The sequence below is a fragment of the Cibotium barometz genome, chromosome 25 (assembly GCF_041138505.1).
Source record: "Cibotium barometz isolate CiBa-2024 chromosome 25, ASM4113850v1, whole genome shotgun sequence".
In the NCBI taxonomy this organism is placed as follows: domain Eukaryota; kingdom Viridiplantae; phylum Streptophyta; class Polypodiopsida; order Cyatheales; family Cibotiaceae; genus Cibotium; species Cibotium barometz.
This window is the reverse complement of record NC_141070.1, coordinates 52656010-52728098: the sequence shown is the minus strand read 5'-3', so window position 1 is coordinate 52728098 and position 72089 is coordinate 52656010. Positions and strand designations below refer to the sequence as shown.

At 41.1% G+C, this 72089-nt stretch overlaps 1 protein-coding gene across 2 annotated transcripts; it reads right to left on the bottom strand.

Annotated features, from left to right (window-relative positions):
* Positions 1-26928: 26928 nt before the first annotated feature.
* Positions 26929-42071, bottom strand: LOC147624724 (uncharacterized). Of its 2 annotated transcripts, XM_086819757.1 has the most exons (4): positions 41440-42071; positions 41058-41356; positions 29012-29473; positions 26929-27623 (listed from the first exon to the last, which is right to left on the bottom strand). In XM_086819757.1, the coding sequence occupies exons 1-4, from the start codon at positions 41788-41790 to the stop codon at positions 27131-27133; spliced, it is 1605 nt and encodes a 534-aa protein (XP_086675883.1). In that variant the 5' UTR covers positions 41791-42071; the 3' UTR covers positions 26929-27130. The 2 variants fall into 2 exon arrangements, with proteins under 2 accessions (XP_086675883.1, XP_086675884.1); XM_086819758.1 differs by lacking the exon at positions 29012-29473 and having other exon boundaries at positions 41440-42066.
* Positions 42072-72089: the final 30018 nt, after the last annotated feature.

Sequence of the window (72089 nt, the reverse complement as noted above, 5' to 3'; positions counted from 1 at the left end):
AAAGCTTTTCTCTCTTCATTGCATATGTTTCTTGCATCATCATCTCTCTTAATCACTTTTCCATGATCGAACTATTGAGAATGCAAAATATATATTGATCTTCCAATGTAATGCTTCATTCTCAGGACTCCCTCCCTTTCTTGGGCCTCCCCTACCATCCATGTCACACCTACTCACATCCCTATTGTTGATACTACTATGCATGAAACTTTTCTTTGGCTCAAGGATTCCTCAAGATCTATGATCCTTGGTTGTTTGTGGGATTGATTCATCGCCATCCTTCCCTTGTTGTATATGAGAGACCATTCATTCATCTTCTTCATTTCTCCACAATCTTGTCACATAATAGTAGGATCTATTTGAGATAGATATTTAAAGATGTAGACATGGTAGGATCTCAGCATGGTGGGATCTATTTGAGATAGATATTTGAGGAGATAGTGTATGCAAGGGAGTTTTGTAATTTAACAACCAACCCTTTGCCATTCTTTCTTCTAGTCTTGCTCTTTATCTCACATAGTCCTTGAGGGTTTCATGAACCTTTCAAGGAAGAATATCCATGGTTATGAACACCACAAAAAGCCACCTCATCCCCAAGTGCACCACAACATGTAATTCACTAGTAAGTTTTGATCAAGGAAAATACTCCTCAATTATACACATTGTACTTATTGCATTTACATGAGCCGCCTCAATCAATAAATGACTTATCTCCTTATAAGATATACATGTACAATGGAATTATGCATCAGAGAAATGGGAAAAAATCCAATGACATTATTAAGCCAATTATAATAATGTCATGCAAAATAAATCTAGAGTAATGAAGATTCATACCTCATCACTCCTCCCATCCTATGATGGCCTCCAACACTTTCTCCTTTCCACATAACTGCTAATAGAAATTAGAAGAATAAACTATACATAGAGTAAATGCATAAGATCTCTTGTGAGTATGTAAACATTGGAGTAAAGATAAAGATATAATGAATAGAGGCATAAATACATGCAACATCTTATGCCAATTATGTATTTTGAGACCACACAATTGTGCCTCTCCTTTCTTCTTCTTTTTAGTAAAGTAGCACTTTAATAAATGCATCACTCCCATAGGTGTATGAAAAGATACAATTTGAGCCTTCACAATTTCTTGATCCTTCCTTGTTAATATCCATGGTGCCTTTAGTATGACTGTTGAAATATACAAGTGAATAGGGTGTGTGTGGGAACAAGTCCTTATTAGCAAGAGGCTGTAAAAGAGAATCTGTAAATGTGAGAGACCCTGTGAAAAGGTGAGAAGTATCTACTAGGAGAGAATAAAGGGTAGCATGAGGAGATTTAGGAGGTGTGGAGATATTCTGGGAGAGGTGGAGAGAATCAAGCAAAAGAGCTGGAGTGAATCAAGGAGAAATCAGTGGGATTGGATGCTTGGATGTAAACTCTATAAATTGAGGCATTGGCCTAATGAGAATTTGTTGGTTTTTGATTATCCATGCCTACATTAAGCTATCAGTTAATTGCTCACTAATCACATCTTAATTATCATCTAATCTCTTAGTTAATGATATTGATTCTAGCATTTGATCCACCATAGCTCATGACATTGCTGCAAATTTAACATGGTATCAGAGGCTAGCCTAGAATCCATCAAGTTTATGAGCCCATTATCTTGCTAATCAATAGATAATTAGATTTTTTAACCTCTTTTTCAACTAACCTCTGTACCCCCAGCTGGTGGAGGAGCTCATTCTCCCTCTAAGCTCAACATTAGCTCAAAAGATTTCAGCCATAGCTAGCCATACTCATTGGGCTCTAGCCCATTCAAGAATTTTGCCAAACCGCCTTCTACAACTGTCGATTTTTGCTAATTTACAGGTGCCATTTTTTTGAGGAGAATCTAAGATTTCTACTGCTCCAGTTGCAATGGGTCTAATTCCTCTTGGCCCTAGGGGTTTTCAAGGGTGCTTAGAACAAGCTGGTGTGAAGACAAATTTGGATTTGATCAAGTCTACAGTGAGATCCAAGCTCTTCATCAAATCTGCAGGTGACTTTGGTAAAACAGAGATTAAGCATTCAATGTTTGGTCAAATCTTGTGTTTCTTGGCTTAATCCTCTACTAGACTACTTGCTATTGATGGCCTTGAAAGGGTTTGAGCTCATTTGAACTCTAAGGCCTCAGATCTGGACTCTTTGCATACTCTATTTTTTGCACACAAAATAGAGGATTAATTTGCTAATCAGTGATTAATCAGTACTAATCACTATATTTTGGTACAATTGAGGGTTCAAATTAACCATCATTGGGTATCTGTACAGATCCCTATAACTTCATATTGCAATTCGGAGATGGTTTGATACTCCAACCATTCCATACAAATTTATAACCCTTGGTTTAATGTAATTTTTGGTGATTTTATACTGATAAATTTGTTGTAATAATCTCCTAAATACCAGATTGAGTTGTAAAAGGATAGACACTGCCCTTGAATCTTGAAATTGGATAAAGAGGTAAGACCCCCTTCACTGTCATCATGAGTACGACACAAGAGATAGCCAAATTTAATGGGGAGCAGTTTTACACATGGCAGACAAAAACCATGTATCTGCTCATGAGAAAAAATATGTGGGGGCTAGTTAAGGAAGAGATGAATGCCCAGAGGTGAGAGGGAAAAATACGTGGAAGATCAGGAATGAAAAAGCATTGGGACTTATCACACTCAGTTTAAATGATGAAATCATTCATCACATCACAGGGATACAATGGGCAAAAGATGCATGGGATGAACTCAATAAATTATTTGGCACACAAGCTAAAAATTAAAAGATAAATCTGTTAATGCAATTCTACAAATTGGATATGAAGGAAAGTGAACCTTTAATCACACACTTGAACAAATATAAAAGCATTAAGCAACAACTGGCAGCTATATTGGCAAAAAGGTAGAAGATGATGAGGCACTAGTAGTGCTTCTGAAGAGTGTGGACAAAGGTGAATATGAAAACATTGTAGCAACATTAAAGAATGTACGTGAATTGAAGCTACATGAGATAGAAGGAGCTCTACTAGAGCAAGAGACCAGAGGCAAAGAGAAGAACAGTTACATTGTTGTGTTACAAAATATTAGAGCCAAGCTCTTACAAAAAAAAAACATTTACAAAATATAATCGATCTAGTTGTTGTCATCATTCCCACCATCACGTCCTGCCAAACATGCATCATGTGTACAGATGGGTCATACTGGCAATACACGCTAAACACCCATTCTGTATCCTACACAACATTTACAGAATTTGTATTTGTAGAAGCATCTGCTATTGTGGCTGCATTTGACTCTTTCTTCTTTGCCTATTTAGCCTTTAGCTTAGGGCAATTCTTAATGACATGATCAGTTGCCTTACAATAGTTGCACCTGATTTTTTTCTTGCCTTTATCAAGAGCCTTCTCAGACCTATTGTTGCTACCTATGGAAGGAGAAGAAGTTGCATACCTACTAATAGGAGAAGAAACAGTGGAAGGGGCTGCCTTACCACTTCTTCTCTGTTGGGCAACAACAAATGCCTGCACGCTACCTAGCCCTATTTTGCCTGGACTACATTTCTTGCAAGAGCTTGTTGAGACTAAAGTATCATACTTGACAACATCAGGTCTATCCTCAGTAACAATTCTCCACGTGGAAGAAAAAGTCTGATATGACTCAGGTAAAGCATCAAGAACAGTCTGCATAAGAGGAATAATCTCACCTACAGAAATCAATTGTTCCTTGAGATCTTTAATCTCAGCAAGAAAAACATTCATGTCATCATCTTCCTACATAATCTTCGATTCTATCTCTTTACACGCAGGTAAGAGATTTTTGCCTTGTTATACGACCTGCATACAAACCAACTAGAATATCCCAAGCTTGTTTTATCTGAACGAATATGTGGAGTGATGTTACGTTTGACAGAAAGTGCAATCAAGGCATGAGCTTGTGCATCTTTACCATCCCAACGAGCTTGTTCATCTTTACCATCCCAACGAGCTTGTTCAGCAATGGAAACAGCAACAACATTAGAGCTACTAGAACTTGCAACATCCTCAATAGATCCTACATCCTCTCAATAGATCCTACATCCACAGAACTTGCAACATCCTCAATAGATCCTACATCCACAGAACTTGGACGTACATCCATACCCTGCACAATGTTCCATACTCCTTTTGCAACCAAAACATGCTACATCATGTATGCCCAAAGTGGGTAGTTGCTGTCTGCATCCAATTTCTTATCAGCGGACAACATGCGAAATACATCATTGCTATTATCAGTCATGGCCACTGACTGAAACTGATGCAAAAGCTACGGGCTTATCTGCAAAGTATAGGGACCTGCAAGCACTCGTGAAAGCTCACCTCAATCGGAGAACGTGAGTCGGAGGGTGCTAGCGGTGTAACCCTGGGAGCCGATGCCTGCTCTAATACCAATTGTTGGAATTAGGGTTGCAGGAAAGCATACAAAGCTTGGAGAAGAAGAAGCAAGAATGCACACAACACACAGTGTATTAGATTGTGTCAATGTACAAAAGATAAGTTAGCCCTAGAATGATAGGTGTATATACAAGCCGGGGGAAACATGTTGGAATTAGGGTTGCAGGAATGCACACACAACTTCAAGAAGATGAGGAAGCTTGAGCACAACACAGTAGTGTATTATGAGTGCCAAAAATGAAAGATAACAAGCCCTAGAAGATAATGGGCGTATATACAATGCACGGGGGAAAAAACCTCCTAGTGAGGGAAAAAGTGCCCCGGCGGTCCTAAGTGTGTTCACACACATCACTACTATAATATGGTAACAAATCCCCCCTGGAGTGATGCGGTGAACAAGAGCTAGCACTCATGTATAGGGAAGTGTCTAGCTATGTGGACGAATCCACAAAAGGGAGTAAGCCCAAAGCTTTGCGAAAAGCTTCGAACTTCTCACGAGGCAGAGCCTTTGTGAAAAGGTCTGCAAGGTTATCCTGTGTTGGCACATAAGCCAAACTGATCTCTCCTGCAGAGAGTCTCTCCCTGACATAATGGTAGTGCACCTCAATGTGCTTCGTACGAGCATGGAACACTGGGTTCCGCGCAACTGCCAATGCGCTCTGACTGTCAGTGAAGATGGTGGTGGTAGATGGCTGCCCAACACCCAAATCAGCCATAAGGCGTCTGAGCCACACACACTCAACCGTAGCTGTGAAAGCTGCCCTGTACTCAGCTTCACAACTAGAAGTGGCCACAGTAGGCTGCTTCTTGCTCAACCATGATATGCATGAGCTTCCAAGCATGAAGCAAAAACCACTCGTGGACACGCGTGTGTCATAACAACCAGCCCAGTCAGAATCTGAAAAAACATGTAAATCTGGCGGCAATGATCCCCCCTTGGGATAAAACAACCCAAGATGCCGAGTACCACTCAAATAGCGAAAGATACGCTTCACTGCCTGCCAATGCTTAATGCCTGGGCTATGCATAAATCTGCTCACCTGTGAGACTGCAAACTGAATGTCTGGCCTCGTAATGCATACATAAATGAGGCAACCAACAGCTGTCTGATAGAGTGTGACATCAAAGTGATCTCCAGCATCATGAAGACTCAACTTCAAACCTTTCTCCATTGGAGTAGCAATAGGCTTGCAGTCTTCAAGGCCAAATCTCCGCAACAATGTTTCAATATACTTTGTCTGACACAAAGCAATACCTCCATCACACTGCTTAAATTGTATCCCCAAATAATGATGCAAATGCCCCAAATCTGACATCTCAAAAGAGGCATTCAAATCAGCCTTAAAATCAGCAATATGACTCTCATTTGGTCCTGTGAGCAGCATGTCATCGACATAGAGAGCAATGATTAGATGTACACCATCCACACGTTTAACATACAAAGTGCTTTCTGTTGGACTATTCTGAAACCCATGTGCAGTCAAATATGCATGTATTTTTTCATACCAAGCTCGTGGAGCTTGCTTTAAACCATATAAAGCCTTTTTTAACCTGCACACTTTGTTTTCCTGCCCTCTTTGAACAAAACCACGAGGCTGCGATACATACACCTCCTCATGCAAATCTCCATTTAAGAACGCAGTCTTTATGTCCAACTGATGTACATGCCAACCATTATGAGCTGCTAATGCACAGATGCTACGAACAGTGGTCATACGACATGTGGGAGCAAAAGTCTCATCAAAATCAATGCCCTTCTCTTGAGCATAACCTTTTGCAACAAGCCTAGCCTTATGGCGATCCACTGTGCCATCAGGCTTACGCTTCAATTTGTATACCCACTTAGTGCCAATGGCCTTCTTGCCAGGGGGCAAGTCACATAAAGACCATGTACCATTCTTCATAATAGCATCGTATTCTGCTTGCATAGCAGCCATCCAATTTTCTGAACTTTGTGCCTCATCAAATGAAACAGGCTCACTTTCATCGCACATACTAGAAACAGCCAATGCATAACAATCTGACGCATAAGAGGCACCATGAGAGCCAGAACGAGTGCGACTAGACAAAGGGGCATCCAACTTGCTGTCACGCAAAGTCTGCACCAGCCATCTAGGCATATTCCTAGAGCCCTCAATCTCTTGTCTCTCATCCTCAAGTGCATCATGCACATCTGCATCAGATATAGGCTGATCTGTGCCATCATTTAAAACCTGCATAGGCTGAAAAACTGCCTCATGAGGTATTGCACTTGACTGTGCACCACTGAAAAGAGGCAACAATGTATCATAGACATCACGTGAGCTGATATCTGTCTCCTTAGTACATGAAACCAAGGGCTGAACTGCATCTTCCACAAATACAACATCACGGCTAACCAAAATGCGCTTTGTCTGTGGATGATACAAACGATAGCCTTTGCTCTCAGCACTATATCCAACAAAAATACATTTGACAGCTTTGTCATCCAATTTTCTGCGATGTTGCACAGGCACTAATGCATATGCCAGGCAACCAAAAACACGTAAATGGCCAACAGATGGCTTGCGGTTATGCCAAGCCTCATATGGAGTGACAACCTGTAATGCTTTGGTGGGACACCTGTTTAGTACATAAGTGGCACACATGACAGCCTCAAGCCAAAAACCATGTGGTAGACTTTGACTCTTAACCATACATCTTGCCATTTCCATGAGAGACCTGTTTTTTCTTTCAGCCACACCATTTTGCTGTGGTGTATACGGCACTGTACATTGGTGTTTTATCCCACGCTCAGCCAGAAATGCATTAAATTCTGAAGACATATACTCCCCCCCTCGATCTGAACGGAGGGTGCCCATCTTACTTTCTGACACATTTTCAGCCATAACCAAAAACTGTTTGAAGCACAAAAACACTTCGGACTTTGCCTTCAAAGGATATACCCATGCATGCCTGGTAAAATCATCAATGAAAGTCACGAAGTAAAGGTAGTTTCCAAATGATGGAGTTTGCATGGGACCACAAACATCACTGTGAACAAGCTGCAATCTGCGTTCAGCTCTCACTGATCCATCTTTGGGAAAGGAAGCACGCTGCATTTTACCCAATATGCAGCCCTCACAAACATGCTTGACAGGTGCCTCAAGCTTAGGCAAAGAAGACACCATTTCAGATTTCTACAGGCGCAGCAAACTTGCAAAATTCAGATGACCAAAACGTGCATGCCACAGTTTTGCATTTGAAATAGCCTGCGTATCCATAATAGCACATGCTGAATCCTCTACACATTTGCCATCCATATTGAGCTTATACAGCCCTCGACATAGTGAACCAGATGCTACAATGATGTCACCACAAGAGAGATCATGAACAGTACATCTGTCATCCACAAATTTTACAACCAAACCTGTTTTGGCAAATGCGGAGACTGACAGCAGATTCTTTTTGATCCCTGGCACATACAATGCATCAAAAAGTGTAAAGGTGTTGCCATTTGCAACATTCAGCACAATCTGTCCAACTCCTTCAACGAGATAAGAGGAGTTATTGGCACAAGTGACAGTATTCCCTGTGGGAGCAGACTCAAGGAAAGTGAATAAACTGCGCTGCGAGGTGATATGCTTAGTGGCACCACTGTCAAAGTACCATACATCTGAATCCACTGCAGACATACATGTGTCATGCAAAGATGGGTCATAACTGCACTGCGCATTGAATGCCCATTCTGTATCAAGCACAACATTAGCAGATTCATTGTTAGAAGGAGAGGCATCTGCAACAGCCATACCAGCCTCTTTCTTCTTAGCCTCTTTCGCAGCCAGCTTAGGACACGCTTTGATGACATGATCATTTCCCTTACAGTACTTGCAAAATGTCTTCTGTTTGTCACCCTTCTTCTCATCTTTGTCTTCCTTCTTTGGTTGCGCAGCATTTGCAGATTTCTGCTTACTAGAAGAAAAGCCAGCTTTACCTTTCCCGCTTCTCTGACTAGCAACGAAAGCTTGATCTGCGACACGCATAATATTCCTGTTTTGCCTTGACTGGTCTTCTTGCAGCAAAACAGAAACTAACTCCTCAAATGATAAGGCATTGGGATTGCCTTTCATCATCAAGCGAAGAGTGGAAGCAAAACCCTGATAAGAATCTGGTAGACCATTCAAAACAGTCTGCACAAGTGAACTGTCTGACAGGATTTCATCTGCAGAAATGAGCTGCTCTTTGAAATCCTTGATCTTTGTCAAAAAGCTATCCATAGAATCACCTTCGTTCATATGCTCACTCTCCAACTGTTTTCGGAGATAAGCAACACGAGCCTCATTTCTTGCCTGATACAATGTGGCAAGTACATCCCAAGCATCCTTAGAAGTCCTGCAGGAGCGAATATGTGGGATAATGGTACGTTTGACAGACAGCGCAATCAAGGCATGAGCCTGCGCATCTCTACCATCCCAACGAATCTGCTCTGCTGAAAGTGGTGGTTCTCGAACAGCTGCTACAGCACTTGTGCCTGCACCATCATCAACAGTACCTGTTTCTGATGTGTTTGCAGCATTCCCAGCCACAATAGGACGTGCATCAATACCCTGCACAATGTTCCATAACCCCTTTGCTACCAATACATGTCGCATCATATATGCCCACAATGGATAGTTGGTGCCATCCAACTTATCCTCAGCAGCCAACATGCGGAATACATCATTGTTGTCAGCCATGGCCAATGACTGTACTACTAGATGTAAATGCTGTCTGTAAGAGGTAAACCTGTATAAAATCGACCTGTGCTATGTAGCACAGCCCAAAACAGACGAATGGGCACCTGTCCTGCAGATTTTAATCTTGACAGAAAATCTGCACAGTAGGACGATTTTGCCTGCGCAGTACTTGGAATGCAAAAACGGAGGGCGAAATGACTTCAGATCAAAATTCTGACGCTCGTGAAACCTCGTCGCAATCGGAGGAGATGAAGCGGCAGGTGCCGGTGATGCTGCCCGGGAGGAGGAAGCCTGCTCTGATACCAATTGTTGGAATTAGGGTTGCAGGAATGCACACACAACTTCAAGAAGATGAGGAAGCTTGAGCACAACACAGTAGTGTATTATGAGTGCCAAAAATGAAAGATAACAAGCCCTAGAAGATAATGGGCGTATATACAATGCACGGGGGAAAAAACCTCCTAGTGAGGGAAAAAGTGCCCCGGCGGTCCTAAGTGTGTTCACACACATCACTACTATAATATGGTAACAAAACAAACCTCCTAAGGAGGGAAAAAGTGCCCCAAGGGTCCTAAGTGTGTTCACACTCATCACTGCCTATATATATGGCAACACTATGTACGAGCAGTCCACTTTGCCTTGTTGTTGTGATGGGTTTTGCCAAGCCTTCCGATCTTCCAAATCACTAGGAAATGATTAAATCAAGTGTGGATGATATGCATTGACATCCATACATTCTCCATGTAGCATATAAACATCATCCGAGGTTATTACACAAACTCTTGCCAAATATTGTACTCTATTTTGATAAAAACCTATAATTAATGATTTTCAGTCACTAATCCCGCTCTAATAGCTTCAAATGAGATCCAAATGTAGGTCCCAGGCATTTATTAGCTCCATATGATGTTGCTCCATCTCCGTGTAAGAGGAATTTCTCTAATTTTGAGTAGTGAAAGAGTAATTTATGATTTCGAGAAGCTTTGTTCACTAATCTCAATTAACAAACATGTTAAACGTTGTGGCTAGCTGGACGTTGCCATTTATGGTCACACACATGCTACTATCTACCATGCTAGCACATATCGTGCCTAGCTAGAGCTGTCATCGAGCTTGTAATCTCAATAGTAGAGTGGTAGCATTGTATCAGGGTTCTCCTTGCTATAGTATTAATCTCGCAACCCTTCCATTGTGTTATAGCTTGGAATATTAGTACTAGTGTATTCCCTTGTGTTAGGCAATACTTCGAGGCTACCTCACTATTGTGTTATAGCTTGGAATATTAGTACTAGTGTATTCCCTTGTGTTAGGCAATACTTCGAGGCTACCTCACTATTGTCATCTATATCTTCTATAGTTCGTCGAGGCTCGCATACATATTCTTCTTCTTCCGGAACCTCCTTAATCAATCATCATTTGATTAACTGGCATTATATGAGATGCTAGCAGTCGTGGTGTTAGAGCAGGCAATGGTATAGGTATTTCGGGTACTCTATACATTTCCCTCGTTTGGTTTTACATGTTTAACATATTTTCTCTCCTAGTGGAAGCCTTGTTTAGGTGGTGTGCAGGTAAAGCTAATTGTTGCCATGTAGAAGGTAATTGAGGCACTTGAGGTACTTGCATCTACTGCATACCTACACATACTTGTATCATGGTTCCCAAGTCGTATAAAATGCACACAATACATCAATGGGCGAGGCCTCAGCTGTTCATATGATTTTGCGAGCATATTGAGCACCACACCAACTCCCATTGAGGATATAAATGATGGTTCTCGTGGGTGTATCCTTCATCTCTTTTACCTTTATCTTATCTAGGAGTGTAGTTCTGCTTAGCTCATCTAGAGTCATATCCTTTATACGTATCGCTGAGGTTGTCATGCTTATCCTGCCCAACGCATGCAAAGCTACAATAGTAACCAATTTGGTATCATCAAGTTATGGTAACTCAAGCATGTTATCCTCAAAGTCAATGGCTAGCTTGAAACAATCATCAAGCAAAGCTACAATAGTAACCAATTTGGTATCATCAAGTTATGGTAACTCAAGCATGTTATCCTCAAAGTCAATGGCTAGCTTGAAACAATCATCAAGCAATGTTGGTTTGGCCAAGTAGTCATGCATCTTAGTATCCCTTACTCCCCTACAACAGCATGGTAGCAATTTCTCATCTATCAACCTCTCTCCAGGTTTACACTTGGAGTTTAGGTTCTTGAGATGAGAGATGTAATCTCTCATCAACTCATGCTCCTCTTGCTTGATGTTATACAATTGAACAACATGGCTCCATTCGTCTCTGCTTCGTGCAAAACTGGGTACGAATACACTCTTAAGTTGTGAGAAAGTAATCTTGTCTTCCAGCTTAAGCGATCGATACCATTGATGTGATTTCCATTCTGGTGTAAGGGAAAATGTAAATATTTTTGTCTGGTCACTGATTGAACCACAAGTCTTGCACACTGATTCAAATATATGTAGATGTTGTATGGCATCACCACCGCCTAAAAACTTTAACATTAAAACCTTGCCACATGATTGGGCTTGACTAATGTTTCTCTTTGTGGTGCTAGTGCAGTACCTAACTCCATTTCTATGGCAATCCTTAATAGATCTATGGTTGTTGCGACTCCTATATGAGTGGATATTCTCATTGGAACCCTTGGTGGGGCCTCTTATGCCAACCTATATGTACCCCTTACCTTGGCCTCTTCTGGCTCCAGCAAGTCGATTCATATGTACCCTTGGATTAGTTGGTATTGAGACATTTTCCATGTTTTTGTTTACACCAACACCCAGCAAGACTGCTCCTCCAGGGACCCCTTCTTGTAGCAAGTATTCTCGACTTCTCTTTGTGACAATTCCTCATTTCCTGAAAGAGGTGCTTCAAGAGCGGCTAGGTCATATTGAGGTTCCTTTGGAATAGGCTCTAGGGGTGGCATACCCTCATCCATTTGCCAATTCAACCTCTTGAGCACTAACTCGTACAACCACGTTCTCTTCATGCCTCAATCCCTTGAGGCTAGAATAATCCTCTCTATGGATTGCCGTATCAAAAGCACATCTCTTGGCTAAGTCCCTATACGGAGATCCAAGCTTGTCTTTTCTTGTTCAAGCCTTCTAAGTTGGGCTTGTGCTTCTCTCATTTTTTTCTCAATCTCCAGCTCTCTAGAATTGGGAAAGTACACTATGTATGTGCTTAGGGCACTCAATGGTCCCTTCATATTCTTGGAGTATAATGCACCGGGGATTGAGGGTTGCTCTTTCTCCCTTAGTTGTTTGTCCTTTGCTTTAAGGTCGTCTTTCGATACTTCTTGGTCCGAGCTTGATGGTGGTCCCTTGGCAACATGTAGATCTTCCCTTTCAGGATCCTATCCATATCAAGGATTCCTTAATCTAAGCCCATGAACCCTCCTAATAGTGTTCGAGAAGAAGTGCGCTTCTCCCTTGTTACTTCCTCATTAAGAGGATTTTCCATGGATTCCTCACTACTTTGATGATTTAAAATAATTCAACCTCTGCAAGGTAAACACACTCCTTTGTGTGCTAACCATGCAAGCTAACCCTAAGCTTCTCTAGTAGGAGGACCCTGGTTAGTTAAATGCACTCTCGTCGAGGGTGATGTCGTCACCAACAAGCTTTCCTAACCTTAAGTGCATGAAATGGTTTTAACTGGCCAAAATTTCAGAATTGCACACACTTGGAATTTTAAATTATGCAAATTGATAGTTTCCTATAGAATCACAACATGTGTATAGAATCCTAACAAAAATCACAAAAATTTTTCAAGATATTCTCAACTGTTCACAACTTCCTCTTGTGTTAGAAATCCCTTAGAACAATCCTCATTTTGATTTTGAAAATATCAGTCAACCTGATTCTGTAGGGTTAAGAATCAGAGTCGTGATCCTCTATAGAATCATGGCTATGTAATTTACCCAGAAAAGTCAAGGATTGTTCCAATGTGTCCCCCGAGACCCCTAGTCACTACTTTAGAAGACTATCTTATCAAATGTTTAAGTCCTATCACCATGAGTTTTGGTGATGTGGTAATCATGGCATGATCGTTGATCACAAGCATGATCTTAACCGTAATTCTTGAAGTGGCAATCACACATTGTGATTTTAGTGATGTGATTGATGACATGATCAATATTCATGATTCCAAGCATGATTTATGACATGGTAGTCACATACGTGATTAATAATCATGCCATGATTCATTATCCATATCACGATTGGATAAGATGGAATCGTTTTAAAAATAGGGTGTAGCTAATGTGTAATCCCAAAAATTATGAAACTCATAAGTTTGTTAGAAAATCACATTATGAACCAAAATCATGGCCGTGATTTTGCACTTTGCAGAACCATGTCAACGTGATTTTCGCGCAAGTTTCGACCAAAAATCAATGTTTCAAGGGTCCAAATCTGAATTTTTTGAGTTTAGATTGTCTAGTTTGATCCCTTGCAACATGAATATTCCAATGACAACAAGAAATGGAATCAATGGCTCTTAATTCTTTTGATTTTTTTATTTCTCAAGATTTTAGAAAATGTAGAAAATGGGTGCTCCTTGCCTACGACTGTGATTATTGAGTTCTCACCATGTAAGTATTGAATGCTTGTTTTGTTGATTTCCTAACTTTGAAACAATGCAAATAACAACTTGAAATGTTCAAACAATGCAATACAAACATTTCTCCCCTCTTTTTCCTCTTTATTCACAACCTTATCCACATCCCAATTTCTTCTCTACCAATCACATAGCTTCACTAGATAGCCCTATTAAGGGAAAGAGACTTGTAAGGATATGTTAGGGAGTGTAAATAGAGTAGAAAATACCAGTGGTTTCCCAACAATAGTGCTAAGAATGTTATTGGCTACACTGTCCCTCTCCTAATGCAAAGGAAAATGCTCATCTTAACTTGTTGTGGAGTACTTTGCCGGTGCCCAAGCTCGTATCTCGATAGACTCCAAGCTTTTCTAGTGATAGCTAGCACAAATCTCTTGCCATGCTCCTCAAGTTATCACCCCACCATGAGGTTTCCATTCTCCATACAAGGACATCCGCTCCTCTCAACTCTCACACTCGAGATCATAAGCATGAAAGGAACATATACTAAGAATGTAGCTCTCTCCTCTCAAATCTCTCTCTCTCACACACACACACACCATAGAAAAGCAAGAGAGAAAGGAGATAAGACTAGACTCAATTGGCACAAAGGGGGTATCGCATTATAAGAATAATGTTATTCATACATTTGGCCCTTATTCGCACATGGATACTCAAAACTTAATGAAAGATGAACTAAATGATTACAAATTACATGGTTTTGTGACATAGCCAGATATTCTCATAATTATAATATTTAGAGTGCCGTTTCATGACACTTATCGTGCTTGGGAAGCCCTTGCACCATAGAAAGAGTGTAAGAACTAACCAAGGTTGTGGGGCTTTGACCAACCGCACTCAAGAGCATAAAATAGCTCAAACTGAGAAGCTAATCTTCCATAACCTAGCTCATAATTGCATGGGCAAGGTGTGTCACTCACCTCATCAAACGCTTGTGCTAGGATTCTCGTAGGAGACGATGTTACCACACACGCAGCCACACTCCAAAGCTCCACTCTAACTCCGCCACTGCACTCGACTCACCTCTCACTCAATCTGCCTCTCTCTTTGCCCAACTGCACTCGGGAGCATAAAGCAACTCAAACTGAGAAGCTAATCTTCAACTGCATGGGCAAGGTGTCACTCACCTTGTGAATTCTTGTGCTCGGATTCTCGTAGGAGACGATGTTACTACGCAACCACACTCCAAAGCTCCACTCCAACGCTGCTGCTACACTCCAATGGAAGATCAACTCTCCTCTCACTCAATCTCCCTTTGTCTTATGCACTCACACATACAAAATGAGCATATAGTAGCTATAATTGAATTAGGTAAGCAAGCAAGAGAGTAAAGAAGAAGAACACTCTATTAGTTGCATAAGAGAATGAATGGTGAAAATACAAAATGACCCTTATCTTGGTCCCTCGCCTTCACACCTTAGGCGTCCATACTTAAAATATAGGTCCATGGCTATCCAGGGCCGCCTAGGCTTGTGCAAACACTTAATCTAAGAAAGCAATCTCCATAAATAATCTCGTGGTGTGCCTTTCATAGACAAGCGGTGATCATACACGTAAAAGCATGTAATCACACGTGATTCTTGATCTCCATTATTGGTCTTCTTTGCAGCTCCAGTACTGTTTGGTCTTCTTTGCAGCTCCATTACTGTTTCCATTCTTGATCTCCATTATTGGTCTTCTTTGCAGCTCCAGTACTGTTTCCATTCACTAGTGGATCATCGTGCTTCTCTACTTTATCTTTGTGTTGAAGCTTCTCAAAATGTGTAGATCGAGAAGACGGAAGAATATGATAATCTCTCACTATAGTATCCGTCTCGAAAATCCATTTTTCTTCTCGCAGTATGTTGCTAGAGAGATAGCATTGCTAAGAGAACGAGGATGAAACATATTCACTTCTGCTCGAATAACTGGCTTGAGACCTACTATGAACTTTCTCCTTTGCTCTTTCTCACGTACTTTCTCTATAGCTTGAAGTTGCAATAAAGTTTGCCAAAATCTGTCAATATAGGTTGATATGTTCTCCTTTTCGAGCTGTCTAAAAATATATCATCGTTGTATGGCTTGACCCTTATATGACGGAGGTAAGAAGTCCTTCTTGATCAGCTTCTGGAATTCTTTCCATGACTTGCGTTTGAGTTTGCCCTGTCTAATAACATTCCACCAAAGAGCTGCACTATCTATCAAATGATTAGTAGAACATTTAACCTTATCTTTCTCAAAAAAAAATTCACCGAAAAAATAATCATGGCTCAACCATGCAAGTATGACGTTTTGCCATCATAATCCTGAAAAGTAAAAGTTTTCTACTGATCTTATGTCCCTTTCGAGACTCTTGAGCCTTGAGAGTAGCTCTCACACAGTTCTTTGTATAGAGTCGTTGTCAAAATCCAAAGAATCAGATTCGGAATACGCTTGATCTTAGATGGTGGGTGGTTGTGGATAAATTGCCATTGTAAAAGAAACAAGTAAAATATTATGGAATTACAAAAATAAAATAGAAAAGGTGGAAAACTTATCTGACTCCCATGTACTTCGAAAGAAGGGTTGTCGAAGTGCTCTAAGTTGATGGCATCCCACGAAGAATAAGTATAATTGGTGTACTTTGATGTTAAAAAATTCGAGAAAAGAGCTCGTTCGAAAAATCTTCAAAAATACTCCTTGTCCAAAATCTTAGTTGCAAGAATCTTTTAAATGATTTTTTTAAAAAAATTTGGTCCTTTTCTCTCCTTTGAAACCTTCAAAAGCTCCTTTTTTTAAAAAAAAATAAGCTTGTATGTATATAATAATTATCAGAGCTTTAAGTTATAAAGCTTTTTAATGTTAAGCTTTTTAGCACTAAGCTTTGTAATAAAGCTTTAGTAAACTTATCAATTATTAGAAGCTTATATATATATATATATATATATGCTTACATTATACTAAGCTGAAGCTTATGAAAGCATGTAATTGAAGCTTGCACCATCGCTCATTTAGAGAAGAGGGGATATGTACATAGATATGGCCTCTTTTTTAAAAAAATTTCAAAGCTTTATGTTATAAAGCTTTTTATATTAACCTTATCAAGTTTATTAAAAAGCTTATCAAAGCCCGTCCAAGCCAACGCGCAGTGGCGCAGTCCGCTCTGCCGAGTCGTGGAGGGCGAAGTGAAGAAGCCGCCCGTTGCCATCTGTTCAATTGGAGAGCGAGAGAGGGGAAAAAAATCAATTGGAATTTTATATATATATATATATATATATATATATATATATATGTGGCTTTTGCTTCTTTTTACAGTTTAGCGCTTTTATTAATTGAAAGAAAATAAGAAAAATTCATCACCTCCCATTCTTCATTTTGTAATTCAGACACTCTTACTGGTTTAGCAATCCGATTGTAGGTTCTAATGCTCTTCCTCTTGCTGATTTCATCCGTACTGTTGGATTAGGGAAAGGATTTGAGTTGAGAAAGGTGGTTTTGGGAGAAGAAGGGTGGATTTGGGAAAGAAGAGTGGTTTTCCTCAAAAGGGTGGCTTTCTTCCTTGCCTGTTGGATTAGGGAAAGGATTTGAGTTGAGAAAGGTGGTTTTGGGAGAAGAAGGGTGGTTTTGGGGAAGAAGAGTGGTTTTCTTCAAAAGGGTGGCTTTCTTCCTAGCCGTTCATCCGAATTTTGATCTGATGGTCCATAAAATTCACATAATTATAGCTTCTTTTGCCCAAAGGTTTTCCATACCTTCTCTTCTTTACCTCTTGGATTTTTGGATAAATTGTGTCCTTGTCCAAAGCCTTGTACACTTACTGCATATTCTACTCTTCCCCAGCAAGTATTTTGAATTTGTTGAAAAGCCTTCAAATTTGCTCCAAGTCAATAGCCTTTGAGAAAAAATCAATTTCTTGATTTTTCTTCAACTCTCTATGACCCAAATTCAAATCTTGAATTTGCCGTGCTCCGATACCATTTTTTTATAGGACCATGGTACATGGAGATTAAATTATTCCATAAATTAAATAATAAAAAGAATTAACCATAAGATCATAGAATAAATCAAAGAATATAAAAATCAAAGAACACAAGACTGGGCGCAATCTCCCCCCGGACGTGTGTGGCTGTACTCCCACACACGATATTTAAATCATATTAATAAATTTAGCCCTTGGATTCATAAATAGCACAGCTTTTTCAAAATTGGGCTTGTTACAAAATTGAACCTTAGTTCAATGCTTTTAAAGCATCTCATCAAAAATAAATTTTGCCCAACATATGTACAATGGGCCAAACTATGCAAAATTAAGTATTTAGCACACATGTGCTTGGCTACATAATCTCGTCCAATGTCCACCTTGGTTGTCTCTCGAACTCATGATCTACAGTCAACATAATCCACAATCTTAGATCACAATTACTTTGGAATCACTCACAAAAATAATTATAACAAATGCAAATCATTCACTACCGTGCTTCACGTATGAACCATGCATCACACATAATTATTTGGATTCACTCCTATTATAAAATATTATGAAAAATCTCACTCTCGTGATAGTCCTCCCGTTTGAAAAGAACAACCGTCCTCGGTTATAGCTATCAGCACATGTGAGTGATCAAACACATTAATTGTTCTCACATTGAATTCACTCACAATGTTCTCATACGCATCACATGTATTCATAAAGTATGTCATTATGTATTTGAGTGGATTCACTCCCACATATTCTCACACGCATCTACGTGCATTAGAGTTGATCGGACTCACTCACGATCAAATTCACCAAACCTTTACATGCGTCGCACGTGCCTTAGAGTTGATCAGACTCACTCACAATCAAACTCATATATTGGATTCACTCACAATGTTTTCATACGCGTCACACATATTCAAAAAGTATACCACACGTCTCACACGTGTCACAACTGGTTGGACTCACTCACAACCAACTTAATCACAATACATGCGTCACACATGTCACACTTGGTTGGATTTACTCACAACCAAAATATTCACACTTGGTGCCAAAATACGCCTCAAAGGGAGTCATGTTCGGTACTGAAGTCGTCGGAGAACGGTTGAGGATATGGACAGCCGTAGCCACAGCCTCTCCCCAAAGTGGACGAGGAAGATCACGATGCTCTAGCATCGTCCTTGCCGTCTCCACCATAGTCCTGTTCTACGCTCAACTACTCCATTCTCTGAAGGCGAACTTGTATTGGCCAGCTCCCACGTGATGCCATGTTCCGCACAAAACCGCACGAATGCATTGGAAGAAAACTCTCCTCCTTTGTCAGCCCTAAGAGTCTTTATCTGTAAGCTAGACTCTTTCTCCACCATCACATGCCACTCCTTGAACCGAGCAAAAGCTTGGTCCTTCTGTGAAAGAAAATAAACCCAAGTGAATCTGCTACAATCATCAAGCAGAAGCATGAAATACAAAGAACCTCCCAAGGATGGCGTCTGCATAGGTCCACACAAGTTAGTGTGTACCAACTCCAAAGGTTTCGAAGTTAATTTTCTGCTTCTAGAGCTTCTTGATGGTAGTCCCAATGCAAAACCAGTGCATTTGATGTGTAAACACACTAAATGAAACTCTAATTACTCGCTTGTATCCCTAATTTCTACTAATTACATATTAATTATGGTGATTAGTGCTTAATACAATGATTAACAGAGCTGAAAACTTGGAGGGCTCAATTGAGCTTGGGGAATCCAAATTTAATGGGACTTTTTGCACACACATCTTTCCCTTAATTAGGTTGAGTAGCCCACATACAAAAAACCAACTCATATGTACTAAAAAATCTCAAAATCCTCAAGAATCCAGTGACTGGTAAATTGGATGTTGCCGCTGACTCAGTGTTTCATTAGTCATAAGATTTGAGTCATAGACTCCTTGTTGCACTAGTGAAGAGTCCCTAAGAGGGATTTTACTCATTCAACGCGCAGGCTGAACGAATGTTGTGTTTAACCAGTCGACAAAGAACGACCGAATTCATGCAATACAGTCGATTTTAAGGTGAACCCTTCTAGCCAAGGGTTAGCTTATGATTGCTATTGATGCCCCCAAAGTTTGGAGATGAATGGTTGGGAGAATGAGAAATGTTATGAAATTTGGGCCACAAGAGTATGAAGAGGATAAGCTTGTGATTAGTGACTAAAATTAGGTGATTAATGAAGAGATTAGACTAATGTGAGCTAAGACTAAGCTAATGAGAAGCTCAAGGAGAGAGGGAAGGCTCTGATACCATGTTAAGATTCATGGTACCTCCTACAAAAAGCTAATTCGCCTAATGACACACTAAGTACATATACTAATCACACATGATTAACTTAAACCTACGATGGATGGTGCCTAAATGTACTCATAATGATGAGTGTATGCATTATACTCAAGCACAATTAAGTTATAAGATTAAGACTTGTACTCATAAAAAGAGGCTTGAGATGTGTGCAAGTGCTTGTACTTCCATTGCTTGAAAATGACCCCTTTTATATGGGTAGAGTACATCTTTGCTTGGTCCTTGCACGTGGGATAACCCCCTTTTGTCATATCGCTTCCTCCTCACCTACTCCTCTACATGTGCTCTCTATAGCACCACACTTCTCAACAGGGTACGCTTCAAGTTGGCTTACACTTTCCTCAAGTTACCCAGCCAAGGAATAGACCAAGTCGCTCATTATAGTGGAAGGCACCAATTGGTGGGGAAGGAGTAAGGATTCTGTGGGGAAGGACTCAAAGTTTCTACAGTACCTCTGAATATTCTCTCTCGTGGAAGTTTTTACTTTTACCAACCTCTTAGCCCTCTCTATTATCTCATCCTCCGTCCACTTTGAGGAGGAGGAGGAGCTCAGGGCTTCTCCTAGCTCGGGGTGCTTCAACAGAAAGATCTCCGTCTCTTGGGCCTCCTCTTTTGTGAGCAATTCCTTAGAGCCTCTTAGGTCTACCACCACACTATGCTTCGAGTCATCTGTTTCTATGGGATCCCAAAAAACATCCCATAATCCAACTCGTACACAGCATGGGATTTTCCTCCACGACAGTCTTCTCATGTGGATTCCCGTTTTCAAGAAAATGATCAAAAAGATCAACGAGACTGATAGGTTCGACGAGGTGGAGCTTCTCTCCATTGTACTCCCCTCCCTTGAGGTCCTGCTTTCTGTCAATTCTTTTTCTCTCCCACTTCTCATGTATAAGTGTTCATCTAGTCCACAATTTCTTCCAACGATGAACTATGGGCCTGATGGTGCATGTGACTACCTCGAAGGGAACAAGAAGTGGGTTAACCATCTAATATAGTAGATGGGGATACACAAAAAGGCAAAGAGTAGTAATAGGGAGAGCACATAATGGCTCCTATATGAAAGGGTGGTTGTTAGGGGATGGAGGGAGATTAGGTTTTGCATTCCAACAGAATTCTAACGCCAAGGAAGTTATGACTGTCTAGAGATAACAGAACCTTTCTTTGTCAGCCCTGCGGGTGAGGAAGAGGAGTGCATCATTTTCTAGGGTTAGAGGAATTCCCACTCTAACATCCATCATCTGATCCACGAGATACATAAGGATGTGCAGGCAACCATGTCTACTTCCTCTAGCTGTAGCCGTTATGGGGCAAGATTGCACCTAATACCTCCTTGATGGCCTTTCTGAAGTCCCTTCTCGGGTTGGCTATAGTGGCAAATTGACTCCCTCCATTAGGTATCATCCTCAAGTACCCCTCTGAATCCTTATATAAGAGGTGGCAAATAGTTGTTGGACGACGGGACACTTTCTCAAGAAGTAATAGGTGCTTATAAAGAGGAAGAAGAGCATATAGCAAACCCTAACAATCTGATTGGAGGATCTGATTATAAGGTCAAGATAGAAAGCCCCGTGAGGGAATGCTCTCCACGCTCAGGGCGGCTCTTTCCTCCTTGAGGACCTGTAGAATACAGGCTTAGTAGAGTGTTATCCATGTTCACTATTCCTACTTCCGGCGAGCAGGGTCTCCACACCCACTTCCATGGAGTCAGTAATTCCCGTCAAGGCCCTCTGATAATAGAGGTGGCACCCCATTGTGAGCAAGTCGCTTAAGGCAGCATAATCAGTATAACAGAGGGGTATTTTTTCCCAGGGATCTTCTCCCTTATCGTTCTATTAATTATTATTGGCCGAAAACCCGACGCAGAAAGTCGGCGCTATTGCCCTTTTCTTTTGGCTCCAGAGAAAGCCTTTTTTTACAGAGCACATGGCCAATTTCACGTAACAAATTGGATTGTAGGCTTGTGCCACTTCATGCCTGACGACTGCAGAGGCAGGAGAACCCCGTCCCCCAGCCAATGATTGGTGAAGGAATAAGCAAAATTCCGCAAATTGGTCCACCTCAGAACCTCGAAATCCATCAGTAAACGATCAATTGGCATATATATATATATATATATATATATATATATATATATATATATGATATAGGTCTTGTTTACCTCCTAAATTTGATCGATTAGACTGCGCTCACTAAAGAGAACATATAGTGGGGACCCTGCACGTTGAAGGTGGATTCTAATCAGCGGATCTTAGGGGGATATTGATATTGGGTTGACTTTCCCTTTCTCTAGAATGTTATTTTCTTGTGGACCTAAATCCTTTATTTGGATCTTAGGGGATATTGAAATTGGGTTGACTTTCCCTCTCACTAGAATGTTATTTCCTTGTGGACTTAAATCCTTTATTTGCTCCATAGCGGATGCCCCTTAGAGCGAATAGAATTCTCCAGCATGTCACCGAATGAGTAGCAGTTAAGGGCCTCTATCCCATGGGATTCTGCATATTCCATGCATGACTCATAAAGAAAACCTGGCAAGGGGATCTTCTTGGCCCCTAAGGGGAGCTCGTGGCCCAAGCAATACCTAACCTTGGCCGACATCGACCCCATTATTCTTGAGCTATCGAAATTATTCTCACATGTATCATTCATCTCTTCTATGTATTGTCCTATCCAAGCCCACTCTGCTAGTATGGATAAGGCCCAATTGTGACCAACCCACTCACGTCCTCCTTAAGCTTATCCAAGAGATTAGGGTCTCCCCAAGTAGTCACCCGAGGTGTAAGCAGGTAAAGGAATCGGCACCTAAACCCACTAGTCGTGTCTTGAGCCTCCCATATAAGCACTGCACATTATTTACCTTAGAGGGAATGTCAAATAACGTTAGCATATATTTATCTTGGATAGCCCTCATCTCAAAGCGATGATTTAGCAGAGCACCAAAGCACATCTAAGGTAGCCAATGTCATTAACATAACCAAGCTTATGACTTGTGTAATGCCATAGTCAAAACCAAGCTTACGACTTGTATAATGCCGGTAGTGTATACATCGACTAGAATATTAGCCTAAACTAGTTTTTGGGCCCACTCGGACATTACCGAGCATTGTACATATGAGTCTTGTATATAAAACATATGACTAATGAGAAAACACATAATCCCATTCTCAGAATTGAGTTTGAATTTCTTGCTCTTGTGATTGAAGTTTGCTTATATGCTTTCTCTTCTTTGTTGCATGCATGCTTAAGGATTGTGTGGGTGCGTGATGGTGTGTTGATGCTAGTTCTCTTCTTTGTTGCATTTATGCTTAAGAATTGTGTGGGTGAGTGATGGTGTGTTGATGCTAGTTCTCTTCTCCCTCTCTCCTTCTCTCCTATGCTCTCACTCACCAAGGCATCGAAGTAGAGGGTTGAGCTTTCCATAGCTCTCTTTCTCTTTGCTCCCCACCCATTTGCTAAGCTCCCTTGTAGTGGCAACAAGAGAGACAAGGTTGAGGACCCTAGCTCTCCACAAGGCATGGTTGTTCTACCAAGAGTGGCTAGAGGTGCAAGCCAGTAAGACCCTTGCATTCTTCCTCTTCTTCTCTCTATCTTGCAAGGCTCTCAAGTGTTCCCAAATCAGTGAACATTCTTGAAAAGATGCGTAGTATGGAAGAACTTCATTACTCTTCTAATTCTAATCTTTAATTTAATTCTGTGTGATTCATTACTCTCCACTTCTACTGGATTTACTACTCTCCACTTCTATAGGATTTAGTTATGCAATCTACTCTGTATCTATTAACTTTCGTATTAGTTGCATTCCGTAATTTGGTATAAGACACACCAACTAATCCAATGTGATTTAACTGCCTCAAATATTCCCACATATTTTAATCTGTACTAGAGTTTTTTTCATAGTTTTCGAACTTACCTTTTCTCACATTTTTTTGTCCAGGGTTTTGATTTGTACTTGACTCAAGTTTCTCGCTTCCACTTTCTTCTGTGCGACTTATGTTTCCCTATGGTGTCCATCTCATATGCAACTGAATTCCCTTTATACAACTTTTCCGCCTTCTTCCAACCTTGGTACCTCCTTCCATCATGTTGGTAGGTGCTTCTAGCCCATTCTAACATTGTTGTGCACCACTCACTCTCCCCAATAGCGTCAAAATTACTTGTCGTACCCGCATCCTGTTATTGAATAATTGGAACATCCTCCAAACATTTTCATGCTACCTTGATTTGGGAAGGAACCTGATGGTCTGATTTTGGACCGCCCCTGTGCTTCCTGCACTAATTCGGCAAACTATTTCCACCCAATCTACGGGCCTCTCATTTGCCCTCGGCACTTTGATCCTCTTCCTTGATCACAGGACCTTTTGACCATGTGACAGCCCATGGTGGAGGCTCCTCCAAGGCTCAATGTGCACCATGTTGATTGCCAAAGGCAGGGCGCAAAGTAGACCCCTCTGCTTGTTTTTGCTACAACTCTTGCTAAAGCTGCTGCGAGGCTAGACGTTCTATCTTTTGGTGCTGCTAACTAGAGAGTCTTAGAGTAGTAACATGGAAAAGATCCACCAATAATACCGCCCAGGCCCACCCCTTCCATAAGGACAATAAGGTGGTGCACACTCATATTTACTGGATTCATACTTGTGTCGTGTTGGGTCTACAGCTCGGTGTGCGAGTGATGAATATGACCTTTTACGTTGGCAAGCCTCACTTGCAGGTGAAAGCTTGCATTCCTTGCATTCCTCCTTAGTATGACCTTGATTGGAACACTTGGTACACCAGACATCAGGTCAGACTCGAGATATAGTTTCTCTTGCACTTACCCCATAACTTTGCCAATACTACCAATAGTTGATCTTCAACTTTCTTAATCAGCTCCTCGCTCTTCCTCTTCAGTTGTGCTTTGATTATGCAAATCAGAGTCGTCATCCAAAGTGTGATCTCATCCTGGTCAGAATCTAAGGAGTAATCTTCCTGCTTTTTCTTCCCCTTCTTAAAGGTCTTCCCTATCAAACTATGAGACTGTCTAGTAGCCTCTACTAACCCATCAAAATCACCGACTGTTAAATTCATAAAGGCCACAACAAGTTTCATCTTTTTTCATGTAGACCACGAACAAACCATTCTCCATAAGACTTTAGTTGGTTGATCTACCAACTGATTTGCCACATCCACTCTACTTCGCAAGGTATAGAATTCAGTTGCATAGTCTTTTAAGTCAAAAAATGATTAGTAGTATACTAAGCATACCAACAATTGGTGGCATGGTCATCAAAAGTGTCACTAAAGACGGAGCATTGAAACTTGGCAAGAGTTATAAATGAGCTGTATCTCTCTACAAAAAAGGTATACTCTGAGATGCTAAAGGCATTAGGCATGGCTGAGTGCAAAGTACTTATGACATCTATAGAGGCTGGGATAGCTTTCTATGAAGGATGCTTCACCACCAAACAGATGAGACTTGTAGACTTATCTTGAAACTTGACAAGAGTTACAAAAGACCTTTATCTCTCAACAAAGTATGCTTAGAGATGCTATTGGGCATGGCTGAGTGCGAAGTAGTTATGACATCTATGGAGGTTGGGACAAAGCTTTCTATGAAGAATGCTTCACCACTAGTAGATGCGACCTTGTAGATTTATGAGTCTCGGACACGACTCCTCAATTGTAACCTTTCACAAACTATTTAAGAGAGGCCTTGACATCAATACAATCATCTTGCTTTCGACTCTCGACTTTGTTTAGTCAAATGTTTTAATCATGTTTAATTACATACTTAAGACTGGGGATACCCTTCATATCATCACTCCCACCGCTCCGCACACATTCTTGTTTGTAAGACTACAGGTGATGGTTCCGAGATTTCCAAATCGATACCGCAAGGCTATTCTCTTACACAATGTTTCATTTTATGCAACGTTGTAAAAAAGAAACACTTTTAACATATAGTAATTTTTTAATTGAGAGAAGGTTGCATTCCCCTACACTTTAAATTTAAAGAGAGAACTCTCTCCACCATTCCTTGTGTATGCTCTTTTTTCTTTTTTTCCTCTTTTGCTTTTTCTACTCACACACATGGACAAAAAAAAGTGTTCAATATGACTAACTTAATCAAAGACTAATGTTGGTCCTCTATATTCAACGATCGAAGCATACCTTAATCTTTGCAATTAGTTTCAAAATTCTAACAGATGCATTTTTAGCATTCTTGTTTTCAAGATCGAAATCAATTTTTCTATCTATAGCCTTCCATAAACTCATGTATGTTTTTTTTTAGCCATATGTTTTTTTTTTTTAGTCATTGTGTTAAAGTCTCTTGGAATATGGATCGATAAACAAAGGGTTGAGTGATTTACGGACATAATGTGATTAAGCACCAAAGCTTTATTTCATCCCTTGTAGTGTACATTTTAAATACACACAAGGAGCCAAAAGATTCTAGTTGAGGATGAGAACGTTATGCTTCCTCTCAAATAACGAAAATTTTAAGAAAGCGGCTTCTTAATATTGCTTGTCATATGCAATGCAAGAAAGAAACATTTCTTAGTTACTAATTTGCTAAGATAAATTAGTTCTAGAAGTTTCGATGAACCAATTGCTTCGGTATATTGTAAGAAAGATTCAAGAGGTCGCACCATGAAAATCCACAAACACAATCATCGAATCTGGCCTGCTCACACCACCCAAGTGCACTATCAGTCTCACACCAAAATCACCTCCAACCATATAAACGTGCAACCTTCGCTTCACCCACAAAAGCTATAAATCCTCGTTGTTTGTGTATATTCATCCGCAACCAGACTGTCTTTACCACGTCTCCAGAGGTAAAGGAAACAGCATGGCAAAGCACATGTAGTCCCAGGAATACTGCTCCAAAAAAAATGAGTCTTGATTACATGAAAATCCACCTGAGTGTAGATTACACTGCTTCCCATCACATACTCTGCTTTGCACATGTCAAGGACGAACACAAGCATGTACCACATGCTTGTCGTCTCATACACCATGATGACATATATACTGGCTTTGTGCAGACTCCATTCTATAATGCTACATTCCCCCATTAGCGAGGGCTAAGTCGTGTCAGACAGCATACGTTCCTTTTCTCCTGAAGATTTCGAGTCAACAGAAACCTCAATCTTTTCTAGATGAGCTCCGGTATAGTCAGTTTCTTTATTGAGGCTTACATAGCCTGGCTTCAAATTGTAAAATTCAGTAACTCCAGGTGACATCTCTTGGTTTGATTCCAACTGTGCTTCCATTTGTGCTTTGTCCCGGTCTTTCGGGTAGGTCCAGTAAAGGAGGGAGTACAGAAGGCAACAAAGTGTGTATGGGATTCCGAAGGCCGCATACAGAGCCTTAGCTAAGGCTGCTGCATTGTGTGTATCCGAAACCACACCTACATCATCACTTCCATGAGATGATGAAGAAACATAGCCAAAGACATGTTCTGCAAGCACACCAACTATAGGAGGTGCAAAGGATGCTAAAACTGACTCAAACGATCGATCAAGGGCATAAATGGTTGTCCGTGATTTCTCCGGTACAATTTCAGCAAATATGGGACTGCATAAACGTTACATTGTCAGTACAAGCCTGCAACTTTGTTTTCCAAACACATTTTGGTTACTAGAGATGAAAAGAAAAGAGCATACATTTCTTTTGAAAATTTACGATTCCATTTCCTTTCCCTTACACATGGCGCAACTTACAAGGTCCTGACCATCAAGGCAACTACACAATTATGGTAGTGCTACGTGTGAACAAGACCTAACCAAGGGCACCTTTTCCCATGTGGTTTTTCCCCTTGGATATCCACACTCTATCTATTGCTTTGTACTTTCATATTATTATGATGGATGGATATATGTGGATGGTGTACTCCACCTCTACTAATTCTCACTCTCACCTTTTGTGTACTCTGTCTTCCTCCATCTCTGTTTTGGTTGTGAGCTGAAAACCTGACACACTCTCTTTCTCTCTTGCTGTGGACCTCACCAGAGCTTGGTGCAGGTTTGTCCTTATAGCTCCCTGTCCAAAGCCATCCTAGCGTTCCCCTTGATCAAGTCTTCCTCATGAAACTTGTCACAGCATCAAGCCTTAGGTGCATGTGTCATATATATATATATATACATAGATAAATCCAGGAACATGCCCAAATTCACCTTTTAGGATCAACTCCATTATGCATAGTATGGACTAGATACTACTGAAGCCATGTCCAAATTCACCTTTTAGGATCAACTCCATTATGCATAGTATGGACTAGATACTACTGAAGCCATGTACATGGATTTTGTGAGAAACAGGCTACAAGAGCACCCCCGAGCCTGAGGCTATGCCAACACCACACCTGAATTCCTCATCGAAGCCTTGGTGTCCCATGCCACCATGACCCACCCTCTTCTAAGTGTAAGGCTTGAGCCAGAGCACGGCCTGATTCAATATCTGACTCCTTGGGTCTCCACCCCATTGGAGTGTCCATTAATGAACCAAATCCTCGCTCAGCTAGGTGAGGGTGTCCTTCACTTTATTCTGGCCCAGTAATCGGTAATATACTAAAACTCAATCGGCTTTCTCTCTCTACCCGCATTCATCTAGCCTCGTCATTTAGTTATGCCTTTTGGGGGCATAATAGAAAAAAGCAATGTATTGATTGCACACAGTAGAAATTCAAATCACTAGAAGCTCACCACGCTTAATTGGCAGTAACACACGAAGCCCAGGTGACCATGCTACAAGCCTAAAATATTATGAAAATGCAGCAATATAGACACTAGAGCCCCTATGTAAAGATCACCCTTCCTCAGGCATGGCAGCAATAACATAAAGTGGTTCTAATGAAACTTTTATTCACAATGTGGTGAGATCACCAGACATCAGTATCATCACTTAAGTTTTCTCTTTTTCCTTAAAGCAAAGCATGGGATAATGAGAAGATGATAGATACTTACCTGTTTGTCGCTGCTCCACACCATGACATCAAAAGACCCATGGTAAAAAACACAGCTCCATGTAGAAAAGCCGTAGATGGGTCATATGGCAGAAACAGCAATAGAATGGCTCCAAAAGGAATCCCAATGCCAGAGCTGAACTGTGCTAATATAATCCTTCCAGTGTTTGGTAAGTGCCTGGCAAAGATATCGCCCAACGACCCTCCACACAATCCTCCCAAAGAAAGAGACGCAGTAAACAAGCCTATGATGATAGCTGTGACTTTGTGTGAGAATCCAATCAGCTCTAGCCACATGGGAGCGAATGACATCGCCGCCCAGGGGAAGCTTCCCACTACACCTTGTGCAACAATTGCTAAAAATGTCGGTATTTTTATCACAGTTTTGGCTTCATACAGAGTTTCCTTGAGTGCTGAAGATGACATATTAACACTGTCATAGACTTTTTTCCCCTGCACCAAACTGAATCATCTGATTTAAGACCTCTCTTGCAAAGGGAAAGTGAGGAAAGACAAATACCATGTTACATGAAATTTCAGTTGTGTTGGGAATAATACTCAATTGCTTATAAATTAGTCACTGTCTAGTCAAGTCATTGATGTGACATCAGGTGCGGTTGAGAAGAGGTTTGAGATTATATACAATATGCTAGGTTTCCAGTCAGGATGTCCAAACACCATGTGTCCATGTGTCATGTTTCCTCGTTAAATGTCTATATAAGCATACTCAATCATCACATGGGTCATTTGAGTAAATGGTCAAGTGTCCTACGTGGGGTCATGAGATAAGGAGGCATAAGGGAAGTTACGCCTTGGCTCCTCTTCTTTTGAAAGTCAAATTCTCTCTCTCTCTCTCTCTCTCTCTCTCAGACTCATATTCCTTTCAACTAGTAATCAAGAGTCATGCTGTGTTGTTCTCACTATTAACGTGTAGCTCTCCTTATAGAAGTTACAACATGGTAGAAATAGACTAGCATCTATTCTCATAAATAAAAAATTCCTGAAAATAAATGCATGCAATTGGACTATGGTTTTTAACCATATAATATCCAATTTATCCAAGATCCCCCTCTCAATCGAATGCATTTTACAATAGCATCTTGACGGAATTCACATGACTACTTAAAAAGTGATTCCACATAAGAGAACCCTGCGCCTCAACCTCAGGAAGACAACAAAATTTGCAGTGTGAACACAGCTTGCATGGCCATGGTAATTTCTACATATGAATGATATTTAGAAAACCCGCAACCCCTGTGAAAAGTGCCATGAAATCACACATAGTAGGACACACACAAGAGTCCTAAACTGATGTCTGTATTATGTACAAGAAAGAAGTAATACAACTGAATCTCTAGTACGATAAACTGCAGCCCTGTGACCTCCTATACATTCTTGCTAGCACTTCGCTTGCATAGAAACATTGTAAAGTCTCCACAAACCTCGCCCAATGATGCTCTGACCTAGAACCGAAACCCTAACGAGATTTCATAGAACCAACATCGCACGCATCGCATGACCGTGATAGATTGTGACTAGCGACTCACCACCCAACCGTAGGTTCAATGCCTCGAACCACCCCCGAGCCTGAGGTCTGATTGCCCGGAGCCTGCTTGGTATCGACTGAACCTGGCATCCCATACCACTAGGCCGAACCACCCACCTTGTAGCTCCATGGCCATGAGGCCTTGCACGTGTAACATGCGGAAGCTTCAGGGGAGATCGGTAACTTCAATGCTCAGAAATCAGCACACTTTTCGCGACGGAATTAACGCACAAAACTGAATGAAGATGTGCAGAAAATAGAGAGAGAGAGGGAGAGAGGAGAGGACACAGTATTGGGTCCCGAATACCCTCTTCAGGGCCCCCACCACGAATGGTGTATTTGCTTTATTAGAATGATGCAAATCTGAAAAGAAAATACAAAAAACTTGACCTTTCTTGGCTGAGATAACTCTGCCCTTGACCTACAGTCCTTCACCCCTTTGCGTTAGCAAATCCTTGGCTGTCCTACCCCTTTGATTGCCTTAGCTCTTGGTGAATTATGAGATAATACGATGGATTTGGGCCCTTGGTATTTATACTCTTCAGATAAGGCAGTCGGCCAGCTATAATCCAAGCGGCTGTCTCTATTACTGCCCACGACTGGAATAAACAGCAATAAATGCTAGAAAATTCCAATTAAATGCTGCGCATGCTCTCCCTTGGCTGGCTAGCATTAGGCGCATGAGCACAAAGGGCTGGGCACTAATTGCCCATTGTTCTGAAGGCTGGGCAGCCTGTATGGGCTGCCCCCATACTTGCCCTACAATCCCCTAGGGCTGGATAACCAGTTGGTTACCCTTGCAAGAGCCCTGGGACTGTCCTAAAGCAATCCTATGGCCCTCCCATGGCTGGTGGGTACAGCCAGGGCCTTCCTGGCTCTCATGGGGGTGGTTTACCCTGTCCCCATGCCCACACAAGTCACAAAATCACTCACATCATTCCAAAGGGAAACTCACAGCGCGGACTGGCACTGTTTCATGTGCAGGACAATGCACACCTGACCTCGGACAACTGGGATGAAACCCTGGCTGACTCATCCCGGACTGAGCTCACATGGGACCAGTTTACCATCCCAAGTCCTGCACCTTCTCTATAGATATGTCTACGTGGCATCCAAGTGCGGGATGCACGTGACATCCCCTTCTGCTTAACTTGACGGAAGTTGCATAGCCTCCAACCAAATAATCCGTCAATAATGCCGAATAGTCGTCGAAAAACTCTTTGTCAAGCCATACCGCTTCGCAAACTTCGTGAGGAACTATTTGTGTCTTCGGCCTAAACCATGCTTGAAACGGTGCAAAAGGATCTGTTCTCGAACCATAACTTCTCTGCTTCATCAATAATGTCTGGTTCTGCCTTGTCTTTAACTTCTGAAGGGATAAGACCTGCAATAGGCTTTAACCAACTGACGTGAAACACATCGTGCATAGTCCAACTCGAAGGTAGCTTTAACTGCATGGAAACCTCATTGATCTTTTCTGGATGGGACAAGGTCCAAAGCTCCTGAAAGACAACTTTGGGCATCGCTTGCCCACCTGCTTCAACCTTTGCTTCATAATCCGAAGATAAACCCAATCCCCTTCCGAAAACTTCATATCCCTTCGGTCTTTATTGGCTTGTCGAGTGTAGGCCTCTTGCGCCATCCTGTCTTTCACTAACACTAAAATCTCCTGGTAAGACTCCGTCACTCTGTTCGCTTCAGGTACTGAAGACGAGGTCCTGGTGAACAACGACTGGAAAGGTCTTCCAAACACTGCCTCATATGGAGTCCTGCCAATAGCTAAAGAAAAAGAATCATTCAAAACAACTTGAACTAAAGGCAAGTAAGATCCCCACTTACCTTGCTGATCGTGGACATAACACTTCAGCACATCAAAGGCCAACTGGTTGTATATCTCTGTCTGGCCGTCCGTCTGTGGGTGGAATGCACTGGAAAAATTCAATTTAGTACCAAAGTTATCAAACAATGCCCTCCAAAAATGACAGGTACACTTAGCATCGCGGTCTGACACTATGGTCGTAGAAATCCCGCCAATCGGGTACCAATGCCGAATGAACAACTGGGCAACATCCTCGGCGGTCACATCACCAGGCTAATATGGCTTGTCTTGGGTATGCAAAACCCGTTATCCCTATTATTGGGAAGCTGAGGCTTCATGTGCAGGGTTATGTAGACAATGAGGAGTTCTTTATCATGCCACTTGATGGGTGTGATATTTTGTTGGGTATGCCATGGTGCCATAGAGTACATGCGGTGGTGGATACGTACAACAGGAAGATTAGTTTGACTCATAGAGGGAAAGAGCATATTTTGGATGTAAAGCTTAAAGGGGAATCTGTTCCTACTATATCAGCTTCGGCCATTTCATCAGTAATGAAAAAGCATCTTTCCGCGTACTTGGTTTTTGTAAAGGATGCAAAAGATGATGAGTCTAAATCTAATTTGTCTATGTTAAATAAAGACAGGACTGATTTCTTACGTGAGTTCCAAGATTGTTTTTCCAAGTCATTGCCAGGAAAACTTCCTCCGAAAAGACCTGAATATCATGCTATTGATCTAATTCCGGGGAGTACCCCACCAAATAGACCGCCTTACCGTGTTAGTGCAGCCCAACAAGAGGAAATTATGAGCCACGTACAGGAGTTGTTAAAAAAGGGGTTGATCCAACCTAGCTCATCACCCTTTTGCTCACCTGTGCTCTTAGTGCAAAAGAAAGATGGTTCTTGGCGCATGTGTATAGATTACAGGGCGCTAAACAAGAACACCATCAAGAATCGATTCCCTATTCCGAGGATCGATGACATATTGGACCGCTTACAGGGCTCCACAGTCTTTAGTCGGATCGACTTGAAAAGCGGATATCATCAAATACGCATTAGACCGGAGGATGTGCATAAGACAGCATTTCAGACCACTTTTGGGCTATATGAGTTCTTGGTTATATCCTTTGGTTTGACAAATGCTCCTGCCACATTTAACAGGATGATGGACAGGATTTTCCGGCCTCATAGAGCGTTTGTGGGCACATTCTTTGATGATATGATTGTACATTCACACACAGAGGAGGAGCATAGGAAGCATTTGGCCATTGTGTTTGAAGAACTCCGGAAGCATAGGTTGGTCATTAATGGCAAGAAGAGTGAGTTCTTCTTAGAAGAGATACACTTCTTGGGACACATCGTGTCTAAACATGTAGTCCGTATGGATCCTTCGAAAGTGGAAGCAATTCTCAATTGGCCAGATTTGAGGACCATGCATGATGCACGCAGCTTTTTGGGATTGTGTTCCTATTACAGGTGGTACATACGGTATTTTGCTGAGATTGCTTCGCCCCTTCATGCTTTAACTAAGAAGGAAACTCCGTTTCGATGGGCTGATCGGGAAATTGCAGCCTTTAAAAAGCTTAAAGAAAAGCTTACTTCGGATCCCGTATTGGTATTACCGGATCTCCGAAAGGCTTTTGTTGTCCAGTGTGATGCTTGTGGGAACAGCATTGGGACAGTTCTCATGCAGAAAGGACATGTGATAGCCTATGAGAGTCGTATATTACAGAATGCCGAGAAGCATTTACAAGTTTATGAGAAAGAGATGTTGACTGTAATTCATACTCTTTCTACATGGAAACACTATTTGCTTGGGGCTAATTTCACTGTGCAGACAGATCATCAGATCTTGCGTTATTTCCTCACGCAAACTAAACTTTCTGAGAAGCATATGAGATGAGCCAACTTTTTGTCTATGTTCCACTTTCAGATTGTACATGTGGAAGGTAAAAAGAATGTTGTGGCAAATGCTTTGTCACCAAGCCACAGGTCTCAGCAGTTTCACTTGCTTATCATCATGAGCCTGATGAGATGAAAGAGCAGTATGCCCACGATGAGGATTTTGGAAGGGTCTATGATCAGATATCTGAGGATCAGCGGCATGATCATTATACTCTCAGGGATGGCTTTTTGTCGATGCATGGTAGACTGTGTGTTACCAGGTAGTTACGACTCAACAGTTGAGACTTTCTTTTATTGGCCGACCTTGAGAAGAGATGTTGATGCTTTTGTTAGGCAATGCATCATATGTCAGAAGGTAAAGTTTGACCGTCAAAAGACACCAAGATTACTTCAGCCTTTACCTATTCCAGATAGACCATGGGAGAGCATTGCCATGGATTTTATATTTGATCTTCCGAGGACACAAATGGGGAATGATGGCATTTGGACTATCATATGCAAGTTCAGTAAGCAGGCTCATTTCATTCCCGTGCGTAAGACGATCAAAGTTGATCACATGGTGAAGTTGTTCATGGCGAACATCTTCAAGTATCATGGCATGCCTTCGTCTATCATCAGTGACCGTGGTCCACAGATGACGAGTTTATTTTGGAGAGGGTTGTTTGACAACATGGATACAACTCTCAAGTTTTCATCATCGTTTCATCCACAGACAGATGGTCAGTCAAAAGAGGCTAATTCCACAGTGTTAGCTCTTCTTAAGTGTTGTGTGTCAGAGCACAAGCAACAATGGGAAAAGTATCTTCCTTTGGTGGAGTTTGCTTATAACAACACCATCCATATCTCGACGGGCAAGGCGCCTTTTGAGATTGTGGAAGGAGGGAAGAAGGTACCACCTATTTTGCACACAAAGGATAAGATCTTTGAGGCTGACCAGTATGTGGAGAACATGGATGAAGCTTATCGGAGAGTTAAGTTGGCACTCCAGAAAACTCAACAAAAGCAAAAGAAAGTAGCAGACCGTCACAGACGTGCATTAGAGTTTGCATTAAGTGATTGGGTTCTTTTGCGATTTGAGAAAGCTAGGCTCAAAAAGATGAAGGGTAAAGAGCACTTATTCCCTAAGTTGAGCATGCGCTATTATAGACCTTTTCAGGTATTGGAAAAGATTGGTGAGGTGGCCTATCGTTTGAAGCTACCAAATTACTAGAGGATTCACAATGCATTTCATGTGAGTCTACTAAGACCTTTCCATGGGGATGTGCCTAAGGATGTATCAAATGAGGCTCAGCCGGAAGTTGAGGAACTTGATGAGGTTCTTATTCCAGAGCAGATACTGGCACATAAGGAAAGAAAGGTACGAGGTAAAGTTTCCCCCTTCTGTACTTGATCTCTCTGCCCCCCGTGCCACCCTCACTTCACAACTCACATCTATCCTCCAAAACTCAACTCACACTTATTATCCATCTGCCATTTGTTCCTCCGCTACAACATGAGTCAACCTCAAAATGGACGACACGATGACACTCGCAAAGCCACACGGCTTCACCTCCTTCCAGAGAGAGAAGATGAGTGGACCTCTACACATGAGATATAGAGGTCCTTCCACCGCCTTACCCCAAGGAAGAAGCATGCATTTTTGGCTCAACACTAGGACAAATCATATTGCCTCTTTCTAAGTGAGAATAGTTCCGACGCTTGGCACATCCTTGAGGAAAAGAAGCCTGACATACCTATCACAATGGGAATCTTATGCATGAGGACTTTATGATGTCCTTAACCAACCCCTACCTAACATATCACGTATCCCACACCCATCATCATCCACCCTCTTCACCGCATTGACCATCACAAAATCCCTATTAGAGCTTCACAAAGGTAAAGCTAGAGATCATGAGGATCTCTGTAAGGAGCACTTGGCAAAGGAGTGGAGAGCCTTGACTCCTATCCTAGCTCACCTCTTTAATAGGGCTCTTTGTGAAGGCCTCGTGCCCTCATGGACCAGCCATACCATAGTCCCTATTCAAGGGTATGAGACCCCTTGGACCCCAAATAACTATCATACTATCATGATTGGTAACACATTAGCCAAACTTTATGGGGCAGTTTTGGAGGTGCAGGTTAGTTCATGGACAGAGCGACACAAACTGAGAGCCACATGCCAAGCAGGCTTCAAGACGAATTGGATCACAATTCCACCCTTCATGAGGTAATTCCACCCTTCATGAGGTCATTGAGAAAGCGAGGGCATGGATGCAACGAGTCTATTGTTGCTTTTTCTAGAAAACCTTTGACTCATTCCCACAATCAAGGCTATTTGCCCACCTATAGGAGTTGCACTTTCCCTAGAGATGATATTGGGAGTAATGGCATCACATGAGTCAATGACGACCAAATGTGTGAGACCTAGGGGCATGTTAGGTAAGATATTCAGCACTATTGGGGTCAAACAAGGCCCCCCACTCTCTCCCACTATACATTAATGAGATCTTAGATTTCATGGATTCATTGGATGGCACAAGGTCGTGGCTTGCCCACGCAGTGATATGAAAGATTGGGTACTATGTTGTGATACCCACAAAGAAATGTTGCAAGAACTGTACAACACTGTGTATGGATAGCAAGCATAAAGGAGAAAAGAAGATCATTGCTGAATATTACCAGAAAAGGTAGTACATCACGTGGAGCAGCATGAGGGAGGTCCCATAGATGCTGCCTATCTCTCCAGAAGCTGAAAAGATAGATGAAAATGAGGCTGAGCCTAGCCACCTTTATATAGGTGGGAGAGGAGCTGGTCGGCCAATAGCAAATAAGAGGACTAGCCGACAATGCATAAAAAATCTGAAATGATGCCTAAAAATAGGCAAAAAAAATAGCAAAAAAATATGCAGTGCTTAGATGCATATGCAGGGCTTCAAATGAAGCCAGATACAAGCATGAATGTGCATGGGAAGTCCATCTAGGGATGACATAATTTCCAACACCTCCTCTTCAGCGCAAAATGGGTGGACCAACTCCGGCACGCTGCAAAAATCCTCCAAAGAGTTTGAAGAAACAACCTCCTCATAAAAGGCACAAAGCTCGCGAAAATATGGTACATCTGAATACCGAGAAGGTCTCCGGAAGAAGCCACGAGAAGATTAAGAAGATATCGAAGATGAAACACCAAGATCAATCTGGAGAGAGAATTCCTCAAGAGATGGAACCATAGATGGCTCCGAAAAATGTGGTACTTCCTCTGCATCTGCAAGTATCAGGACCGAAGTAGAATCCTCCTTTGAAGAAGAAGGAAATGAAACAACCACTGGAACAAACAGATCATCAATGATAACTGAATTTGCCAGGTTCGAAGTAGGAACAGGCTCCAAGATAGTGGGAGATGCCTCCTCTGAAACATAAGAAGGAGAAGCAACTACCAGAAGAGAAGCCACCAAAGTAGAAAGCTCCAGAATATGTGAGGATATCTCAACAAAATCATCCACCCGCTCTGTAGAAGAACCACTATCCTCCTCTGAAAGAGAGGAGAGAAAATCTGCAATAATAGCATTAGCATGGAACAACTCAAGAGAAGGAAGATACTCATCCAAAGGGATTAAAGGAACTGATAAGGTCTCTGTCAGAAACTCCTACAAATAATCCTCTTTTGCGGATAGGGCACTAACTTCTAAATCAGAAGTCTCTTGTGTGACCACCAGGCTGGACTCATCCTGCTCCTGTGAAGATGAAAGAACAAGGAGATCATAGACAGCAAGAAAAGCCATCTTAGCATGAGACTTCATACTCTTCTCTATCCTGGTGAAGTATTTGAGCCATCTGTCGTGGGTGAAGTATCTAAGCCATCGAAGGAGAACTCCTGCTTTGCTGTAGCTTTGCGGGAAGCAACCTGTCGGGCAAAACATTTGGCCCAAGTCGGCCACAAAACTCACAAGAATCCTTCATCCTAGAACCCTTGACGCTATTAGAATTATCAGAATGGTCATCATCAGAAGATGACTTGTGGTGACTTTTTGCTTGTTGTTGTTGCCACCACGTCCACCTTTGGTCTTGCCCTTGTCCTGGGTAACAAATGCAGATTCCAGCTTCCCTTTGCCTCTCATCAGGCACTTATCATGTAAGTAGCTCAAGACCTCAAAAGAGAGGAGAGGTTCACGAAAATATATGGTATCTTTGAAAGCATCAAAGGAAGAAGGAAGTTTACCTAGTAACTTGTGGACGGGATTATTGATAGCACTCCCAAATTCTTCAAGTTGTCGTTTAAGCCAAGAGAACTCCCCAATCTTCTCAGTGACATTGTCGGAATCACTGATCATCAACTTCTCAAGGTCTGCTTCCAACTTGGCAATCTCTACGGAAAAAACACAACCATACCTCCTCTGAATCTTAAGACATATATGTTGTGCGTTACTCCCAGAAGAGATGAATTGAGCATTAATGTTGGGAGTCATGCAATGTGTGATGATGAGGCGAGTACGAGCATCCAATTGTCCTCGGAACGCTCGATCCACCAACAAAGGTGTAGAGACATAAGTCCATACACCAGCACTCTCCAGAAGAAGTTTGGTATAATAGGACCGGGTATGATAATTGGTGGATGTCAACTTCATAGAATCACTGACTTGGGGAGGAGCATAGGATGGTAGAGAAGAAGGTAGATCCAGTGGAAGAGGAGAACCAAGAGAAGCGGTGGGGCGGGTAAATAGCAATGGATACAATAGAGAAGAAGAAGTAGTGGGTAAGGGCACAGGAATTTGGGTAGAGGGAATAGGTATCTATGTAGAGGACACCTGTGAACTATGAGTAGGGGAAGAGAAGAGAATCCCTGAGAGGGGAGAATGGTGATCTCCAGAGGCCATCACCACCAAGAGAAAGAAACGCAGCTCTATAGGAAGAAAAACGCAGCACTTGAGGCAGCCCCGCAGCTCCCCAGTAAAATGCAAGTTACAGATGAAGAAACGCAGCAACAAGTGAACAGCTCCTATATGCTGTAAACAGTCAACAGCAGCATGGGAAAAGAAACGCAGGTCCCTATAGATGTTTCCCGCTCTGATACCATGAAAGAATGGGTACTATGCTGTGATACCCACAAAGAAATGCTGCAAGAACTGTACAACACTGTGTATGGACAGCAAGCATAAAGGAGAAAAGAAGATCCCTGCTGAATATCACCAGAAAAGGTAGTACATCACATGGAGCAGCATGAGGGAGGTCCTGTAGATGCTGCCTATTACTGTAGAAGCTGAAAAAATAGATGAAAATGAGGCTAAGCCTAGCCACCTTTATATAGGTGGGAGAGGAGCTGGTTGGCTAGTAGCAAATCAAAGGACTGGTTGACAATGCATAAAAAATCTGAAATGATGCCTAAAAATAGGCAAAAAATAGCAAAAAATATGTAGTGCCTAGATGCATTTGCAGGGCTTCAAATGGAGCCAGATACAAGCATGAATGTGCATGGGAAAGTCCATCTGGGGATAAAATAATTTCCAACATGATACCCATCCTTTTGTATGCAAATAATATTGTGCTCGTAATCAGACTCAACCAAGGACTTCCAAAAACAATTGGGCGCACTTCAAACATTTTGCAAGGAGAGGGATCTCACAGCGAAGCCTAGCAAGACCAAGATCATGCTCTTTAACACCTATTGGCAGACATGCATTTTCATTCAAATGCGAGGCGGTAGAGATCATCACCTCCTATGAATACTTGGGTGTGTGACTTTAACATAGCATATCCTTACCTTATGCCCACCAGCAGCAGAGGCACATTTCCAAAAAACCAACACGAAAAGCTGGCTCTTTGACACACTAATCCAACTACCATGAATATGGAGCTTCTTTCTCGAGACCAAGCTTGGGAAAGCAAGATTGGAGGATCCAATGCAATTGAAGTAAAAGAATGCAAAATTAGCCAAAGTTAGAGTAGGTTGCAAAGAAGGCAAATGGGCAGTTTAATGGGAGGGTAAGGCTCTCAATGAATATTTTCGCAAACAAAAACCAAAATAAAACCAAATTTTTTAGGATAACTCTTGTTAAGTATTAATAGTGATTAATGTAGGAATAGAGAAGTGCTAGGTGGTTGTGTAAAGTAGCATTGTATGTAGACTTTAAATAAAGCAATTCCGATGTGTGTGAACAACTGCTAGAATGCATAAGACTTTTTTGTAGGAATAGCCTCTTAGAAGACATGTGGTGGCATCAGATTTACCATATGTCGTGGCATCATATCTGGCATATATGGTGGCATCATATTTAGCATATGTGGTGGCATCATATTTAGCTTATGCTTTAGAATATATAAAGGAGTCTCTCCTATAAAAAAGGACCTATGTCTATAATGAATTTATGCTTTCCACTACTCTTGTACTCCCTCAATCCCTATGCCTCGTGCTAATTATCTTGTTGATCATCATCTCTCGCTTTTCTCCCCACTAGCTGTGTGTTTGCACTCTATGCATTTGTCAACAATTCTGATTAGTAGGACTTTCTTTTTTGAGTGTTTTCTTTTGTAGACGATAAATCTGGCTCGAGACCTTCATAGGTCGTTTTGGCCTTATGCAAACATTAATATGATTCAATATACTATTTATTCGTTCATTCGTTTATTTTTATTAATTCACTTATTCTTTACTAATTTGTTAATTTGTTGTGAATTTACTTTTAATTTGTTTTTTTTCTTTTGTTTTTATTAAATAGATAGGTTTTTTTTTGGGAACTGCCAGTGCTTGTAAGTGCCCTATACATCAAAAAATGCTAGACTAGAATGTGGGCGAGTCTTACTTTGCATCTTCCTTGAAGCGAGGGTCGATAGCGAATCGATGGACTAAAAATGCCACGAGAACACTTATACCAGCAATGAGGTGGAAAGAGGCACGCCATCCAGCTAGACCAAACACCGTGGTGCCGGCCAGAAGAACCGAGAAGACATTTCCAAAAATTCCTCCCAGGTTTCCAGTGAACTGAAGCCAGCCAAAAGCAAGGCCTCGTTTATCCGGATCAGTGACATCTGCAACCAAGGATTGAATGGCAGGAATCACCATGGCGAGTCCAATCCCGTTGAGAGCTCTGGATATGGCTACCTTCACCAGCATAAAGCCAAAATTTAAGCCTATGAAGGAGCTTCGGAAAAAGGAAACTGTTTAGCCTAGCAAGGGAACATTACCTCTAAGAATGTGGAGGAAGCGCCTACACAGAAGGTTGCAATGGCCCACAGTATGGCGCCGAGGGCGATGACATTGGCGCGGTTGTGGTGCACGGACATGTAGGCAGCCAAAGGGAAGCACAGCATTTGCACGATGGACCGTAGTAATGTGAGGCTGCCGAGGCTAGTTGGACTCGCGTGCATGGTTACACCGATCTCCCGGTAAACACCCGGTAGGAGGGCCTCGTCGGCCCTCTCCATGATGCCTGCGAGGTTCACCACGAAGAGAGTTCTGAGCAGCTTGTTGTCCCAAGCGGCAGCCATGGCGACAAAGAGGCCCTGTTTAATTGGCCAGTTGATGTGATTAGCCATGTGGATGAAACCCTGGGAGATAGATCTGGAGATTTACTGAGCCATGTTATATTTTGCTGTGATCGGGCGGGGAGTAAGGTGTTGCTTCCGCTAGACGTCCAGAAGGAGAAGAAGGGGGACGAGCAGTCCAAGGTATGGTGGTTGCAAGGCCAGGGGAGATGCTGCCACAGAAGAAGAAGGAGGGCGAGGGCCCGAGCCAGAGCCAGAGAGATAGAGAGAGACAGAGAAGGCCTTGGGAGTATGCTCGAGCGCTTCAGCATCCCAGGCAAAGCAAGTGGCGTGCAGTGGGCTCCACCTTGAAAACTTTATTTACCACAATGCACACGATATATTTTCCCGCTGTTATGTGCATGGTAGGTACGAGGTATCTATCTGCACACGCAAAACCTGCACAACAATTTTCATCCCATGTGCATTTGCTCCGTTGCATAAGTATATAGATCAAAATTTAAAATGAGATGTTCACTTCATTGACACTTGGCACAAAGTTTTCGCTCCCATGTTCTAGCAGCGTGCTGGAGAAAGAACCTAGATTATGTAGAGACTGTTCCCACGCTGTGCGAATATTCTGGCTGGTGCGGGATTGGTGACATTGTGACTAGCCTGTCCCATCTACATGGTCACAATACCACCACCACCACCCCCACCACCACTAGAGAATCAGTGAAGTGATAGCTCATCGTTGTTTCCTAACAGTAGTGAAATTTCTCTACAACAAGTGGCGAGGGTCTTCTTTTTTTCGAGTTCTTTTTTACTTTTCTTGTGCATGGACCACCACAAGAAAAAGGTTGGAACAACTCAGTAGCCATCAAAATTGAATGATGTATAAGTGATAGTTTGTTGGTGTGCCTTTGTTGGATTGTCTTTGTTAACGGCAAGAAGAGATATGCTTAGAGAACAGCTTTTAAAAATATTTTAAATAAATAAATAAAAAGATAAATATTTTGTGGTGAGAAGAATATGGCTAGTGGGGGGTTAGTGGTATTGTGACTAGCCTTTCCCCACCTATATGGTCACAATACCACCACTACGAGTAGAGGATCAGTGAAGTGATAGCTATTCGTTGTTTCACTACAATGAAATTTCTCTGCACAAGTGGCGAAGTTTTTTTTGTGAGTTCTTTTTTACTTTGCCCGTGCATAGACCACCTCAAGAAAAGGCTAGAACAACTCAGTAGCCATCAAAATTTAAAGGTGTATAAGTCACTGTTTGTTGGCGTGCCTTTGTTGGATTGTGTTTGTAAAAGGCAATAAGAGATGTGCTTAGAGAACAACTTTTTAAAAATTAAATAAATAAATAAATAAAAAGATAAATATTTTATCAAATTAGAGTCCTTTTTCTTCCCTTTGTTTCTCTCTTGTTTTAGAGGATATCTATAATCTAAATAGGCTCCCCCTATTAGTTTTTCAAAAAAAATCTCTACGGTAGCAAATCTACCTTTTAAAGTAAAGGTCGTGAATCTACATATTAATCTCTAAAGTAGCCAATCTACATTTTGTGACCTCACCAATTTACCAACTTCTCTTACACAATAAAATAGAAACTTGAAATCACATCTCAAACAATATGCAATTTTTTCAAAAAGAATAGATTCTCAGAGAATAGCAATTACACTCTTTTCCATTCCAAGAATGAGAGTATTAACAATTATGGGAGTACAATTGCACCATAAGAACCTATGAGTTCAAATCACTTGTTTATCCCTAAGCTTAATCTCAATCTCATCCCACCTACATGCACCTCCAAAAAGGTTTTTTCATAGAGGAGACCTATCACATTCTCATTGTTTCTTCATAAGGGACCTACCACACTCTCACTGTCACTCTCACTCGCACCTTAACTTGAGCTAACCAATTTAGCTGACATCAAGTGCTTCAAGCCTACAAGTACCCATTCATGATGTTCAGTCCCTAATTCCATCAAAGATGTCTTCACATTAAGTCGTCATTGTATTATTAGTACATTTTTGCCATGTTGTAAGAGTCTTAAGGATGTCAACGCATCTTGGGCGTCAGGCTTTTATTGTGAGGGGACATACAAATAAGGCTGATCATATGTAAAGAGCTGGGACTAGCAAATGGGCACCCTCTTACTCCCAATCAGCTCACAAAATTACTTAAAAAGTATATAAGTTCCTCATGTCATAATAAGCTTCCCATTCATGAAATAGAATTAAGTGTTCTCTCTACTTTGTCTTACGTATGTGTAGGCATGTCATTGGTTTGCGAAGGCTATTGAGAAAAGCAATGTGTGAGGGTGCAACATGAATAGAGCAAGGGAAGGAACATACACATTAGAAACGGAATAGACTAAGGGTACATCGGCTAAGGTTGATTTGTATGGTCATTTTGTAAAAGGTGAAGTCACGGGTCAAAAAGGTAGCACATGGAAAGTGCAAGGGAGCACATATTGACACATAGATGGCACTAGGGCGCACACAAAGCATGGATTGGAGCCCTTCCCAAGGCTATAAATATGCCTTGATTAGTACAATAGGATATAATTATTATGTTATGTCTTAATTATTGTGTTAGTACTTGGTCTCTATCATAATCTTGGATTAGTATTTTTTCTTAGTCTTGCTTGCTATGAGGCTCCCTAGATCCATGTTTCTCAACATTGTATCAGGGCTGGCCATAGCAAGTGGTGTTATTTTGTCCTTTCAAACTCACTTTGTTTGAGCCACTCATCAAACAAGGCACATCTCAAAGGCAAACTACAACAACGACAGCATGTGTGTGCTAGATGTCAACAATAGCTAAACGACAGCAAAGATCTGATAGTCAACTTGCAGAAGGCACTATAGTCAAAGCTCAACGATCAGAGATCCCAAGAGTAGAAAGGCTTGCACTATCTGTGATGCAAAAGACGAGCAAATAAGGGAAGAAGGGAAGCTAGTAGCAAGTTGGCAACCAACAGTTCGCAACACCACCCAAATAGCCGATAGCAGCGGGAACTAAATCGAGCCTCCACCTTCAGCTTTCTGCGCCCATTGATCATCTACAAGTCTAGATTGAGGTATTGAAAGTTACGCATCAATTGACCGCGGGCTTCCATCACACGAGATCAGCCCCCGGCTATCTCCTTGATGCACAGGCGGTTCGTGAAGTGGGCTCTCACTGAGTGTTAAGACAAGCTGAGTATGTTGCAGTGGCAGCTCACCTGGGATTAAGACACCATAGGTGCAAGGCAAACCTCCACGTCAAAGCCTAGGAGGCCCAAGAGGGCGCAGTAATTGCTCTGACGGGGGAGGAAGCAGCAAGGCCATCATTAGCATTTTTTAGCACATCTACCGAGGCGGTCGCCAGCGCCTAATAACCTTTTTTTTTTCTTATTTAAATGTATGGTGTAAAAACCTTGCACTAGAGAGTGTTCACATGGATCATTTTTATTTGGGCATCACTCGGCACATCATTCATGGGCTTCAACCAATAATGACATCAATATTAACAAAGTCATCTCATCATCGGTGTGGGTGTCTTCAATAAATATTTTCACAATAGCAATGTTGCCATTAACTAATTCTGCAATAATGACATCAATATTAACAAAGTCATCTCATCATCGGTGTGGGTGTCTTCAATAAATATTTTCACAATAGCAATGTTGCCATTAACTAATTCTGCAATAACGACATCAATATTAACAAAGTCATCATCATCGGTGTGGGTGTCGTCAACAAATATTTTCACAATGGCAATGTTGTGATTAACTAATTCTTTCACCAATAATTTTGTAGTCCTTGTAAATGCCGCCAATATGAGCAAGCGAATTTGTATGGTCATTTGTAAAAGGTGAAGTCAAAGGTCAAAAAGGTGGCACATGGAAAGTGCAAGGGAGTACATATAGTGTGAGCATTTATGGACATATAGATGGCACTAGGGTGCACACAAATCATGGATTAGAGCCCTTCCCAAGAATATAAATATGGGTGTATAGACCTTGATTAGTGCAATGGGATATTATTATGTTGTGTCTTAATTACTGTGTTAGTGCTTGGTCTCTATCATAATCTTTTATTAGTATTTTTTCTTAGTCTCCCATCATGGTTTTGATTGCTTGCTACTATGAGCCTCCCTAGATCCATGTTTCTCAACAAAGGCAATGCCCTCCCCTAGATCATGTGTCTCCTCTATTCTTTTGTCTTCTCCTTCCTCCTCCTTTCCATTCTCTTCTTGCAAACCTAGGCATTATGAGCAAGCAAATCAAAGCTTTTAGCAATCACACAAGCCATTGCTTTATTGGAACGCTTCATTGGAACATACCACATTTGATGCTAGGAGCCACCTCATTGTAACAAGCATGCAAGGACCAATTAAACTGCTTCATTGTACCATACCACATATGACACTAGGAGCCACCTCGTTGTTAAAACAACAAGCATGGGAGGACTAATTAGTGATCTTTCCATTTGTGAAGATGAAGTACCTTTGAGGAAAGTCACTCAACAATCTTCTGAGTGTTAAAATTATTCGCATTATTTGGAATTTATGGATATATTTGATGGATATTTATTTTATGTGCAAGCGTGATCACCTCTAACTTGTCACATATTTTGAGCTTATATTGTGAATGTCAGTGCACATCAGTGGTGGCAGGGTTAGTGTGCGGGATGTGCATGGATCCATTGGGCTTGCTTCGATGGAAATCTATTGACGCATGGCGCATGGAGATTATTTATTCGACAATGGCAATGATATTTTATGTGCACATTAGTGTGCAACATTTTGATATACATTAGTTCTTTTTATGAGTGAACCTTATAGTGTTAACACTTTTGTATTTAGGCTTATACAAGCTCAATGTGGAGATCCATATTTTTGGCTACATGTATTTTTGGCTACATGTATTTTTGGCTTTTTCTTTTTGTACAAGGAAATATATTTAAATACACCATGAAGAGGACGTGAGCCACTCTCATGGTGGGGGAGATTTAACCCATTCTTGTGTAGTGCGCATAGCTTTCTTCTATTTTTAAGCTTGTGCATTTCTTTCAAGTTGATTTTTTTAATAGAGGGCCAACCATGAGCTTCCAATATTGGTATCAGAGCCAGAGAGCCAAGGAACACAGAGAATTGTGGCGCGTACTTTTCTTGTCAGAAATACAAAAAAAAGTTGTGTATTGGGCACTTAGACGGCCCCAGGACTACTGTCCTTTGCGTGAAAGTGAGAGCCACCGACACGGAACACGAGAGTGACACCAGTTGTGAGAGCGCCGCCTGTCTACTGTCTACAGTGCACACTACTACAGTGGACAGCACACTAGCCACAGGAAAGCAAACAACACCAACGGGGTTAGCAAGTACAGCTAGCACCGCCAACACACAGGCAACACAAGCGAGCATAAGAGGCAGTTAATAGTCGATGAGCTATAGAACGAGTAGACTCCGATGCAGCGCCGCCGACGAATCCACACCTCCCCACCACTCAAACATGGGTGTCTTCTAAGAGACAAAGACAAAGACGTGACTCTTCTTCCCTTTATACTCGGCTCCTTCTCTCCATTCGACGTTATATGGGATTAATACATGACTACGTGTCATTCTGTGGTAAGCTTGTGAGAAGAAGCAAGCAAGTAAGAGAGTAAAAGAAAAGAAGAAGGAAGAAACGAAGAGAGAAGAGAAGAAGAAGGAGAGAGAATAAGTAGAGGGAGAAGAGAAGAGGGAAAAAGAAGAAGTATAAAAAAAACATATATATATATATATATCTTTTGAAAAGGGATATATTTTTTTCCAATCTTTGTTTCTGCTCCATCCTCGATTTCTACCAAGCATCTACAACCATGGATTCTAATGATGGCACTTAACCACCAACCATTTCGAATGTGTCACCTCTTCCCACTCCTACTTTGGAGGAGCGCATTCTTCTACTCGAGATGCAACTTGAAGAACAACGCAAATGCCACACGGCCATGAGGAATCTCCTGATGTCATGTCTCCTGAAGATGATCACTTGAGCAAAATTCTCAAATCCATTTTCGACTCTCAACAACGAACTCACAAGGACTCCAAGATTAGCCGTCTCGCGCATTCACGTTCTCCAAATTTGACGGTAAAAAGGATGGTCGTCTAGTTCTTTCTTGGTTAACTCAATTTGATTATTATTTTGCTGGTGAGCGATTTTCTGAGGAAGATAAAATAAAGTGTGCTACTAATCATTTGAGTGATCAAGCTTCTTTGTGGTGGAACGCACTTCGCATGGGTCCTACCAATACTTGGGATCAATTCCAAGATAAATTCAAGTCTGCTTTTCTTCCTGTACAATTCCACCTTAACACTCGTCGAGCATGGAACTCTGCATGACAGATCGTGATACAGTTTCTCAATACATGGAGAGGTTTTGGCAATCACTTCTTATGCTTCGTATGCTCGAGGATGTTCCTGAAGAGTCACTCCAACAAAAGTATGAAGATGGTCTTAAGACAACTAGCTTTATGCTAATCTGGATAAAAGTCTCTTTTTCCAAGATGAAATTGAGTACTTAGGCCACATTGTTTCACGTGAAGGTATAAAAGTTAATCCAAAAAAGGTAAAAGTCATTGAGACTTGGCCTACACCAACATGTGTTAAAGAAGTTAGATCTTTTCTTGGTTTGGTTGGTTTCTATAGGAAGTTTGTTCGTAATTTCTCATTGATAGTACTTCCTTTGACAATGTTGCTTAAGAAAGGTCTAGTTTTTCGATGGGGTGAAAGCCAACAAAAATCATTTGATAGACTAAAATATTTGTTGACTCATGTCCCTATCCTCCAACTTCCAGACTTTACTTGACCGTTCTTCCTAGTATCCAAAAAAGGTAAAAGTCATTGAGACTTGGCCTACACCAACATGTGTTAAAGAAGTTAGATCTTTTCTTGGTTTGGTTGGTTTCTATAGGAAGTTTGTTCGTAATTTCTCATTGATAGCACTTCCTTTGACAATGTTGCTTAAGAAAGGTCTAGTTTTTCGATGGGGTGAAAGTCAACAAAAATCATTTGATAGACTAAAATATTTGTTGACTCATGTCCCTATCCTCCAACTTCCAGACTTTACTTGACCGTTCTTCCTAGTAGTCACACTGATGCTAGTGGCTCAGGCATCGTTGCAGTCCTCAGTCTAGTTTTTCGATGGGGTGAAAGCCAACAAAAATCATTTGATAGACTAAAATATTTGTTGACTCATGTCCCTATCCTCCAACTTCCAGACTTTACTTGACCGTTCTTCCTAGTAGTCACATTGATGCTAGTGGCTCAGGCATCGTTGCAGTCCTCATGCAAGATGGACACCCTTTGGCTTATGAGAGTAAGAAATTGACACCTTCTGAACTTTCATATAGTACATATGACAAGGAATTATTAGTAGTTGTCCATGCCTTATGCATGTGGAAACATTACCTTATGGGTTCTGAGTTTATGATTAAGACCAACCAACAAAGTATTAAATATCTTCTTAATCAACCTCTTATCTCAGACCGACATATTAAATGGACATCTTGTATTTAGATTTTTCATCCTTTTATCCAATATCAACCTGGTAAAGAGAATGTAGTGGCTGGTGCACTTAGTCGACGACCTTCTAGTTCTAACATTTCAGTGTGTGACATTTATTCTTTGCATGATATGCGTGATTCATATGATACAGATCCTGATTTTTATGATGTTTGGCATAAGTTCGAAACTAATAATTGGTTTCCTCTTCATGATTATGCATATAATGATAGTTTCATTTTCTTTGAAAAACGTTTATGAATTACACTTCCTTATAGATCTTTTATTCTTGAAGAGATGCATCGTCCCCCATATGTTGGTCATCGTGGCATTCTCACTACTCTTCGCACCATAGAAGAATATTTTTATTGGCCACAATTAAAACATGATGTTGCTTCTTTTATATGAGAATGTGTCATATGTCACCAAGGGAAACAGTATGGGCTACTCATGCCTTTACCTATTCCCTCACAGCACCATGGGAAGAAATTTCTATGGACTTTATAACTGGTTTACCTACCACATCTTCTTGAAATGATATGATATGGACAATTATGGATAGGTTTAGTAAGTAAGCTTATTTCATTGCATGTCATAAAACATTGAATGCTTCACATGCTGCACAATTGTTTATCAAAACTATCTTCACAAATCATGGATTACCTAAAGTCGTTATTTCACATTGTGATTCTCGATTTTATAATCATTTTTGGATGGCATTGTTTTCAAATTTAGGCACAAAGATTGATTTTAGTTCTGCATATTATCCAGAAAGTAATGGACAAACTGAGGCCACAAACAGCACTATTCTAGATCTTTTGAGGTCTTACACTATCTCATCTCCTGCAAATTGGGATCACTATTTACATCTTTTGCAATTTGCATATAATAACACACCTCATACAACCACTGGAAAAGCTAGATTGTCTATGGTAAGAAACTTCCAACTCTAATTACTAGACTTTCTCATGATATTCAGTGGGCCGATGATTTTGCCGTGACTTATAACCGAGTTTTGGCTAAAGCTCGTGAGAATATTCTGAAGACTCAACAAGCTTACACTAAATAGGCTAACAAGCTTACACTAAATAGGCTAACAAGCATAGAAGACTAAAGGATTTTGAGGAAAATGATTTAGTTTGGCTTCACATAGAAAAGCGCAGACTAAGGTATGTTGAGAAACATCCAGCTATTAAATTATCTCCATGAGTAGTGCCTCTATGTGTTGAAGTGGAAATAACCCAAGTATTAATCTATACTTCCATGCTGATGAAATAAAACCTCACATGGCTACATAATTGGAGGTTATCCAAGAAGATTTTAGCAATACTTTCATTTAGCTACCTAAAAAGCAGCTACTACTAGGCCTCCCCCTCAAAATGTTCCCGAGAATAACACCAAGATTGGTGCCTAAGAATGTGATGAACATCTAAGGGCACTATTATTGAAATACAATCATGTGGCTGTTCAAGAGAAAAACTAAAGAAAGACATCCTCACCATTTATTGCCACCCAAAAGCTAATAACAAGGCCTCAACAAGTATGGAATTGAAATCACATTTAAAATCTCCTTCATCGAACTCTCTAGTAGTTCGCTTTAGATTGGCATACTACTTCTTTATAGTCTGCATTTGACAATCTATTTCATCTAGCATTTACTTTGATAATTCCACTATGATCCAGTGGATTGGACCAATTCAATGGCGTTATGCAATCATTTGACAATCTATTTTATCTAGCATTTACTTTGATAATTCCACTCTGGTCCAGTGAATTGGACCAATTCAATGGCGTTATGCAATCTTGTCCATAAAGTGCCTTAAATAGGCTCATCACAATGCTTTGATGATGAGCGACATTGTAAGCAAATTCTATCAAATGTGGATAATTCATCCATCTCTTGGGTTCATGTCCATGGATGAGAAGTAGTATTAAGGTCAAGAGAGGTTCCTAGAGCTGTAAAAGAGAATGAGTAAATATGAAAGAACCAGTGAAAAGGTGAGAAGAATCTACTGGGAAAGAATAAAGGGTAGCATGAGAAGATTTGGGAAGCGTGGAGATATTTTGGGAGATATTCTGGAAAAAGTGAAGAGGTGGAGAGAATCAAGCAAAAGAGGTGGAGATATTCTGGGAGAGGTGGAGTGAATCTAGGAGAAATCAGTGGGATTAGATGCTTTGATGTAAACTCTATAAATTGAGGCATTGGCCTAATGAGAATTTGCTGGTTTTTGATTATCCATGCCTACATTAATCTATTTGTTAATTACCCACTAATTACATCTTAATTATTTACTAATCACTTTGTTAAATGATGTTGATTCTAGTGTTTGATCCACCATAGCTCATCACATTGCCCTAATTTCAACATGGTATCAGAGCCATGCCTAGAATCCATCATTTTGTGAGCCCATTATCTTGCTAATCATTTTACTAATTAGGATTCGGAGCTAATTATAAATTTTCCTCTTTTTTTCAACTTATCTCTGTACCCCCAGCCAGTGGAGGAGTTCATTCTCCTTGCACACTTAAAATTAGGCCAAGCCCTTTTAGGTACTTAAACTAGACTCAAGGGGCTACAAGCACCTCAAAGCAATTGAAGCGAATCAGCGTAAATTGCCGGCGGCGGCAGCACATTTTGCAGGTGCCATTTTTTAGAAGGGGATTTGAGATTTCTTCCAGCTCAATTACAATGGCTCTAATTCCTCTTAGCCCAAGGTGTTTTCAAGCATGCTCTACAAGCTGGTGAAGACAGAATTCAATTTGATCAAGTCTACAGTGAGATCCAAGCTCTTCATCAAATCTGCACAGGTGACTTTGGTAAAACAGAGATTAAGCTTTCAATATTTGGTCAGTGCTATTGATTAAGGCACTCAAAGTGTTGTGCTTGAAGTATGAAATTGTAAATAAAGTGCGAGCCACAAGCACGCCTTTCGTGGAATTCCCTAGATGTGAATCTTCTTTTTTTGATGGGCATATACAAGAGGTCCACACGTAGGTGTTGTGGAGATGCCATGTAGATGTTGGCCTATTCTTTGATGGTGAGGAAAGACAATCTCTAGGTTGCAACCTAGAGATGTTGGCCTGTTCTTTGATGGTGAGGAAAGACAATCTCTAGGTTGCAACACCGTTGCATAGGCTTCAGATTGGAGAGGAGTGGTCGGGTTGAATGGTGTTATCTATAGGGCTTGTCGCATTAGGTGAGTCTTGGATTCCCAGCCATGATTATTTGCTCATATTTTGGGACTGGGAGATCCAGGATGGGATCCATAGGAGGACCCATTGTATCTTTTTTGTGTGGAAAAGGATTGACTTTGGCCTTTAGCTGTCGAGTGGTTCCTCGGGGATGAGAGGGTTAGTGGAAAAATCAAAAGATGCTTTAGGAAAATCTCTCTCGACTAGTGGTGCATGGGGGTCATCTGTATTTTTTATTTTCATGAAAGTCATAGGACTAAACACTAGGTAGGTGTTGTCTGATATATCATCCCTGTTATCCCCGTCCCCATTGGAAGGTGGTGGTGGTTTCTTGGTGAGTGATGAACAAATCATGTAAAGCATGGAGATCTTCTTCCTCAAGGAATGTGGGATATTTTATGTACACCTAGGTAAAGTCATACACTGAAGTTGTTTAATAAAGTTTATAGATGGGCATAAATGATATAAAAAAGAAAAAGAATTCCATAGGGATGATAAAGGTTACGATTATGTAAGAGGAGGTGTTGGTGTGTGTCCCAAGCCTCTACCCAACTGTGGTTATCATCCGTGTTAAGCTTTCTTGTAGTTTGGGAAGGGGAGCTACACAAGAGTTGGGAAGAGATGGTAGTATTAGGTCAATGGGTTCCTCCCCTTGGATAAAGTTAGTAGAATGTACTAGCACCCTACACCAAGATCTGAAATTTAGCACTATAGGGTGTAAGGGATATATATACATAGATTGTGCCTCTTGAAGTTTGAGGACTCCTATAAAGATAGCCATAATATTAGTGGGGTCCGTGCATGGGGGCTTCAGCTAAAAATATGTAAGTGTAGCACGTGAGTTCATCAAGAGGGGTATATTAATTTAAAAAAGTTACAGAATTACATTTATCGGAGGGGATTTTTAAACCAATTTTGAAAAAAAACTATAAGTTTATGAAGAAAAAGGGGTCATTTTATTCACAAAATAGTGTAAGTGTAAGGGGTTTTTTAAATACTCCTTGAACGCACATGATACATAGGATTTCTTCATAGTGCACGCCTCGAGGGTCCGCATAGCATGTAGTATTTTGGTGAATTACTGCTAGGTCCCCCTGAGTTAGTTCGTCACTTAAGTTAATATTGTATTAGCAGAGAGAGAGTGTTAGTGAAGTAAAAAATAGAGAGAAAGTCTGTTGAGGGTCGCAAGGAACCAATGGAAGGTAAATTAGTGGGGCGGATGCCCTATCCACAAGCTTAGTGTATGTGTCGTCATCTTCAGATGTAGCGGGGTCTCCTTGCAGGCCGTAGTTGTTAAGCCTATTTGGTGAAGAGCAGTAAGGCGGGTCTCTTAAGCTTGTAGGGCTTCTACAATATGGAGCTCCCTTTGATGGCAAGCTTCTTGGAGTTGGAGAGTTTGGGAGATGAGGCCTTCTTTCTCTATTTGTAGTAGTTCATTCTCTTCTTGTAACCCACCGGCGGGTCACAGCATGGGCATTCATGATTTTCTCATTCAGGTGTGAGATAACCTATTGGTGGCTAGCCAACATGGTTACCTTTTCAGCTTGGAGTTCCTGCACTGTGGCCTTGAAGCATTTCACTTGGATGTCATAGTTGGCACAACTTATTTCATAAATCTCCTTGCTCTACTCCAATTTCCCTCATAACACTTTTAAGTGGGCCTTTAATCTTGCGTATGTGGCCTTCAACTCACTTTTCTTCTCTTCCAGCCAATGTTCCAAAGCACAACAATCATGAATTGCATTAGACAGTTGAGCTTCAAGATCTATCACCTGATTATCTACCTTAGCCTATATCTTGGATACTTTAGCTTGATGTTTCTCCACCTAGATTTGTAATTGTGTTGTGCAAGCCTTATCTTCTTTGGCCTCCTGTTTTTGGCTTTCAGGCTAATGTAATCCTAGACCACATAAGGGTGAGTATGCCTCTTTATTTCTCTCCTACATTCTTGTTGGTAATCTCCTCCATCTCCTCCATCAGGCCCCCATTTAACTTGGTTGTGATGCTTGCATGCTTCTTCAATAGTCTATTGGTCGATGACTATATGTGGAAGTTATGCTCCATCATTTGGGTGGAGAGGATATTAAGGTCTGGAATATAGGACTCCATTTCGTATTCCTCTTGTTCCCTTTGCTTCAGGTACTCCTTGACGTTGTTTTACTTGGGCTTTAAGCAGTGCATGATTCCCTTCTCAAGTTCATGCACGACCACCTGCTTGGTCATGGTGTCCATGTCCTGCAATTGCATGCAGAGGGGCTTGTACTATTCCTCGCTACTTTGAGAGGCTTTTGTCTTTTGTCTTTTTAATATAGTGTTGTCGGCTTCCCCCAAACTAACTCGTATGGGTTCTCTTGAGTGCTTTTTGGAAGAGGAGGGTTGGATAGAAGTGCAGGTTTGGATGCAGACAATGAGCTCTTCTAGCTCGAATGAGTCAGCCGACTCCCTTAGGGGAGCAAAAGAAATTTGGTGGGAGTGAGGTAAAGAGGGGCTTGTTGGCTAGCTTTGGGCTTCATCTTTGCGAGACAATGAATGGGCTCCTAGGGTAGCATGCTTAGCCTTTCCACCTCATGTACTTCAAGGATGGTGGGTTCTTGGGGGATCGGAGAAGTTTGTTGTGGAGGGCTTGAGGTTGGAGCTGAGGGTGTGCTTTTTAGGGCTCTGCAGCATGAGCTGATGATGTTAGGGAAATAGAGAGGGGCCTCTAAGGTTTGCTATTTTACTCTTTTCTTAGAGGGTTGCTCAGGAGAGATGACACCTATTTGCACTACCAGGTGACTTGTGTTAGAATGGTGGATAATTCTGATAATTCTTGTTGTAAAACTTTGGGTGCGGTGGTGGCCAACTTGGATTCTTTTGGGAGGGCATCGAGTAGCGAAACTCCCGTAGCATGGCTTAGGATTTGGGTAAGGAGGTAGGGTTGACCACCTTGTTGCCATGTTTGGAGAGGTAATGAGTGAAATATTTGTGAAGCATACTTGCCCAATCATCTTTCTCCTGTATAATCGTAGATGCAACCCCTACACGCTTTCTCCAGTTTGGTGATCCTTGAGTATTGTAAACTTTGCTCCATTGTTGTTTATATGAGAACTCTGGCTTTTTGGAGAAAGGGGAAGGCTTTGGCCCAGCTGGTAGGTTCAAGGTCTAGTGGATTAACCTTTGGGTTCAACATTAGCTTCTTTGCTCCATCTTCCCTTGTAACTATTCTGTGCTTTGTGCCCTCTTGTGAATCAAAATCAATGCCCTTCTCTTGAGCATAACCTTTTGCAACAAGCCTAGCCTTATGGCGATCCACTGTGCCATCAGGCTTACGCTTCAATTTGTATACCCACTTAGTGCCAATGGCCTTCTTGCCAGGGGGCAAGTCACATAAAGACCATGTACCATTCTTCATAATAGCATCGTATTCTGCTTGCATAGCAGCCATCCAATTTTCTGAACTTTGTGCCTCATCAAATGAAACAGGCTCACTTTCATCGCACATACTAGAAACAGCCAATGCATAACAATCTGACGCATAAGAGGCACCATGAGAGCCAGAACGAGTGCGACTAGACAAAGGGGCATCCAACTTGCTGTCACGCAAAGTCTGCACCAGCCATCTAGGCATATTCCTAGAGCCCTCAATCTCTTGTCTCTCATCCTCAAGTGCATCATGCACATCTGCATCAGATATAGGCTGATCTGTGCCATCATTTAAAACCTGCATAGGCTGAAAAACTGCCTCATGAGGTATTGCACTTGACTGTGCACCACTGAAAAGAGGCAACAATGTATCATAGACATCACGTGAGCTGATATCTGTCTCCTTAGTACATGAAACCAAGGGCTGAACTGCATCTTCCACAAATACAACATCACGGCTAACCAAAATGCGCTTTGTCTGTGGATGATACAAACGATAGCCTTTGCTCTCAGCACTATATCCAACAAAAATACATTTGACAGCTTTGTCATCCAATTTTCTGCGATGTTGCACAGGCACTAATGCATATGCTAGGCAACCAAAAACACGTAAATGGCCAACAGATGGCTTGCGGCTATGCCAAGCCTCATATGGAGTGACAACCTGTAATGCTTTGGTGGGACACCTGTTTAGTACATAAGTGGCACACATGACAGCCTCAAGCCAAAAACCATGTGGTAGACTTTGACTCTTAACCATACATCTTGCCATTTCCATGAGAGACCTGTTTTTTCTCTCAGCCACACCATTTTGCTGTGGTGTATACGGCACTGTACATTGGTGTTTTATCCCACGCTCAGCCAGAAATGCATTAAATTCTGAAGACATATACTCCCCCCCTCGATCTGAACGGAGGGTGCCCATCTTACTTTCTGACACATTTTCAGCCATAACCAAAAACTGTTTGAAGCACAAAAACACTTCGGACTTTGCCTTCAAAGGATATACCCATGCATGCCTGGTAAAATCATTAATGAAAGTCACGAAGTAAAGGTAGTTTCCAAATGATGGAGTTTGCATGGGACCACAAACATCACTGTGAACAAGCTGCAATCTGCGTTCAGCTCTCACTGATCCATCTTTGGGAAAGGAAGCACGCTGCATTTTACCCAATATGCAGCCCTCACAAACATGCTTGACAGGTGCCTCAAGCTTAGGCAAAGAAGACACCATTTCAGATTTCTGCAGGCGCAGCAAACTTGCAAAATTCAGATGACCAAAACGTGCATGCCACAGTTTTGCATTTGAAATAGCCTGCGTATCCATAATAGCACATGCTGAATCCTCTACATATTTGCCATCCATATTGAGCTTATACAGCCCTCGACATAGTGAACCAGATGCTACAATGATGTCACCACAAGAGAGATCATGAACAGTACATCTGTCATCCACAAATTTTACAACCAAACCTGTTTTGGCAAATGCGGAGACTGACAGCAGATTCTTTTTGATCCCTGGTACATACAATGCATCAAAAAGTGTAAAGGTGTTGCAATTTGCAACATTCAGCACAATCTGTCCAACTCCTTTAACGGGATAAGAGGAGTTATTGGCACAAGTGACAGTATTCCCTGTGGGAGCAGACTCAAGGAAAGTGAATAAACTGCGCTGCGAGGTGATATGCTTAGTGGCACCACTGTCAAAGTACCATACATCTGAATCTACTGCAGACATACATGTGTCATGCAAAGATGGGTCATAACTGCACTGCGCATTGAATGCCCATTCTGTATCGTGCACAACATTAGCAGATTCATTGTTAGAAGGAGAGGCATCTGCAACAGCCATACCAGCCTCTTTCTTCTTAGCCTCTTTCGCAGCCAGCTTAGGACACGCTTTGATAACATGATCATTTCCCTTACAGTACTTGCAAAATGTCTTCTGTTTGTCACCCTTCTTCTCATCTTTGTCTTCCTTCTTTGGTTGCGCAGCATTTGCAGATTTCTGCTTACTAGAAGAAAAGCCAGCTTTACCTTTCCCGCTTCTCTGACTAGCAACGAAAGCTTGATCTGCGACACGCATAATATTCCTATTTTGCCTTGACTGGTCTTCTTGCAGCAAAACAGAAACTAACTCCTCAAATGATAAGGCATTGGGATTGCCTTTCATCATCAAGCGAAGAGTGGAAGCAAAACCCTGATAAGAATCTGGTAGACCATTCAAAACAGTCTGCACAAGTGAACTGTCTGACAGGATTTCATCTGCAGAAATGAGCTGCTCTTTGAAATCCTTGATCTTTGTCAAAAAGCTATCCATAGAATCACCTTCGTTCATATGCTCACTCTCCAACTGTTTTCGGAGGTAAGCAACACGAGCCTCATTTCTTGCCTGATACAATGTGGCAAGTACATCCCAAGCATCCTTAGAAGTCCTGCAGGAGCGAATATGTGGGATAATGGTACGTTTGACAGACAGCGCAATCAAGGCATGAGCCTGCGCATCTCTACCATCCCAACGAATCTGCTCTGCTGAAAGTGGTGGTTCTCGAACAGCTGCTACAGCACTTGTGCCTGCACCATCATCAACAGTACCTGTTTCTGATGTGTTTGCAGCATTCCCAGCCACAATAGGACGTGCATCAATACCCTGCACAATGTTCCATAACCCCTTTGCTACCAATACATGTCGCATCATATATGCCCACAATGGATAGTTGGTGCCATCCAACTTATCCTCAGCAGCCAACATGCGGAATACATCATTGTTGTCAGCCATGGCCAATGACTGTACTACTAGATGTAAATGCTGTCTGTAAGAGGTAAACCTGTATAAAATCGACCTGTGCTATGTAGCACAGCCCAAAACAGACGAATGGGCACCTGTCCTGCAGATTTTAATCTTGACAGAAAATCTGCACAGTAGGACGATTTTGCCTGCGCAGTACTTGGAATGCAAAAACGGAGGGCGAAATGACTTCAGATCAAAATTCTGAAACGACCGAGTCCTACGGGCCCTCCCACGGCATATACTAACCTGCAGACGCTCGTGAAACCTCGTCGCAATCGGAGGAGATGAAGTGGCAGGTGCTGGTGATGCTGCCCGGGAGGAGGAAGCCTGCTCTGATACCAATTGTTGGAATTAGGGTTGCAGGAATGCACACACAACTTCAAGAAGATGAGGAAGCTTGAGCACAACACAGTAGTGTATTATGAGTGCCAAAAATGAAAGATAACAAGCCCTAGAAGATAATGGGCGTATATACAATGCACGGGGGAAAAAACCTCCTAGTGAGGGAAAAAGTGCCCCGGCGGTCCTAAGTGTGTTCACACACATCACTACTATAATATGGTAACAGAGGATTTTAAAGGGATAATAGAAAATATGATTATTTTAATGTAATACTGGCATGGTATAGCACTAGATGGGAATACAAAAGAATGAGGGTCTATTTATAGGTGAGGGAGGCCACTAAGTGAGTCCAACTGAGTTCTAGAATTTTTCAGCTTCAGTTTGACTAAATTTAGACAAGATTTGGACTAGTTTCATGTAATACTGGCATGGTATAGCACTAGATGGGAATACAAAAGAATGAGGGTCTATTTATAGGTGAGGGAGGCCACTAAGTGAGTCCAACTGAGTTCTAGAATTTTTCAGCTTCAGTTTGACTGAATTTGGACAAGATTTGGACTAGTTTGGCTCCCCTTTTGATCCAAGAGAGAGGAGAGATAAAAATATCACAATTTTTTTGAATTTAAAACCCTCCCACACATGTGAAGGAGGCGGCTACCTCAAAGGTATCAAAAATTCATCATTTCTCTAAAATATCTCATTTTTTTAGTAATATCTCTTAATTTTTAATTAATAAACCTTGTACTCAGTCAACTCTTCATCTTATGTGAGTATTTACTCATTTTTGTGTATTTTATTTTATTCATTGGATTTATCTCATCCCAACACTTGGATTAATTCTATTGGCCCTAGGAACCTTAATTGAACCATAATCCAAATTTTTTTGAAAATCTAGATTCCTAATGCACATTGGAGAATTTATTTTGAACTTCTGTTTTTCAGGGAAATATATTTTAGATATTAGGAGAATTTTTTATATCTAAAAATATCTTAATATCGAATTATCTCTCTCTAGAATTTTTCTTCTCTCTAGGCAAAAATAAGGAAAAATAATATTTTTTTGTATTCTGAAATAGGGAATGATTACAGGGGATTGAGGTAAAATCTTTTTCATTATTCAGGTTGAGGAGGAATCTTACACAGTTTATGCAGCGCAATGATGGCATTGTTATGCTACAGTCTAAATATATACGTAAGCTATTGAAGAGGTTTAATCCTGAAGATTGTAAACCTGTGGTGGCTACACCTATGGAGACAGGTACTTGACTTAGTCTTCAAGATGCAGGAGACTCTTTTGATGCTAGTTTGTATCAGCATACTATTGGATCCCTTCTTTATGTGTGCATAACACAAGGCTAGATATACAGTACACGATCTCAAAATTGAGCAGATTTATGCATTATATCAGGGAAAGACTCTCTGCCAAAACAGAGATCAGCTTGGTCTATGTGCCTACACATGACAACATGGCAGATTTATTCATGAAGGCTCTTCCTCGTGAAAAGTTCAAAGCTTTTTGTAAAGCTTTGGGCTTAGTGCCTTTCCAAGATTGATTCGGCGATACCCTGTACATGTTCACGTCATCACTCCAGGGGGGATTTGTAGCATTATATGGTAGTGATGTGTGTGAACACACTTAGGACCACCAAGGTGGCACGTTTTCCCTCACTAGGAGGTTTTTTCCCCTGGACACCCTCTTATCTACTCATTTTGGGGTGTGTACTTATTTTTTATATCTGGCACACATTTTTTTATTCTAATCTAGTGACTTTGTGTGCTCTCAAGCTTCTCTATCTTGTGTGTGTGCATTGTTGCAACCCTAACCCTAATTCCAATACAGCTCAGCAAATAGGCAATAAATATATTCTGGTGGCTATAGGTTATTATACCAAATGGGTGGAAACTAAAGCATTAAGAGAGATAATAAATAGCAAAATTTCTTTATGAAATGATCATGACCAAATTTGGGTGTCTAATTGAATTAATCAGTGGTGCTTTAGGGTGGCCAATTTTTGAATAAAGTAATTAAGAAAGCAACTCAACATCACATGATCATTCATAAGAAATCTACAGTATATTATCCACTAGCCAATGGTCAGGCTGAATCCTCCAATAAAATTTACAAAGAATTTTGAAAAAAGTGGTCAGTGAAAACTGGACAGATTGGGATCGGAAGCTGTATTCTACATTATAGGTGTTTTGGACAGCTTACAAGTCAACAATAGGGGAAACACCGTTTTCCATGGTCTACGGACTGGAAGCAGTGGTTTCAATGGAATTTGTGGTACCCAGTTTAAGAGTGGCAGTGATTTCTTGATTATCTTCAAAGAGTTCAAAGCAAACCAAGTGGAACAGTTATTGGCTCTAGAGGAGAAACGATTGCAGAGCATCTGGACATCCGATGTCATCTAACACCGAAGGAAGCTATGGATTGATTGAAACACAAAATTTTGATTTTTGATGTTAATGATCCGGTTTTATTATTTAATTATAGAATGGGTCCACATCCAGGTAAACTAAAGTTGTTGTGGACCCATACTGGATATTTTCTAAACTTGGCATCATCACATTTGAATTCGTGACATTGGATGGTGTGAAACTACCAAAGCTCGTACATGGTTTTCGATTAAAGCCTTATTTTAGATGGTTTACTAGAACCGATGCCTGTTCCATTGTACACTATTTCTATCATGCACATATCCACCACATTTCCTAGTCCTTGTTGCAATCATGCATTGGTTTGTGCATTTCCAGATTGGGCTATTATTACCATAAAATGGGGCGACCTTTCTTTAACTTCCCTTCACTCACGTTGTCGCCCTATTCTTTTGAATGTCATGCATCTTCATTATTGTCATCATCATGAAATCGTGTGCAAATAGTGAGAGCCCACGAGCACACCCTAGATACAATGCCAATCAAGGAGATACTAAAGAGAGATTCCTATAACTCTAATGGCATGGAATACAAAAATATCAGAGATGAAGCCACCAAAAAAGCTTGCAGAGCAATGTCATTAATGATGCAGATAAAGCCGATGGACAGGTATAACATGGTGGGCCTGAACAGGATAGCGAAAGCTTATGAAGAGAAGGAGGAGGACTGGGCATTTTACATGCATAAGGAGATGGAGAATTACCTAAAAGCCTATTAGTCAAAGATCAGCAACCCGTACCTCTTAACTCAAATACTTAACCATGTGGCATAGAGGCCGTTATTAAAAGAGCTAGAACCAATGGAAAGCCTGCTCAGCTAGCTATCATCTCCCTACTACCTAACCTACAGAAGCTACTGGAAGGATGGAAGAGGGGCAAGCAGTGTTAATGGAAACAAAGGAGCTCATAAAGAAAATCAAGAAGGACCGAAAGAAGAAGACATATAAGAGAATGAGAGGGGTACTAGTAGACGTCACAACAGAATCTCAACAACTGGAAGCGGTAGTGGTATATGAAATCAAAAAGGCCCTCCAAGAAAAGCTACAAAACCCAACTGTGTAGGAACAACAACATCAGCTCTCCCCTCCAATGAGCCCTGCACAACTTGTCTTTAAAGACCTCTCCCTGCCGCTCACAGATTCACGACTAGCAGATACACCAATAGAGGGAGCTGAAGAACAAACACCAAAGGACCATGCCTTGGAAGGACCAGTAAAGCGGCAACACAAGGAATGGAGGATCTAGCAAAATCTAGTAAGCGCCCACACTCCCCAGATACTTCCAGTCCAAGCAAACGAAGAAGGCTGGATGATAATAAGCCACTGCCGCAACTTGGATCTTTCAAGGATGTGGATTCTCAGCAATCCATCTAGGATACATTGGAAGGATTAGACGCACTACTCCATGATCCCCTTACAGAAATAGGAGCTGCCACTAGTACCAAACTGGGAACAGGAACAAAAGGTGTGGCGTTGCCATTTATTGACAACACACATGCTACATGATAGGAACGCCAACCTATGGAAGCAGTCGGAAGAGGCCAATGCACGAATACAAAGCGTAAAAGAAAATTTGGCGGCAGCAGAAGAAACTCATAAAGAAGTAAACATGAAGAGTTTAAAGGCTACAGAAGAACAAGAAAACAAACACAGTGCCTTGGAAATCAATAATTTAGTTTTAAGTCAAACCATTGTACAAAAAATCAACAAAAATACTGACTTGAATGCAAGGCTAGAGCAAACAAAGGAGCAGCTACAAAAAGAGATAGCACAAACACAGAGCCTCACAACTAGGCATGCTAAGGAAATGAAGGAGTACCAAGATGGCACAAAGTATAACGAGGATATTCTTTGACAACAAAGAGAGCTCCTCATAGAGCCCACCTCAAAGAAGAACAAAAAAGAGTGCAAGGATTGCAAACAGGAAAGGGAGTAGGTTAACAAAGCACATGTGAAAAAAATCAAGGCCCTCAAATGAGACAATTGTCACCAACCAAGAAGAGGCGCAAAGAAGACAAGAGACAATATCACAACTGGAAGCACAATTACAGAATACACAAAGATTGGCAGCACATCAATTAAATCAAATTACTGAGACCCATCAAAGAGAAGCTACTTCCAGAAGAGCATAGGAGGCGGCAACAAGAAGATTTTAGGAACTAGATGCTGAGAGGATGGTCAGGGAGACAACCATTTCCAACCAGCTCAGCAACAAGAAGATTTTAGGAACTAGATGCTGAGAGGATGGTCAGGGAGACAACCATTTCCAACCAGCTCAGCAACAATGATATCCACCATGTAGGATTTGGCTTGCCAATTGGCCACACAAGAAAGGAGTCAACGACCGGAGCCCACTGATTATCTGTGTACCCTCCTTGAGCGCGTCTCAGAATTGGGACAGTTACCACGTATAACATACCCATCTTCACTATAATAAAGAAATGTCCATGTAATAGATGAATTTATGAGTTGGCTCGAAATTTGAAGATTCTAAGTAGAAATGGCTCATTTAATAAAATCATTGATTTTTATACCATAAAAACTCATAAATTCATCTATTACATGGACATTTCTTTATTAGTGAAGATGGGTATGTTACACCACCAGTAACTCCTTGAGCCCCTCCTCAAACTCTTACCTTGTTTTTATCTACACTAACACTCTCATTACTTCAATATGACATCAACTTAGTTGAAGATATAGGCCTAGGAGAATTAACCCTTATTAAACAAAATACTAAAAGAGATACTGACCCAACAATCATTATGGGCATTTTAAGGGGGGATCATATTAACTAACCCGCAAGACATCTTCTTCTATCCCTTGCATCCTATAGTCCTCAACCTCCGTAGTTGGTGTCATGTGTTACAAAATTCAGACATCCTAGACAACAGTGTTAACAAACTCAACCTATTTGTTCCAGATGGCATACCAGCAATGCCAGCAAGCGGCTAATATTTATCAATGGTTAATTAGTCATGGTGGGTGGTTAGAAGTATATAATACTCACCAACATTTAAATCTTTAAGAGTCTACATTATATCACCCGGTTGGCATCCTTAAGCTCTATACTAATATACACAAGCATTTAGAGGCAATGCTCACTAACGTAAGCTATAATTTTGATGCCACTCACATAAATTACCCGAATGTTGATAACAAAGAAATCTCTGAAATTCAAAACTTTTTTAAAGCCATAAACCTCCCACCCACCCCCTAGCTCTGGTCAAGGCGAAGATGAGGGTCCATCTTCATTTTTCAAAAACACTTACCCTGTATATTCTAATATCGCTAGTAGGCTACTTAATCCTTATCCTAGCGCGCCACCTACTAACTCTTCCCAAGCTGAATGTATCTACTCTTCCTTCTCTCCGTCGCCAGAATTAGATTTTCCCACTAACACTCTTGCCCCCGAGGAGATATTGGCACCTATCCCATCTCCACCACCACGGCAACCTCAAGAGTACGTAATCTGCCTCCACTTGATAATGTTGTGCCTTATACTAAACAAAATGTTTTGGATTCCTTGACAGCTACCGAATATGAGGGGTTTATCCAACAAGGCAATCCACTATTACATTCGACACTCATGTTCAAAGTGCTGATGCAAATTACTCCTTTCGATCCCACCTCGCCAGATTCTACCAGAAGCTTATTCGATAGTAGTCACACCCACACAAGGCAACACTACGTACCATATCCTCTTTGTGCCACTTGTCCAGAACTGGAAGAATTACTCTGGTTGGCAAGAGAAGGAACATTGTGGGCCAATGTTGCAAAACACACAAAGCTAGCTAACCCTCATCTCTTTGACTTGCTAGAAATTTGCTTGGTCGCATTCATGAGATCAGTTATTGTTACAGAAGATGGAGGAAGCAACATCCTGTGCACACCAGAGGTGGATACACCACCATTCACACAAATGAAGAAGCACCACAATTGCCAAATTTTGGAGTCCTACCTACATGGAGATAAGAATTTTGGAGTCCTACCTACATGGAGATAAAAAATTTTAACAGTGCTTGAAAACAGCAGAGTTTACATGAGTGCACCACCAACACTACGTGTGGATCCACTATACATGCCTATCAAGAGAAGGCGGATGATGCCGCTGGAGTTCAAGGATGCCAAAATCAGGGATTCTCATGTCTGCTACAACTTTCCTATATTCAATCCAGCAACATTTGGGAATATTCAAGAACAAAGATAGCAAAACTGCTAGCCTGGATCGAGGCTTGGCGCAGAATACCTGACTCTGCAATTATGGCCAGTGTTAGGTTCATGAAGTTATTGGTGGTACTCATAGATCAACCTAAAGAACCTTATGATGGCTTTGAAGCATAGCATCTACAATTCGACATGAACAAAGGGCCTTCATATAGAGGGATGCTGCTATATTACCACCGCTTAAGATATATGCATTTGACATTTGAAGACATGATTGACACTAGCTTCTGGAAGTCCCACTCGGCATTCCATCAAACACTCCAGAAAGTCCAGTCCAGACGCAACTTCTACCGACATGAATTCGGTGTCCAGGTCTTCCGACCTCAGTAATAGGTTCTGAGGACAGAACCTACATCATCAGGAAGGGAGGAATGTTAATCCCATTTGGAGATTAGCAACATGATCCTCAATTGAGGACATTAATAAGTGTCATGTAAAGGCACTATAAAGGTTGTACATTATGAGATATTGGCCACCCAAGGCCTAGTAAGTTTTGGGCACCCAAGTGTGGGCCAGTTGTATATAAGGCATTTTCTCATAATGAAAAGGTCACAATCCCCTTTGTGCTATTGAGAGCTCTTCCCTTGTGCTTGTGAGAGTGAGGAGCATTCTAGCATTTTGCCTCTTTCATGCTTGTGTGCTTATGCTTGTATGAGAGCGTGTGCTCTAGAGTTTCGTCTATCACATTCCCTTCTCAAGGTCCATGTGCTGAAGCTGCCATAGGACATGGAGGTTCTCTGGTAATAACTACTCTTGCAATAGCTTCTGCCATCCTTATGGCATCCTCATTTGATATCATTCTTGTTAGTGGTGAAGGATTAGCTGGAGGCTCTACAAGAATTCTCTATCCAGTGGAGGAGGAACATGAGTCCTCAATGTTACACCACTCCTGGCATTGTATGCACTCGTGGGTGAATGTAGGTGGGAATAGGATGACATAATCCTACGGTTAGATCTAGACGTACTGTTGCATTTATTGGTCTCATCAAAGCAATGCCGTAGTTAAAAGCATAGGGATACCTCTTGCTAATGAATGAGCAAACAAGTGTTCACTCAAAGAAACAGATGGAACCGCAGTATTGATATAGTCATAAAGCATAGGGCCAGTCGATTCTGCCCCATAAGGTTTGGCTAAAAAATCCAGAACTACAAATTCATAGGGTGGCGGAGGAGTAGTGGGCGGGATTCTTTCATCATGGGTGCTATGGAAAGGGAACTTAGGGAATCCACTTGAAGCTCAAATTTCCCACGATCCTCTTGAGAGTACTTCATCATCCCCTACCTTTGCATTTGAAAAGATGCAGGGGAGAAGAGAGCTTGAGCTCTTGCAAGCACACACACACTCACAAAACCCTTATAGAGAACACACAAGGTGAGAGGCTGAAAATCTTCTTCTTCTTCACTCAACACTCAACACACCATATACAAAGATAAGAGTACACACATAAGACATCCACTGCCAGATTCTTTACCACTCCTAGTGTTTTCACCCTAGTATTATCAGCAAGTTTGATGTGATAGGGAGAGCTAACAGAAATTGATGCACCTCCATCAATGTATGCATTAGAAATTATTTTCCCATCAATGATGACATCAATCACAGGTACATCATCTCCCATATCTATGTCTACCTTTTGAGCCATAGGGATCCCATTATCCTTCTTCTTCTTTTTCTTGGACTCTCTTGTGCTAACTTACCCCATTCCTTCCTAACTTTTGGAGAGAGTGCCAAAAGTTTCTCAAATGTGATTTTTACAGCGGCCTAAGGTTTGTTAAAAGGTCATAACTAAGAGATCCTTGTCCAAGAGAAAAATCTGATTATCCAATTTTCCTCCTAGATGACTTTTTCTTCTTCTTTTGTTTCTCCTCTTTCTCTTCTTCTTCTTCTTCTTCATCACTCCTAGTTTTACAATTCCTTTTTACCATCAATGGCATCAAGGTTTCTTCTTCTTCTTCTTTTCTGAACATATTTCTTCCATAGGTGCTATTGTACTTTTATCCTTTCTTTTCCTCAATTTTGGACATTCAGGATGATAGTGTTCCTTTTCTTGACATTCATAGCATGTAACATTGCTTTTATCCCTAGGCTTATCCTCAATACATGGAGGATTAGACAGCCTTGCATTGACCAAGTGTAACTTCAAATCAGCAAATTCTACCATAAGTTGTGCAATATTGTGGTCCAGTGATGGAGTTGGTACCTGAGATGTTGAGGCTACCTCTACCCGAGGTGGTGGAGTTGGCACACTTGCATAAGGTTGGAACACGGTTTCAATTTGAAGGGCAGCCTTGTTTTTCAAAGTAATGCAAAGCGCCTCTTTGAAAATTATTAAGATTCTTGCTAAGAACTTTTCCACGCAAGCCATGATCCAAAGCCATGACAAGATTGCTCATCTTAAGGTGCTCCATTGCCAAAGAAATTTTTGAGTCCCCTATAGAAGATGATGAAGAAGAAGCAACAACATGTAAAGCAGCCTATTGATACTTTATAAATAAGGCCTTATATCTCACTAAGAAGGTAGAAACTGACTCTCCTTCCTTTTAGGAAATTTGATCCAATTGCAACAATAGTAAAGCATTTGGTGACTCCATTGTCCCAAATCTCTCCTTCATGGCCCTAATCAAGTTGTCCCAATCACTCTTAGTCTCTTTTGGCAAAGCCTCATGCCAAGTTAAGGCCATGTCCTCCAAGAAGTTTGGAAGAATTTCAGTCTGCTCCTTCATAGACCAACTCGTTAAAAGTGGTATGCTTGGTTGAACTCTTGGAGATAACTCCCCGGGTCTTCTCCTTCCAATTCCATGGAACACTGGAATGTTGAACATCTTGCACCAAAAGATGAGTAGAAGCCATAAAATTTTTCTTTCAAATATGATCTTCCTTTCTTTCAATCAAGCAGAATTGTGAGGTTATGATAGAAGGATTCTAAGCAAAACTTGCCCACTATCTCCACCAAAAGATGTGACAGATTGTTGGGGGTTTAACTTTGGTCACGTCTCAAACAACCCAGATGTTGAAGAAGGGGAGGTGGTCTCGGTGTCAAAGAAAGCAATAAGAACAAACTCTCACCCTCTATCTCCCTAGATCAAAACAAATACATAGACATCGAAGGTGAGATTATAGTCCAGAGAAGAGGAAATAGGAAAGGCTCTAGGGAAGCATTAATTTGAGCCAAGCGATCAGCTCTAAAAGTAAGGGCAAGTCTTTGCTGGAAGAAAATCTTTCAGCTCAATACGATGTGGATTGAAGTGAAAGGGGTAGATTGTACGGCTCATTTAGACGGATCGGATGGTTGGACCGCATCATTTTTAGGAAAGTAAAGATCAAAATATTTGAAGACTTTCTCACAAACCAATAAAACTTTCCAAAGTGAGGGCAAGTCTTTGCTAGAAGAAAATCTTTCAGCTCAATACGATGTGGATTGAAGTGAAAGGGGTAGATTGATACGGATCATTTAGACGGATCGGATGGTTGAGCCGCATCATTTTCAAGAAAGTAAAGATCAAAATATTTGAAGACTTTCTCACAAACCAATAAAACTGTCCAAAGTGAATAATCTGCTTTGATCAGACAACTATAACTTTTTCTGTGGTGCTACTCAGAACAGAGTGTTGAAAACCTCAATGGATAGAGCTTGAAAAAAAAAATATTTTGATATAAAAATCGGAGAAGTGAGCACAAAGTTATGATCAATTTAGTGAGAAGTGTCAAAACTATCCCAAATACACAGTCTGCTCTGATCAGACAGCCACAACTTTTTATGTGCAAACTCTGTATACCCGCCTGCAGAGCTGAAAGGAGAGGCAACGATTTCCCTCACTAGAGAAGTAACAAAAGGAGTAGAGGATCCTCTTATAATAGATCTGGAAACAAGCTAGTCATGTGGTGGACACACTAAGCTCTGAAAAGCAGAGGAAAAAGATAGAGAAAGGAAGCAAAATCTTGATTCATGAAGCAAAAGAGACTTCCAATTAGAGAGGACTACAAGATTAGGAGAGCCTAATGCTTAAGGGAGATGAAAAAGCATGGGAGGAGTTGGATACAAGACTATGGCATAGCTATAAGGAGAAAAATGAGGTTCTTGAGAGGGTGGAGAGAGGCCTCTTTTACAGAGAAACTCCCACCCTGTTACATTTCCAGCCAGTAGATTCCTGCACCCCTGGTGACATAAGGACATGGATCACCATCAATTGTCCTTTTGGGCATATTTTGACAAGTGTCCCATCTAAATATACTCATGAAACTTTTAAAATTGAAAAAGTCAAGAGTCCTGACTCCTCTCACTTGGAGCCCATAGGGACCCTCTCTTTTCCACATGTCAATATCCTCCATATTCCACTTAGGATTTCTAGAAGGATTCCTCTTGATCCCACACTTCTCCACACTTCTCCATATGCCTTTCATGTGCTTGGCATGTGGTGTCCATATTATTTAAGTATCTTATTGAGTCCATGTAGACATTTGGCCTACCCTAAATACATGACTCATTTCTATTTTTTCAATACAATCTAATAATATTTCACTCTCAAACCACTCTATTCCCATACCAAGGTAATTCATACACATGGTATTTATATGTTAATCCCATTTTAGATTAACAAACATGATCCTCAATTGACGACATTAATAAGTGTCATGAAACGGCACTATAAAAGTTATACATTATAAGATATTGGCCACCAAGGCCTAGTAAGTGAGGTTTGGGCACCCAAGTGTGATTAAGGGCCAAATGTATATAAGGCATTTTATCATGAAAAGACACAATCCCCTTTGTGCTATAGTGTTAATCCAATTCTAGGATTAACAAGAGCTACCGCCATTATCTTATATCAAGGAGTCATGGTAGATACACCAAAGGGTCATACATTCAAGATATAAAGCAATAGTGTCTAAAGCTACAACTTAGACAGGCGCCTGTAATAATGGTGTGACGGAGTATTTATGGTGATTCTCGCTTTTAAGAGCATGTGATAGCAAGTTTTCCTAAGTGATGTACTTCATGGATATATTATGAGACTAGTCATTGTAATAGCATTAGGCCTCTTATATGAGCCTAAAGTGCTCGGCCAGCCATATTTTAAGTGAGTGTGAACACTTATGGCCATGTATATAAGTGAATTTCTCTCATAATACAACATACTCACCCATTGTGTAATTGAGTCTTGTTCTTGCTAATCCTCTTGCTAATCTCTCTCCTTAATGCATGCCATTGAGTGTGTGTGAGTGAAGTGAGGTGAGAGGAGGGACGAGGACCCATAGTGCAACACGACGGTGTGACAACAAGACACACGGTGGAATTGCTTCTCAAGGAGTTATAGAGCTTGGAGACCTTAAGGGTTACGAGCTCGGCCATTGGAAAGATCCTCACGACAGTTGCGATTCACCAGGTAATCTCTTTTTGGTGGATGTGTTAAGGAGGGTTAGGGTGAGCCATAACATTTTTGGCGCCACTGCCAGGGAGACATCCCTTGGCTTTTTCCATCTAATCTATGCATAACCCATTATCTTGATTAGTGGTTTCCCATTAAAAATATATGTATTTGATGGTGATTTGTGTGAAATTTGGTGTAGAATAACTCTCTTTTGTGTTTTTGAAAAGAATGCTTTTTGCTTAATTTTTAGATTAATTTGTTATTTTTGTTGTTGTTTTGGTGGGTTTTCATGTTCTTAGGGCTTGCACATAGTTTGTATTAGGCTTAGTTTGCATCCATTGCATACAACAATGCAATAGAATGTAATTTTTAGTGAATGTTAGCTCTCCTTAGTTTAAACATAGATCTAAGATCATTAATTTGAGTTTAATTGTGTGTTTTTTATTAAAATTATTTGGATTAGAGTGTTAGCAAGCATTAGGAGTAGCTTAATCTTTCAAAAACTTTCTTAAAACCATCAAAAAACCCTTGAATTTGACTAATTTCTCTTAATGGACTGATTTTTATCATTAAGGGTGATTAATCTTGTTCAAGAGAGGCAAAAAAAAGTTAGAAAATGTGTTAATTGGGGTCTAAATTAATCATATGAGTAGTCGAAATTAAGATTTTTGAGTGTTTTGAGAGCATCTAGATGCATCAAAACACCTAATCACATCAATTTTTTGATCAATTGGAGAAATTCAATGGTTGATGCACAAAGATTAGTTTTTCCTTGCTCTATCCCCAACTGTAAGATTGTTCCCTCCAGCTTTTGAGGTGCGCAGGTGTAAGAACCTCCCCTTCTGATCTTATAATTATTCCCCTCTCTGAAATAAAAGAAAGATCCTGTTTTACCCTATTTTGGCCTGGAGAGAGAAAATATCTACAGAGAGGTAATTCAAAATTGAAATATTTTTGGATATAAAAATCCTCCTAGTGTCTAAAATGGTTTCTCCTGAAATAGAAATTCAAAAAGAACTTTCCAATGTGCAATTGGAATTAATTGAAAATAGGTATAAAGGACCTTAGTCTAAGGGTC

Coding starts and splice junctions, on each gene's coding strand:
- LOC147624724 (XM_086819757.1), bottom strand. CDS start 41,790: ATGGCTAATCACATCAACTGGCCAATTAAACAGGGCCTCTTTGTCGCC. Junction 41,357..41,439: donor CTTCCTCCACATTCTTAGAG/GTAATGTTCCCT, acceptor ATGCTGGTGAAG/GTAGCCATATCCAGAGCTCT. Junction 29,474..41,057: donor CGCTTCAAGGAAGATGCAAA/GTAAGACTCGCC, acceptor CAGATGATTCAG/TTTGGTGCAGGGGAAAAAAG.